This window comes from Larus michahellis, chromosome W (genome assembly GCF_964199755.1).
Source record: "Larus michahellis chromosome W, bLarMic1.1, whole genome shotgun sequence".
NCBI lineage: Eukaryota > Metazoa > Chordata > Aves > Charadriiformes > Laridae > Larus > Larus michahellis.
The window spans coordinates 15,441,181-15,513,269 of NC_133929.1; the positions used below are offsets into that span (position 1 = coordinate 15,441,181).

The 72,089-nt window shown below is 43.2% G+C and overlaps 1 protein-coding gene across 3 annotated transcripts; it reads right to left on the bottom strand.

Annotated features, from left to right (window-relative positions):
- Window positions 1-13,557: 13,557 nt before the first annotated feature.
- On the bottom strand, window positions 13,558-48,715 carry LOC141735548 (nuclear factor interleukin-3-regulated protein-like). Of its 3 annotated transcripts, XM_074568524.1 has the most exons (3): window positions 48,488-48,672; window positions 15,895-16,101; window positions 13,558-15,000 (listed from the first exon to the last, which is right to left on the bottom strand). In XM_074568524.1, the coding sequence occupies exons 1-3, from the start codon at window positions 48,564-48,566 to the stop codon at window positions 14,810-14,812; spliced, it is 477 nt and encodes a 158-aa protein (XP_074424625.1). In that variant the 5' UTR covers window positions 48,567-48,672; the 3' UTR covers window positions 13,558-14,809. The 3 variants fall into 3 exon arrangements, with proteins under 3 accessions (XP_074424625.1, XP_074424623.1, XP_074424624.1); XM_074568522.1 differs by lacking the exons at window positions 13,558-15,000; window positions 15,895-16,101 and adding an exon at window positions 36,336-37,916 and having other exon boundaries at window positions 48,488-48,715; XM_074568523.1 differs by lacking the exons at window positions 13,558-15,000; window positions 15,895-16,101 and adding an exon at window positions 36,336-37,916 and having other exon boundaries at window positions 48,201-48,685.
- Between the last annotated feature and the right edge of the window lie 23,374 nt (window positions 48,716-72,089).

Consider the following 72,089-nt stretch of genomic DNA (forward strand, 5'->3'; position numbering starts at 1 on the left):
ACACAACATAAAATGCAATAGATCATTTAATTACTAAATACTAGAAAAGATTAAAGTGGAAGATTAAAGCAGAAGAAACAGTGTAATGTGGGAAGAAGTTGTAATCTGGTGCAGTACAAAGCAGCCCAAATCAGTACTTCCACTGCTGTTTAGTTCTGCCTTGGACTACACATATTCTAGGGTTTTCATGAGAAAAATGATTTTTTTACAAACCACAAACGTAAGATTAGGAGAAAAAATTATTTCTTTTTTTTTCCATAAGATGACACAGGTCAGTGGCTTCTGAATGTACTCAGATCTGGACAGATTACACTATAAAATAGGTAAGAAAAAAATGCATTAAAAATTAAGTATTATGGCTGGTTTAGTGCAGCCTTGGTTTCAATTCCCTCCTTCCTCTACAAGTTTCCTGTTTCAGCCTGAGTGACTTGTCAAAGGATATTTAACTGATGGATCCAGAAGCAGATCTGAGATTCTGTATCTCAGTGCTCTGATAGGAGCCCCAACTCCACAACAGGGTGAAATCTAGTCTCCCCTCCAACCTCATGCCTTGTTGCAAACAAAACAAAGAAACCAAGACAAATAGGCTAGAAAGGAAATGCAGCATGTTCTATACAGATCCCCAAATTGGATTGTCAGGGACCCAGGAAATCTGCCAAGGCAAACATATGGTGTTTAATGTAAATCAGCCTCAGTCTGTGCCTCATTTCCTCAATCGCAAAGCAGGAATAACATTCCCAGCTTTATGGGGAGAGAATGTATATTTTGAAGATCCTATAATAGTGGAAGGCAAAGAAATTCCCGAGATTGACAGTATCCATTCGATGTACAAGAAACGGAGAGGCAAAGGTTAAACAGCTTGCTGCAATCACACAGCCAGAAATTGCTACTGATCTCCAAATGAGTGTCCAATGTTTTAATCACAAAATCCTTCTTCCTTGATTATAACAGGAAACCAGAACGCAAAGTATGCTTCAAAATGCTACCACAAATATCTTAGAAAAAAATATATATACTTCAAATATGGTCATCTCAGCCAAGTGTATATTTTGATGAAACAAAAGGTGTGCATGTCATTCTGGAGAGCACCATCTTTGAACACCTGGTCCTTATGGGCCTGAATAAAAAAGGTAGCTTCTTAGTTGAGATAACCTTGTTGCATTTGGTATAAAAACCTTTATGCAAATGTTAAGAAAATCTTGTATGATTTACAAGATTAAAAATATTATCGGTGGCTGAATTGGACTGAAACTAGAAAAGAGTATTTACTATACTACCCAAGGAAAGGGAGAAGATGAGAGTGGTGCTGCTGTTGAAAGGTAAGGAAAGTATTCTTCTTTTCTAATGTGGTGTTGGGTGCCTTCGGCTTGCCAGCCAGATCCAGTTCCAAACCATTTTTACATTCCCCCGCAGCTACGGCCTTTTTCCTGGAAGTTGCCCAGACGTGGGCAGGGAGGTGGCCTTGGGATGAAGTGCTCTGATGACTTGACCCCTTCCCCCCTCTTTCCCAAGGCCCCATAGCCCCTTCTCCACCTTATAATTACATGGCTATTTGTCACATGATGAAAACATACTTGTCCCCATCATAAGGCTGTACGAGCATCTGTCACATCATGTTGAAGGTCCCCTTTGGAGTCACAGGAGAGGTGTGCTTTGGCTATATGATAGGAGTCACAGGCTAAGCAGACTTATAGAGAATAAATTGCCCACTCCAGCCTCGGGGTTCCCCACCAGAGTTTCAACCTAGAGGTGTTACTATCTTTTAAAGATATTCTATTTTACATTGTTTGAAAGAACTGGTTTTTTCTTAACTACAGTCCCTTCATCAGTTTTATCAAACGTACCAACTTTTAAAATTTTTAGTGTTGCCCCAAACTACCTGAATAAAGCAAAGTATGAGAGCATGTGAATTTGTTCTGAATGGTCAGAATCATAGAATAGTTTGGGTTGGAAGGGATCTTTAAAGGTCATCTAGTCCAACCCCCTCTGCAATGAGCAGGGACATCTTCAACTAGATCAGGTTGCTCAGAGCCCTGTCCAACTTGATCTTGAACATTTCCAGGGATGGGGCATCTACCACCTCTCTGGGCAACCTGTTCTAATGTTTCACTACCCTCATTGTAAAAAATTTCTTCCTTATATCTAGTCTAAATCTACCCTCTTTTAGTTTAAAACCATTACCCCTTGTCCTATCGCAACAAGCCCTGGCAAAAAGTTTGTCCTGATCTTTCTTAGAAGTCCCCTTTAAGTACTGAAAGACCACATTAAGGTCTCCCCGAAGACTTCTCTTCTCCAGGCTGAACAGCCCAAACTCTCTCAGCCTTTCCTCATAGGAGAGGTGTTCCATCCCTCTCGTTTTTGTGTCCCTCCTCTGGACTTGCTCCAACAGGTCCATGTCTTTCCTGTGCTGAGGACTCCAGAGTTGGATGCAGTACTCCAGGTGGGGTCTCACCAGAGCAGAGCAGAGGGGCAGAATCACCTCCCTTGACTTGCTGGATACACTTCTTTTGATGCAGCCCAGGATATGGTTGGCCTTCTGGGCTGGAAGCGAGGAGGCATGGGCAGAACCAGCACCCCTGGTGGCAGATCTAAACTAGGCATGCTGGGACCACTTCCCCCCTCATAAAAGAAGCCTTTTGGGAGAACACTGACCAGGTTGCTGCGCACTGAGTAAATAAGCAGCAAGTGGGCATCACCCAGGGCATCACCTGGGAGCACCACAAGAAGGGCGGTCATCACCCTTTTGGAAGGAGTTTGTGAACAGGTGAACGATCTGCTCAGCCTGGTGGCAGAGCTGCAAGAGGAAGTCAAAAGGTTAAGGAGCATTAGGGAGGCTGAAGAAGAAACAGACTGGTAGAGCCAGGCTCTGCCCTCCTTGAAACAGAAACGGGAGCACCTAGTAGAAAGTAACCAGGATCAAGGGGCCCCTGTATCCTGCCCCTGTCAGGCAGAAGCCTAAATGAAGGGAGTGAATGGAGGCAAGTTCATGGTTCGGTCAGCGAGCGAACTCCTTCCTTGCCCACCTCACCTCCCCCCCAGTACCTCTGAACAACAGATATGAGGTTCTGGTTAAGGAAGGCCAGTCAAATGAGGATGTGGATGATGGGCAATCTACACCAGAGACATATCCACAGTCAGAAAGGCGTACCTCCCATATCATGACCATATACACAAGGAAGAAAAGAAGGGTTGTAGACATTGGTGACTCCCTCCTGTCTTCCTGGAGCCTGGGTTAAGGACATCACCAGGAAACTCCCTAGTTTGATACAGTCCTCAGACTATTACCCATTACTGATTTTCCATGTAGGTGGAGAGGAAGCTGTGACCCATAGGCCAAGAGCAAAGGGGACTTCAGGGCCTTGGGAAGGTTGGTGAGGGAATCTGGAGCACAGGTTATTTTCTCCTCACTCCTTCCAGTCGCAGGCAGTGACGTGGGAAGGAACAGATGCATCCAGTCCATTAATACATGGCTCCGTGGCTGGTGTTGCTGCCACAGTTTCAGGTTTTTTGACAATGGGATGGCCTACACAGCACCGGGGTTATTGGCATCAAATGGGAGACACCTTTCTCAAAGGGGGAAGAGGGTCTTTGCCCAAGAGATTGCAGGGCTGATGGATAGGACTTTAAACTAGATGTGAAGGGGGAGGGCGATAATAATATTAGGCTTGTCTGTGACAAGCTGTGGGATAACACATCAGGGTCAGAGGGATGGGGTGTAGGAATGTATCTGAGAGAAAATGGTCATGTGAGCCAGCCTCCCTACTATGAGAGATTAGATTAAGGGCAAAACAGGTGGTAGAAGATGGAATTAGTACATGGGAAAAACGGGAACTGAGAAGGTAGAAAACATGTTGTGCTAATGACTAAGCAATTTACTATGCGAATTCTCGTAACCAATCTGATGTGTGAATGAACTGTATGCACAGCGCGTGGACAGTGTAACTAGCTAATCAGAAATAAGCGAGTCGTGTGTATGGCTACAACACAGGGTATAAAAGATGATGATCTGTGCTTAATAAACGGCTTCTGTTGATTCATATTGGATTGTCTGGAGTCCAGTTATTTCTCCTCAGATGGTGACCCCGACGTGATACCGATCGGCGCTTGGCTTGAGCAGCAGAATGCAAGGGGCGGAAGACCCAGAAGGAGACCCACCGGCTGGAGGACGGCTCAGCTGGACTGAGACCGGGCAGATTGGGCGGCAATCCGGAATAGAGGAAACAGATGACGTGGCCACAGACACCCAGAGAGAGGTGAGCAGCCGGGGCAGGAGATGGGGCAACAAGTAACAAAAGAAGAAGGGGCTATATTAAGACTTCTCCTGCATATCCTCTCTAAGAGAGGGGTGAAATACGATGAGTGTATGCTCCGAAGGCTGTTAACCTGGTGCAGAGAGAACGGATTCGCACCAGAGCCCCAGACAGCTTTTAAACCAGAAATATGGGAGGCTGTTGGGGAAAAACTGTGGGAAGTGATAAGTAAAGGAGACAAAGAGGCATCACCGTTAGCGACGACATGGTGGTTGGTGTTATCGACCTTACAAGATATGAAGGCGGAGCGAGCCACGGCAGACGGGGCTTTTGCAGCATTACAACCCACGGGAGGGGGATCGAACAGGCCAGGTCCGAAGGTCTGGGACGATCCCCTGCTGATCCCCTCTGCTCCACCTGAGGCTGATGGAGGAGGCAGAATGTCAGCAGAGCAGGACAGAGCCGGAGCTGTTTGCTCCTGCCATTGCCCGCCTCGCCCCCGGCCCTCCCCAGTCGTCTCCCTGAGAGAAAAGTGCTGTTTTTGTATGTCTGCTGTGTAAGTGTGTGTAGGCGCCACCTTATACCTGCTGATCAGCATGTGTGCTACTGTTTGTTTTTTGTTGTGTGCAGTGTCGTTAGGTGACTCCCCTTGAGCAGGTGTTCTGCCCGGTGTGGTACTGTTCTCGTATGCAACTAGGGCTGACACTCCGTCAAGTGAAGAAGTTTGTATATACACAATGTTTAGACGTAAGGCGAGCGCGCCCCAGGTAGATACACCAGGATGGGCCGTAGAACCGATGGAAGTCCTAAAATATTGGGGGAGTTTTCACCAGCCGACATGTTTACGGTCTTGGGAACGGCTCGCCCGTGCAGGGCGTATGGCTGGTTGTTTGTTGTTTGCCTATAAGATCATGGTTGATTGGGAAAAGGAGTTGAGCCAAAATCTATAGGATGCTCTGTAGGAAAATGAGAAACTTAAGGAAAAATGAGAAACTGAGCTCTTGTTGCAAAGGCAGACTTTTATGTCAGTCGTAAGTGATGGAAGAAACAAAAAAGAAAAAAAGAAAAAAAGAAAAAAAAGAAAAAATAAAAAAGAAAAAAAGAGGAAAAAAAGGTTAAAAAAAAAGAAAAAAAGGAAAAAAAAAAGAAAAAAGAAAAAAGAAACCAAACAGGAACAATTAGATGGGAAATGTGCCACGTTAGCACAAAAGTATGCCATACGCATTACGAGAAAGCATCAGAAAAAGAGAAATAGGACACCAGATTCAAAGCAGTACCATAGAGATATGTTTTTGTTTTTTTCCTATATGTGTCTATGTTATTGCATGCCTTAGTAGATTGCTCTGTGTTATACCCTGCGAGACTAAAATGAACCCCAGCAGAAGCGGTCTCTTGAGCAAGGGGGTGGAATATGGGAAAGCAATGGAAGATCGGCGAGGAGGATTGTAAATACACTCAAGGGACTCGCACCTGGGTGCTGGAAAACACATATATCACACCAATTGTTATTCAGTCTCGGGTGCTGGCAAGAAAAACATTTGGATGACATAAGCCTGTAATGGACTCACAGACACCTTATCTAGCTGCTTGAGAATCTTGGCCTGTTGTGGAAGAAGATCAAAGCACAGCACCAGCAAGAACAGGGAGTCCGCATGTGCTCTTGCTAACAAGGACTCTTTTGCTGCCAAGGATTTGTGATAACAAGGACTCTCTTGCTGCCAAGGATAAGTTTAGCAATGCTACTAGTCCAGCTATTTCCGAGGTATTGCTAGATGTAGATAGTATTCGATATGCGACGCTGCAAAACAGAGCTGCTACTGATTTTTTGCTTTCAGCTCACAGACATGGTTGTCAAGATTTTAAAGGACTGTATTGTATGAATCTAAGTGACCACTCCAAATCCATCCATGTCCAGTTGCAGGAACTGCACCGACCGAACCAGCAACTTGTGGAGACCACTGGGTGGAATCTCTTTGTTGGATGGACTTGGGGGTGGGGTTGGTTGAAGCAAATTGTACTCATTGCCTGTGTGGAAGGAATTTGTCTGTTATGTTTAGTATGCTGTTTGCCGTGTTTAATAAGCATTATACAATTAGTTGTAGATGCCGCTTTGCATCATACCCTTGTACGAGTTGTAGAATATGTTGCTCTAAAAACTATGTGTGTATCCATGAGAACCTGACCTTCACAGAAGAAGATAACAAGAAGGGATTACAACAATGTAGTCAGGTATCAGACAGCCGCTGTTAGCAAAGCTGGATCATGAGTTTGGTGAGACTCGCTGCATACGCTGGCCACGCGTGCAGTGACTCGTAGCCTGTACTTTTCTACTCAGTCCAGTGCAGGAGAGTCTGGTGGGACTTGCTGCATGCACTGGCCATGCATGCAGCGACTCTAGCCTGTACTTCTCCACTCAATGCAGTGCAGGATATAAGGAGGCTGTCTCGGGTCAGAGAGGGGGAGAGAGACATGAGTGAGGGGGAGAGAGACATGAGCACACTTTGAAGGTACAGGGGATGCCCTGAAGCACTGTGTCTGCCCCTGCCTCCCCCCATAAGTTCTATGTTCATTAACCCCAACAGCTCAGAAGGCATTACAGTATGTTGCAAGATAAGATATAGTCGACTACTGCTGCAAGACGCATTGAACACCTTCCTACAAGAATTTCAACTTTACGCCCTGATAGGACAGTGGGATGATGCACTCGCAAAGACCCTGACTGCATTAGAGTGGGTATTTTTGCCACATACCTTTTCAAAACCAGTAACTATGATGATTGATAGGACACCTCAAGAGTGATTGTATAAAGCAACTCATGTTTTAAATTTTCTAAACATGTCTTCTTTGTCATCCACAGCAGTAGATCGACGTTTTGGAAGAACTGTTGAATGGCCTGAACAACCAAAGGTGTATTATAAGCACCTTAAATCGGGGTGCATGCTAACCACAGATAATACTGCAACAAATAGAAGTTGTGAGCAAGACAATTCTGTAATGATTTGTACTTCTCATCCGTATGTTTGCTTTGGCTCAAAATGCAAGTATACAAGAATGTAATCAATCTTATTGTGTAAATTTAACACGAGTAAGGTATAAAACAGCAGTAACATGGATAGGGAATCGGCAAAATGCATTAAAAGCACGTCTTTCTCTGTATTGTGATTGGGAGTACAACTCTCGAAGACTTTGTGTTACATCTCTCCCCTGGAATATGTTGCTACATGGCTGGGAGATGGTTAAACACCATCTCCAAGGTGCTTTTGACATGTCGTTGCAACAAAATATTCGTCCTTTACATGATCAGCTAAAAGCTCAAATACTAAAGATTCAAGACTTAATGAACCGCAATGCATTTGAAATATTACAAAAGGATTTCTCATGGGTAAATCCAAAGAAATTGGCTTTCTGGGCTAAATTTAGGAATCTGGGTATTTATTGCCTTAGCAGGGTTCTTTTTGATTCTGTTTTTAATTGTGTTTAGTACATAACCTGCTAAGAGCGTCACAACGAGTAGAAGCACAAGTCATGGCGACCTTGTTAACAAATGGTCTGGTGTTAAACAAAAAAGGGGGAGATGTGGCAGATCTACGAGCAGAGGCCTGCGTACGGCCAAAGACACAGTGAGCAGAGCATACAGGAAACACAGAGCCAAGAGAACAGTTCATACCTTCACTCCATCCTGTGGCGACCATATAACATTTTCGAATCTCGGACAAAGAATAGGGCTAAGTATTCTTCCTTCGCTAGGATAGCATTCGGCATGCTATGTTGCAAAATCGAGCGGCTATTGATTTTTTGCTATTAGCTCAGGGTCATGGATGTGAAGATTTTGAAGGTATGTGTTGTATGAACCTTGCTCCTTGCTCCAAGGAACTATGCTCCTTGTCTGACACATATCCCTTAGGACTGTGAACTCCACCAGTGCATGATCACTGCAGCCCAGGCTGCCTCCAGTCTTGACATCCCCAATGAGCTCACTTGTGTTGGTGACCATCAGGTCCAGTATCGCATCCCCTCGGGTAGGGCTGTCTATTACCTGGCTTAAGAAGTTATCCTCAATGCACTCCAGGAGTCTCCTGGATTGCCTACAGTTCACCATGCTACTTTTCTAGTAGATGTTGGGGTGGTTGAAATCCCCCAGCAGGACAAGAGCCTGCAAGCACAATGCCTCCTGTAGCTGGAGTAAGAAGGCTTCATCAGTAGGTTCCCCTTGATCAGGCGGCCTGTAGTAGACACCAACAACAAGGTTCCCCTTGTTGCCTCGATCTCCAATTCCTACCCATAAGCTTTCAACTTCCTCTTGGCTGTTCTTTAGGGACATCTCTTCATACTCCATCCATTTCTTGATGTAGAGGGCAACGCCTCTGCCCCTCCTTCCTTGTCTGTCCCTTCTGAACAGCCTGTAGCCATTGATAGCTGCACTCTAATCATGGGATTCATCCCACCAAGTTTCAGTAATGGCAACTAGGTCGTAGCTTTCTAACAGCACAACGGCTTCCAATTCCTCCTGTCTGTTGCCCATGCTGCATGCATTGGTGTAGAGGCACTTCAGCTGGGCTGTTGTTGGCACAGCCCAGTGGTTGGTACAGCCAAAATTCCTACCCAAAGTAGTGATGACATTATTATGACTAGGGTGTTAATCCTATCTATTTCTTCTTCTAAGAGTTCAGCATATAGGCATTAGTGATGATATGCTCATAACTGATTTTAGTTGGGGTTTGATAAAACAGGGATTTCTCATAGTTTCTTGGAAAGCCTAGTTTCCCTGCACAGGGCTCTGGTAGGAGACGTTAACCTCCTGGCATCCTGAGCAGACTGCAGAAAGGTCAATCGGGGAAAACCGCAGCACTGGTAAAAGAGCCAGTTCTCTTCAGATACAGTTTGCAAGGGCTTAATTTATAACTACTTCCTGATTTTACTCTCTGTTGTGCTTTCCTCATTTCTGCTAAAGCCTCGTCAGGTTTCCCAGAAGCCCTTAGAGCCAGCAAACATTTAGATATCTTTCACCCCAAGTCCCCTTCAAGGTGTCTCCACTACAGTGACGGAGTCTTAATGAGAAATCCAGTCATGGCTTCAAATCAGGAACTTGCACAATGGGTAAAATTCTGTTCAATTGAACTGTTCAATTCAAGAGAAAAATAAGTTAGACTAAAGATCACGTAGTCTTTTTAGAATAAAATTATCTTGTAAGAACAGTACCTCTAGAAGGGAAGGCAGCTATTTATACCCTCCTACTCTTAGACTCCAAGAGATTAACATCCATCACTTAATTTTAAATTATGCTAAAATACTGTTCTTTGATATTTGCTTCACATTCATTTTATTTCCACACACATACCTTTCTGAATGGCAGGATATCACTTTCTTTAAACACTATGACACAAAAAGTACAGTTTGTGTTAATGGCACAAAGTATAATAGCATTGTGCAGTGAGAGAAAGAACTTAACCTGCTGGCTAGTTCACCAGTATAATAGTCCTCTAATAGCACATTCCTTTGGACAGCGAAGGCTGGTCAGAGACTAGTTCTATGACTGTGTTTTCATTTTATTTCCTTTGTAAATCCATTTATACTAGCTTTTAATACTTTCAATAATTTTAATACTTTTGATAAACGAAGTAGTTTAGATAAATTTGTATTTTTCAATTTTTATTAAAAAATCCCCCAAAATTTCTACAGATACAGACCTTCACAAAAATAAAGAAATTCCTTCCCCTCCCCCAACCACCCCAGTTTAGAACTACGTATTTGGTTTAAAATTTTTACTTTTAGATTTTATGGAAAAGTTTCAACTCTGTTATCTGAAAGTGTATATATATATATCTCTGAAAGGGATGTTACTGGCAGATCAAGGCAGATGAATCTTCCCCTCTACTCAGCACTGGTGAGGCCACACCTGGAGTCTTGTGTCCAGTTCTGGGCTTCCTGGTACAGGAGAGACATGGGCATACTGGAGGGAGTCCAGCAAAGGGCTGGAACATCTCTCCTATGAGGAAAAGCTGAGAGAGCTGAGAAGAGAAGGCTCAGGGGGGATCTTATCAATGTATATAAATACCCGAAGGGAGGGTATGTGGGATAATTGCTGTAGGCGACTTAGAAAATACAGTCATATTCACATTTTAAAAAGAGGCACAGTGTTGAAGAAACTTCCAGGGTGTAGTGCAGCTGATATGCAAGGAATGCATTCCACCGTAGTTCCCTAGGCTGCATAACCTGCAATCTTAGAATCATCAGCTTCTAAGGACGTTTAGGAAAAAAAAGATATTTGTAGAAAGTGTATTGCTGCTGAGGAAGCTATATGGGAGAAAAGCTCATGGAACTCTGAAAATTCACTTGCTAACAGTTTTAATGTGCACTTCAGTGTTTTATTTGCCATTCATATCCAGTATGACAGTCCCATATTGAAAACCTGGATAAATTAATCCTAAACACCGTTCTTTTGCAATAGGGAATGTTTTCCTCTTTAAAATGTCTTTTTGTCACTCCATTTAGGAAGTAAGTAAACTCTCTATAGAAGGAACAGGTTTGGGGAGATTTTTATTTTTGTTTTTCTCTTTTGGGGTTCAATCATTTATAATGGGAATGCTGTGGAACTGATGATAGACAATGACATGATTATTTGTTATAGTCACTAGCCTAACATACAGCAGTAATTCTGTTATGTTTTTGTCATTTAGCAGCCTCTGTTTGGATTTGAACACCCAGAGAATTTTTTAAAGAGATAAATTTGTTACGGAGCTTTATTATTGGCTTGTGCTGCATAGCTCTAAGTATTCCCAGAAATGCACTAAAATGGTATTGTGTTTGCTGTGTTCCTGGGTTTGGTTGTTGGTTTTTTAATTGGGGAAAAAATGGCTGTTATTTCCCACTCACCTAAAAGCTCTTTTATGATTATAGTTCATATTATTTGGGTTCATGCTGACCATACACTAAATAATGTTCAATTGCCTCTGATTACAAAGAAGAAAAATCTCTTCTGGCAATTAAGTGTTTTATTAGCACTGCTATAAAATGCAAGAAGAGCACTTGCTAATTCCCTAATGCCTTGAGATACCACAAAATCTAAGATTCTTCATCATGTTTACCAGATTTAAATATTGCAGTGTTGGACAGGGAGGAGGAGTGGCTTACTGGGAAAATGAATGTTTCATGCAGGAACAATTGTATTTATTTCTCTGTAGTGTGGAATAAAGAGACTGAAGCATCGTGACACATCAGTTTTTAAGGGGTGGTGTTGTGGTTTAACCCCAGCCAGCAGCTAGAACCACGCAGCTGCTTGTTCACTCTCCCCAGTTTCGATGGGGGAGAAAATCAGAAGAGTAAAAGGGAAGAAAAACTTGTGGGTTGAGATAAAGACGGTTTAATAGGTGGAGCAAAAGCCATGCACGCAAGCAAAGCAAAACAAGAAATTCATTCCCTGCTTCCCATCGGCAGGCAGGTATTCAGCCATCTCCGGGAAAGCAGGGTTCCATCACATGTAATGGTTACTTGGGAAGACAAATGCCATAACTCCGAACGTCCGCCCCTTCCTTCTTCTTCCCCCAGCTTTTTATTGCTGAGCATGACGTCATATGGCATGGAATATTCCTTTGGTCAGTTGGGGTCAGCTGTCCCAGCTGTGCCTCCTCACAACTCCTTGTTCACCCCCAACCTACTCACTGGCAGGGCAGTATGAGGAGCAGAAAAGGCCTTGACTGCTTAGCAACAACCAAAAATATCAGTGTGCTATCAACACCATTTCTCATCCCAAATCAAAAACCTAGCCCCATGCCAGCTGCTAGCAAGAAAGTTAACTCCATCCCAGCTGACATCACGACAGGTGGGAAGAAAATTATCACTATAGTTTGGAATCACAAGACTGGAAAAATATGGGAAGCTAGAAAAAGCCTTTGAAAGCTTAAAAAAAATAATTTTGATTGGTGTCAAGGTTTAGGCTGGGCTGGCCACTAAACAAATGACAGAGTTCTCTATTTACCCCTCTTCCTTCCCAGAAGGGAGAGATAATAAGGAAGAGAGACTTATGGGTTGAAAAAAAACCTAAACCAGCTTTAATAAAATATTAACAATAAAAAGGAAAGATAATAATAATATTAATAAGAAAATAATGAAATATATACAAATATATACAAACACAGTATTGAGCTCCCAGGATGACAATCACGTCACCGGCAGGCACTGGGACTGGACTCAGCAGCAGATAGGAACTGGATTCAAGAACTGGATTCATGAACACATGGATTGAGATCAAAGGCAGACGAACAGAGAGAGTCGTCCTCGAACGCTGGCCACTGAAGTAAAAGAAACTTGACCCTTTGATCCCTCGGCTTTTATACTGAGCATGATGCAGATGCGATGGAATACCCTGTTGGTCAGTTTTGGTCACCTGTCCTGTCTGCTCCCCTGCAGGTGCGACCCCTTTACACTCTTCCGCTTCTGACCCTCCAACGGGGCATATAACAAAGTTAGCTGACCTTGGTTGTTATAGCAATAACTATAAGCAAGAGCCTCTCTGCCTACCATTCCTTAGTATTAACTATAAACATCAGACTTCACTGCTAGAAGCAGACACTGTCTGAAAAACATACTGTCAATTTCAGAAAGTACAGTCAGTTAGAAGAGACTTAACTGAAAAGTAAAATTACTGAACAGAAAATTGGTTTTGTTCTATCTCAAACCAGGACAATTGGGCAGAGATTATCATCTCTAAATAAATCCCACAAACTCCAGGCACCTCTTTTCAAATGTTCAGAGGAGGGTTTTCTGGACTTTGGTGTGAATATCCAAGGCGGTTTACAGCTTCAGTGACATTTTCAATTAGACAGGCTATAGAAAGTTCTGTCCAGCACTTGTGTCCTCAAAAGAGACAAACCCCCAAAAAACCTAATGGTGTCCTCTCTTTTGAACTACTTGTGACAGCCTTTCCATAGGTGATGTTGAATATTCAGGTATGGAGAATATCGATCTGTCCATTTTTCTTTCACACTGGGCCCTTTTAATTTCAGACTTCTCATGATGCACAAAAGGTAACCAAAGAGTCCTTTGATAGACAATTTGTCTTTAATAAGTACAGGATACAAATCTTCTGACAAAGGAAATATTTTTCCTGGTTTCTTTGTTCTGCCACAGTCATGTGTACAGTAAACTAAAGCATCTGCAGGGAGGCTACACTTACAGTTTAATATCTAATCTAGAGTGAAGTGCAATGTTTGTCTGGTCTTTGTGTTTCCAATTTTGGGCCATAAGTCTCTCCAATTTAAGAGAAAAATGTCCATGAGGTCAGAACTGATGAGGCAAAGAACAGAACTTTGGAGCTCAGTACGAGACTTTATTTAGACTAATTATATATATTTGAGCAACAAAAAAATCATCAATGGAGGTAACAAAGAAATCTGTAAGCAGTAAAGACAGACTTTACAGGCCAATAAAGATCTAATACAGCTAAGTTTACTGTCTGATGTCCCTTTTTTATGTTGTTATACATTTAACCAAGTTTTCCTAACAACATTTATTAAGAAATGGAGGTCTGAAGTGCTTAATATTTTCAGCTTCCCATAAAATAAATGAGGATCCTATAATTGCCTGCATTTGCATTGTTCTAGTTAAACAAAGGAAGCTATGCTTATTTATGCTAGTTGATCATTTGAGCCATAGCTCAAATGGTCTTGCTCATGGTGCAAGATCCTGAAAGAATCATGTATACCCAAAGTAGGAGTAAAGTTGAATTCAACTTGTAGCTGTAAAAGGGCTCATACAGGATTCCTCTCGGTGCCAGAAATCAGATGTAAACTATAAATTTCTCCTGCAAGAAGCTGCAGTCTTGGTTTTCTCATCAGTAAAATGGGATGATGACAAGAGTACCATTCCCCAGTGCCTAAGAGCATACTTTTAAGACTATTTGTTTGTGATATATGAATATATGAATTACTGTATTTTTATTAAAATATAGATCACTTGACTAAACACATTTTTTTCTTCTAATATTCTATAAGACTGGATTTATGGGTACCTAGTGAATTAGCATCCTCAGTAACAAATTCCATGTTCCTTCCCTTTTAGCTGCAATGGTTACAATTGTGGTGTTTATATGTATAAAAAACAAACATATCTTATGCACTTGCCAGAGATATGCTTATTTCAAAATATAAAAACAGAGTTCTTCACCTAGATCAGCAGCAGGTTCTTTGGGAGTAAAAAATTAAATTGCCATAGTACTCGCCTGGCCAAGTACTTGCAGATGCTCCAGAAGCAAGTTAAACGTGCAGAAGCAGGGCTTCTTGCTCCCATTAAGCATTTCAAACATCTGTCCCCAGTGTTGAAAGCTCTGTGCTGTCATCTGTTGAATAGCATATCATTTGCAGGGTTGTAGGTCATGGGGTCATGGGTTTAACTGATACCAGTTTTGATAATCATATTACTCCCTGCATGCCTGCCATGATCTGAGTTCTGCTGATACAGGATTTCTGTCATTCATAACTTCCATCTCAAGATATAGACTGTGGCTTTAGGACTCATAGTGCTATATACTTTCCTGTTTTGAAATTCATTCCCACCTCATTAAGTTAAAGCTTGACCACCATCCATGAGTCAGTACAGAGATAGAGTATTGGCCCCTTTTCTCGTTCAGCAATGTCTAAGGCCAGCTGAATGGCTTTTACCTCTGCAAATTGACTTGATTCACCTTCTCCTTCAGCAGGTTCTGCAACCTGTTGTGTAGGAATCCATACAGCAGCTTTCCACCTTCGATGCTGTCCTACAATGCAACAAGACCCATCAGTGAACAAGGCATATTGTTTCTCATTATCTGAGAGTTCATTATATGGTGGGGCTTCCTCAGCACGAGTCACAACCTCCTCTGGTGGCATTGTGAAGTCTTTGCCTTTGGGCCACTTTGTGATCACTTCTACGATTCCTGGACTATTGGGGTTTCCTGTTCAAGCTCGTTGCGTGATTAAGGCAACCCACTTACTCCAGGTAGCATCAGTGGCATGATGAGCAGAAGGAACTTTACCCTTGAACATCCAGCCCAGCACTGGTAATTGGGGCACCAGGAGGAGCTGTGCTTCAGTACCAATTACCTCTGAAGCAGCTCTAACTCCTTCATAGGCTGCCAAGATTTCTTTCTAAGTTGGGGCATTAGTTGGCTTCAGAGCCTTTGTATCCCTGACTCCAGAATCCTAGGGGTCAACCTTGAGTCTCCCCTGGTGCTTTCTGCCAGAGGCTCCAGGTAGGGCCATTGTCCCCAGCTGCAGTGTAGAGCACATCTTTAATGTCCCATCCTGTTTGGACTGGTCCAAGGGCTACTGCATGCACAATCTCTTGTTTAATTTGCTCAAAGGCCTGTCGTTGCTCAGGACCCCACGTAAACTCATTTTTCTTTTGAGTCACTTCATAGAGAGGTTTCACAATCTGACTATAACCTGGAATATGCATTCTCCAGAAACCCACAACACCTAAGGCGGCTTGTGTTTCCTTTTTGTTAGTAGGTGGGGACACAGCTGTTATTTTGTTAATCACATCCATTGGGATCTGGCGATGCCCATCTTGCCATTTAATTCCCAAGAACTGGATGCCTCATGCAGGTCCCTTGACCTCACCTCTTTTTACAGAAAACCTGCTTTCAGAAGAATCTTGATTATTTTCTTACCTTTCTTGAAAACTTCTGCTGCTGTGTTTCCCCACACAATGATGTCATCAATGTATTGCAGATGTTCTGGAGCTTCACCCTGTTCCAGTGCAGTCTGGATCAGTCCATGGCAAATAGTAGGGCTGTGGTTCCACCCCTGGGGCAGTTGATTCCAGGTGTACTGGACACCCCTCCAGGTGAACGCAAACTGTGGCCTCCACTCTGCTGCTAAAGGAATAGAGAAAAAAGCATTAGCAATGTCAGTTGTAGCATAGCATTTGGCTGCCTTTGACTCCAGTTCATACTGCAGTTCTAGCATGTCTGGCACAGCAGCACTCAGTGGTGCTGTGACTTCATTCAGGCCACGATAGTCTACTGTTAGCCACCGTTCTCCATCAGACTTTCACACTGGCCATCTAGGGCTGTTAAAGGGTGAGTGAGTCTTGCTGATCACTCCTTGGGTCTCCAGGCAATGAATCAGGTTCTGGATGGGAATCAGGGAGTCTTAGTTAGTGCAATACTGTCACTGATGCACTGTGGCAGTAGCAATTGGCACCTGCTGTTCTTTAACCTTCAGCAGTCCCACCACAGAAGGGTCATCTGAAAGACCAGGTAAGGTAGACAGCTGTGTAATGTCCTCAGTCTCTACAGCTGCTATGCCAAAAGCCCACCCATACCCTTTCAGGTCTTTGAAATACCCTCTCTTAAGGTAGTCTATGCCAAGGATGTACGGAGCATCTGGGCCAGTCACAATTGGGTGCTTCTCCCATTTATTCCTGGTTAGGCTCACTTCAGCCTCCAGTACAGTCAGTTCTTGAGACCCGCCTGTCACTCCAGAAATAGTGACAGATTCTGCCCCTTTATGATTCGATGGCAATAGGGTACACTGTGCACCAGTGTCCACCAGGGCTTTATACTTTTGTGGCTCTAATGTGCCAGGACATTGAATCCACACAGTCCAATAAACTTGGTTATCCCTCCCCTCCTCCTGGATGGAGGCAGGGCAACCCTAATGTTGAGAACAACATCTACAATTAGAAGATGAATCCCTGCAAGGACTGGAGCATCGCTTACCATGGACTGGAGCAACCTTCCACCTGTAGAAATTCTTTCTTCCATCTGCTTTACCTTGCAACTCAAGCACTTGTGCCTGCAGGGCTGGAGTAGGTTTTTTATCCCACTTACTCATGTCATCTCTGTTGTTGCAGAGGCAAAGCCATAGGAAATCTCGGAGTGGGTCCTGTTTCCCTTGAGTTGGTCTCATAGGAGGGCATTTTTTCTTAATGACTGCAAGCTGGGTCTGTTCAGGGGAAGAGTGGGATTCTTTCCCCTTCCCAGACAGTTTTTCAAGCAGCTCATGCAAAATTTTATCATTTTTCTCATTTTGCTCAGCTATTGTCTTAGTAATTTTCTCCACTGCCTCAGCAATGGTCTTAGTTTGGTTTGATCAACTATGGTGTTTGCTCAGCCATTTTCTCCAGGGCTGCTACATGAAGGGGATGGGAGACACTGTCTTCATACTGTCGCACCTTGTTCGCCACCTCATTTACAGTTGGTGTATCAGTATCAGATCCTCCCAGACCATTGTTGACAAAGTGTGGGAATAATTTGATGGTGCACTCTGCACAAACTTTCTCAACAAAGATCCTTTGCATGGCATTTCATCAGGGTCTATGAACACTTGCCAATTGCTATAAATCACCTCTCCCACACCCAGTTCTCTTGGGTACTTAATACCTTTTTCCATGCTAGTCCATTTGGTTGGATGGCATTCGATATCATCCTTAAAGGGGTACCTGCCCTTCACAGCTGATAGCAGTCGCCTGCAGAGACTGAGGATGTCTGCCTTTCTCCCAATGGCTTTATCAATCCCTCCATCTTTGGACAGGTTTCCCAACTGCCTAGCTTCTCTACCATCTAGGTCTATGGTATCAGCTCCACTGTCCGAGCATCGGAGCAACCAGGAGACAAGTGTCTCCCCTTCATGATGACTAAAGTCCTTCCTTATATTTCACAAATCCTTCATAGAGAGGATTTAATGATTATCTCTGCATTTGAGTCCTCATCCTGTGTTAATGCTGGCTGGGAAGGACCCTCTCCTGGATCTGACGTTTTCCTTTATCTGCCTGAGAAGGACCCTCTCCTAGATCTTCCTCAGAGGAACACTCTCCTATGCTGTCTGGTTTGGGCTGTTCTTTGTCGTCAGAGGCAAGGGAATGAGCTAACTTTTTCTGTTTCCTGGTCACTGGGGCAACTTGTGCCGGTTCTGCTGGAGTTTGGGTAGCAGCAGCGCTCGTTGTGAGAGCAGCCACCGTGCTCCTTGTCGGGGCTGGAGCAGCCAGTGCCGCTGCGGGCGGGGGAGGGGCCGGCGATACAGGCGTGGTGGGGCAGGCGGCGGCGGCGTGACTTTGACCGCAGGCTGCTGAGTGACTGCTGCCGGCATGGGCCGCGCCGGAGCCGGTGGGGGGGCAGCCGATGTGGGCCTGGCCGTTGCCGGGGCTGGTGGTGGGGCAGCCGATGCCGCCGGGGCTGGTGGGGGGGCCGGTGGCGTTGTTTGTGTCTGTGTTGTGGCTTGGGCAGTAATCTGAGTTGTTTGAGTTTCAGCTGTAGCTTTCGGGGGGGGGGGGGGTTGTCTGAATTCCTACTGCAGCTTTCAGTGGGGGGGTTGTCTGAATTTCTGCTATCTTTGACTCTGGCCGTGAGGTTTGAGTAGCGGTATCACATGTCACATAATACTCACTCCTGCACTGATATTTAACGATAAACCACCCCTGCAACGCATTCAGGAAACCCAACAACAAAATCACGTACAAATGAAAGTAACATTCACTCTCCAAACAGCCCAAAGGTTTCTCATCCCCTAATTCTGTTAGTGTCACTTTGGCATAATCATCAAAGGGCAAAGTAAACTTTCCCCAGGTAAAACCAAGAGTGTAATTAGCAAAAGAATCCATCCCAAAAGTGTAATTAGTAAAAGACTCCGTCACAAGATGCCCAAGATATGCAGGTAGAACCATTATACAAGCAATTATTTTATAAATCTGAAGGCAAATGCACACCAACATAGCACACTTACTTAGACCACCACATCTAAACACAAAGAAGAAATAAACCATGCAATATATTCAACCAGTTAAACCCCATTGCATCAATTAACTTCATACAAAGCTCTCTAAAGGCATGATACAAGATTTCGTGTAAGAACGACATGATATAAACTGTCTGTTCTCCCTGAACAAGCTGGAATTCAAACTATTCAGGTGTAATAAACAGCCAGATCCCTTAAACAGAAATGGCACTTATTTTATTATAGGGACAAAGTCAATAGAGCAAAAGCGCAGCGCTGGGTGCATGACTCAAGTCAGAGGCACACCAGCTAATACTTCACCCACGTCTTATATACATTCAATATTGCATATGTATTCACTATTTTAGGCAGAGTAATTGTTTATGATGATTGATTATCATTAGTCCCTTTTCTATTTGTGTGTTTCCTTCTGACAATTGTTTCTGAGGATCGATGATCTTCAGTTCCCTTTTCCCATGCATGTGTTTCCTTCTGGTAGGATCAACTCCCTTCTCCTATGCATCTGTTTCCTTCTGTTAATCACTTGTGGAGTCTTTTGGAGAAGTTCTCTTTTGTTTCTCTTGGATGTTTTTCTTCATGATGTTTTTCTTCATAGTTGCTGTTAGTTGTTATCTTTGAGGTTTCTCGTGTTTCCTAATTTACTAAAGGTTAGTTATCCTTATAAGTCAAAGATTTATAGCCTTGTTATTATGGCGAAAGCCAACAATACCTTCACTATTTTTCACACAGGCAATCTATCAGAGCTCCGTTCGTGCCCCACGTTGGGTGCCAATAAATCTGTTGTGGTTTTGGCCAAATTGGCCAATGGCCAGCAACAGATGCTTCCCCCCCCCCCCCCCACGCAGGCTCTCACACATGGAGAGGAAGAGGAGAGATAAAGAGATTTACAAGTTTAGAAGAAACTAAACTACTTTAATGGAATATAAATAATAAAATAAAAAGGAAACAATGAAATAGATACAGTATGTACAAAACCATATCAAGCTCCCAGGATGATGTCACTGGCAGGCACTGGGGAAGTCCCAGGCTGGACTCAGCGATGGGTGGGAACTGGATTCCACAGATGGAGTCAGGAACACACGGATCGGGATCAAAGGCAGATGAACAGACAGGGTCCTCCTTGGATGTCAGCCACTGAAGGAAGAGAGCTGACCCTTTGATCCCTCAGCTTTTACACTGAGCATGGGACAGATGGGATGGAATACCCCTGTCGGTCAGTTTTGGGTCACCTGTCCTGTCCACTCCTCCCTGCAGGTGGAACCCCTCTACGCTTTTCTGCTTCCCACCCTCTAATGGGGCAAATAATGAAATTAGCTGACCTTGGTTGTTATAGCAATATGTATAAGCAAGATCCTCTCTGCATACCATTCCTTGGCACAAACTGTTTTATCACTCTGAACGAACCGCTTTAGACACAACATGCTGTTAATTTCAGAGAGTTAGAAGAGGCCTAGCTAAGAAGTAAAATTGCTGGACCAAAAGTTGGTTCAGTTTTACCTCAAACCAGGACAGGTCATCTGAAAGGCCAGGTAAGGTAGACAGCTGTGTAATGTCCTCAGTCTCTACAGCTGCTATACCAAAAGCCCACCAACACCCTTTTGGGTCTTTGAAATACCCTCTCTTAAGGTAGGTTATGCCAAGGATGTACGGAGCATCTGGGCCAGTCACAATGGGATGCTTCTCCCATTTATTCCCATTCAGGCTCACTTTGGCCTCCAATGCAGTCAGTTCTTGAGACCCACCTGTCACTCCAGAAATAGTGACAGATTCTGCCCCTTTATGATTCGATGGCAATAGTGTACACCATGCACCAGTGTCCACCAGGGCTTTATACTTTTGTGGCTTTAATGTGCCAGGCCATTGAATCCACACAGTCCAATAAACTCTGTTGTCCCTCTCCTCCTCCTGGCTGGAGGCAAGGCACCTCTACTGTTGAGGATGGTACCCACAATTAGCAATTAGTTTCTTCCTGGACCAGAGAATTGCTTACTGTAGAGTAGAGCAGCCATCCTCCTGGAAGAATAATTTCTTCCATCTGCTTTACCTTGCAACTCATGTACTCATGCCTGTAGGGATGAGTCCCACAGTCTGTCCCACTTCCTCATGTCCTCTCTGTGGTCACAGAGGCAAAATCACAGGATATCTTGTGGCGTGTTCTGTCTCTCTTGAGCCAGTCTCGTAGGAGGGTGTCTTCTCCTAACGGCTGCAACATGAATCCATGCAGGGGAAGAGTGGGATCTTTCCTTCATCCTGGACAGTTTATCAAACAGTTTCTCATTTTTCTCAGCCATTTTCTCAGTCATTCTCTAAATCGTTTTCTTGGTTTGCTCAGTCATTTTCTTGGGTTTCTCAGCCAGTTTTTCCATGGCTGCCACAGTGAGGGGATGAGAGAGACTGTCTTCGTACTTTCATACCTTGTTAGTCACTTCATTTACAGTTGGTGTGTCAGCATCAGATCCTCCCCAGACCATTTTTGACAATGTGTGGGAATACTTTGATGGTGCACTCTGCATAAACTTTCTCAACATGGGTCGTTTGCATGGCATTTCATTAGGGTCTACATTCACTCACCAGTCACCATAAATCACCTCTTGCACAGCCAGTTCTCTCAGGTACTTTAATACCTTTCTCTGTGGTGGTCCATTTGTTCAGGTGGCATTCAATATCATCCTTAAAGGGATACCTGCCCTTTATGGCTGACACCAGTTGCCTCCAGAGCCTGAGAGCGTTTGTCTTTCTCCCAGTCACTTTATTGATACCTCCATCTTTGGCCAGGTTTCCCAACTGCCTAGCTTCTCTACCTTCTAAGTCTATGGTATCAGCCCTATTATCCCAGCATCGGAGAAACCAGGTGATAAGTGTCTCACCTTCACGATGGCTAAAGTCCTTTCTCATATTTTGCAAGTCTTTAATGGATAGGGATTGAACGATTACCTCTGTGTCTGATTCCTCCTCCTGCGTTGATGCTGCCCGAGAAGGACTCTCTCCCTGATCTGCTTGAGAAGGATCCTTTCTCTTATCTGTTTTAGAAGGACCCTCTCCCTTTTCTTTGCCAGAAGAATTCTCCCCCGTGGTATCTGGCTTTATCTGGCCTTTGTCATAAGGAGCAGGGGAACGAGATGACCTCTCCTTTTCTTTTCTTCCTGGTCACTGGGGCAACTTGTACCGGTACTGATGGAGTTGAGTAGCAGCGGTACTCATTGTCGGAGCAGCTGGAGTAGTGGCAGTGGTCGTTGTCAAGGCTGGAGTAGCTCGTGCCAGTACAGGCTTGTGCTGGTACTGGTGGCGGAATTGCTTGTACCGGTACAGGCTGCAGAGTGGCTTGTGGGATTTGAGTAGCAGCAGTGTATGTCATACAACTCTTACTCCTGCACCAATGTTTAATATAAAACCATCCCTGCAATGCATTCAGGATAATCAACAATAAAATCATGACTTTTAGAAAGTAACAATCACTTCTGAAATCCACAAGGTTTCCATCCCCTAGCTCTGCCAGTGTCGATTTGGCATGAGCATAAAAGGGTGAGGTAAACTTTCCCAAGGTAAGATTGAAAGTGTAATTAGTAACAGAATTCATTATGTGATGCCCAAGGTATGCAGGTAAAGTCATTATCGAGCTTATTGCAGTATGGATTAGTATTAAACACCACAGCAGAATAGCACATTTCACCCACCGCATACAAACATGAAGAGCAAATAAATTATTCAACACATATGGCAGATTAATCAGTGTTGTATCAACTAACTTTAAACAAAACTCTATAAAGGAATGGTAGAACATTTCACTTAAGAACAACATGATGTGAGCTGTCTGTTTTAATTTCCAACCCCTTAAGACTCTCATAGGAAAAATCCAATACTCTTTCAACTTTCAACTGAGCAAGCTGGAATTTGAACTATTCGGGCAATCTGTCAGAGCCCTTGTTGAGCCCCTGTCGAGCCCTGGTTGAGCCTCACATTGCAGTTGTCGAGGTTTGGGCTGGGCTGGCCACTAAAATGAACAACGCATGCTCTCTTAACTTCTCTCCCAAGTGAGAGAAGAATGAGAGAAAGAGAGATTTATGAGTTTAAAAGAAACTAAAGTAATGAAATATTAATAATAAAATGATAAAAATTAAAGATAACAATATTCTTAAGAAAATTATTAAATATATACAATATATACAAAAGCGTATCAAGCTCCCAGGATGATGATCACATCACCTGCAGGCACTGGGAAAGTCCCAGACTGGACTCAGCGATAGACAGGAGTTGAAATCAGGAACTGGATTCAGGAACACACAGCTCGGGATCAAAGGCAGACCAACAAACAGAGTGCTCCATGGACGCCGGCTGTTGAAGAAAGAGGGCTGACCCTTTGATCCCTCAGTTTTTATACTGAGATGGGATAGAAAACCCCAGTTTTAGGTCACCTGTCCTGTCTGCTCCTCCCCGCAGGTGTGACCTGCTTCCAACCCTCCAACAGGGCATATAACAAAGTTAGCTGACCTTGGTTGTTATAGGAATAAGTATAAGCAGGAGCCTCTCTGAATTCCTTGGTATTAATTATAAACATCAGGCCTTATCTCTGCTAGAAGCCGACGCTGTCTGAAAAATATGCTGTTAATTTCAGAGAGTTCAGTTAGAAGAGGCTTAGCTGCAAAGTAAAATTACTGAAAAGAAAATTGGTTCTGTTTTACCTCAAACTTGGACACTTCTTTCTACTTGCCTAGACCAGGAGAAGCCCTTGGCTTCAATACCTTGCACGCTGCAGTTAGAGCCACGTGTCTGTAAAACACTGTGTGTGTGCATGCACGCATGCATGTTTGTGGATTATTTGGAAGTTACATCATCTTGCCGTCTATAGGTATGTCAGTGACAAAAGGAAGACTAGGGAAAATGTGGGCCCGCTCAGTATGGAAATGGGAGCCCTGATTACTCAGGATCTGGAGAAGGCTGAGGTACTGAATGACTTTTTTGCATCAGCCTTCACCAGCAAGTACTCTAACCACACCACCCAAGTTGCAGAAGGCAAAAGCAGGGACTGGGAGAATTAGGTACCACCCACTGTAGGAGAAAATCAGGTTCAAGACCATCTAAGGGACCTGAAGGAACTAGCAGGTGAAGATCCTAAGCCACTATCCATCATATTTGAGAAGTCATGGTAGTCCGGTGAAGTTCACGCTGATTGGAAAAGAGGAAACATAACCCCCATTTTCAAAAAGGGAAAAAAGGAAGAGCCAGGGAACTACAGACCACTCAGTCTCGCCTCTGTGCCCGGCAAGATCATGGAGCAGATCCACCTGGAAACTATGCTACGGCACTTGGAAAATGAGGTGGTGATTGGTGACAGCCAACATGGTTTCACCAAAGGCAAATCGTGCCTGACAAATTTGGTGGCCTACGATGGGGTTACAGCATTGGTGGATAAGGGAAGAGCAACTGACATCATCTACCTGGACTTGTACAAAGCATTTGACACTGTCCCACACAACATCCTTGTCTCTGAATTGGAGAGACATGGATTTGATGGATGGACCACTTGGTGGATAAGGAACTGGCTAGATGGCTGCACTCAAAGGGTTGCAGTCAATGTCTCGATGTCCAAGTGGTGACCGGTGACAAGTAGCATTCCTCAGGGGTCAGTACTGGGACTGATGCTGCTTAACATCTTTGTCGGTGTCCTGGTTTGAGGTAAAACAGAACCAACTTTCTGTTCAGTAATTTTACTTCTTAGCTAGGCCTCTTCTAACTCTCTGAAATTAACAGCATATTGTGTCTGAAACGGTTCGTTCAGAGTGATAAGACAGTTTGTGCCAAGGAATGGTATGCAGCAAGGCTCTTGCTTATACTTATTGCTATAACGACCAAGGTCAGCTAATTTCGTTATTTGCCCCATTGGAGGGGTGTAGAGGGGTCCCACCTGCAGGGAGGAGCAGACAGGACAGGTGACCCAAAACTGACCGACAGGGGTATTCCATCCCATCTGCCCCATGCTCAGTATAAAAGCTGAGGGATCAAAGGGTCAACTCTCTTCCTTCAATGGCTGATGTCCGAGGAGGACTCTGTCTGTTCATCTGCCTTTGATCCCGATCGGTGTGTTCCTGACTCCAACTCTGCAAACCCAGTTCCCACCCATCTCTGAGTCCAGTCTGGGACTTCCCCAGTGCCTGCTGGTGACGTCATCCTGGGAGCTTAATACAGTCTTGTATATACTGTATCTTTTTCATTATTTTCCTTTTTATTTTATTCTTAATATTTTATTAAAGTAGTTTAGTTTCTTCTAAACTCATAAATCTCTCTTTATCTCTCCCCCTCCTCCCTGTGCATGAGAGGCTGGGAGGGAGCATCTGTCGCCGGTCATTGGCCGATTTGGCCAAAACCACGACAGTTGGCAACATGGACAGTGGGATTGAGTGCACCCTCAGCAAGTTTGCTGATGACACCAGCCTGTGTGGCGCGGTTGACATGCTGGAGAGAAGGGATGCCATCCAGAGGGACCTGGACAGGCTTGAGAGGTGGGCCTGTGCGAACCTCATGAAGTTCAAACAGGTCAAGTGCGAGGTCCTGCACCTGGGTCATGGCAATCCCAGGCACAAATACAGGTTGGGTGGAAAATGGACTGAGAGCAGCCCTGAGGAGAAGGACTTGGGGGTGCTGGTGGATGAGAAGCTCAACATGAGCCGGCAGTGTGCGCTCACAGCCCAGAAAGCCAACCGCATCCTGGGCTGCATCAAAAGAAGCATGGCCAACAGGTTGAGGGAGGTGATTCTCCCCCTCTGCTCTGCTCTGGTGAGACCCCACCTGGAGTTCTGCACGCAGCTCTGGAGCCCCCAACAGAAGAAGGACCTGGACCTGTTGTAGTGAGTCCAGAGGTAGGCCATGAAGATGATCAGAGGGCTGGAGCAGCTCTCCTAGGAAGGCAGGCTGAGAGAGTTGGGGTTGTTCAGCCTGGAGAAGGCTCTGAGGAGACCTTATAGCAGCCTTCCAGTACCTGAAGGGGGCCCAGAGGAAAGATGGAGAGGGACACTTTATCAGGGAGTGTAGCAGTAGCACGAGGGGTAAAAGTTTTAAACTGAAAGAGGATAGATTTAGATTAGATATTAGGAAGAAATGCTTAGGAAGAGGGTGGTGAGGCAGTGGAACAGGTTGCCCAGAGAAGTTGTGGAGGCCCCATCCCTCAAAGTTTTCAAGGCCAGGCTGGATGGGGCTTTGAGCAGCCTGGTCTAGTGGGAGGTGTCCCTGCCCATGGCATGGGGGTTGGAACTAGATGATCTTTAAGGTCCCTTCCAGCCCAAACCATTCTATGATTCTGTAAATAGAAAACAATAGCTCACCACCAACCAACCAATGCCCAGCCAGTCCCCATGCAATGGCAGCCCCTGCCAACCTCCACCCCCTAGTTTTATTGCTGAGCACGATGACATATTGTATGGAATATCCTTTTGGTCAGTTGGGGTCAGCTGTTGCAGCTGTGTCCCCTCCCAACTTCTTGTGCACTCCCAGCCTACTCACTGGTGGGGCAATCTGAGGAGCAGAAAAGGCCTTGACGCAGTGTAAGCACTGCTCAGCGATAACTGAAACATCAGCGTGTTATCAACACTATTTTTGTCACAAATCCAAAACCTAGCCCCATACCAGCTACTATGAAGAAATTTAATTCTATCCCAGCCAAAACCAGTACAACAAGGTATCATTATACTACTACTACTTTTGCGTCCCTGTTATGATAATTTCATCTTGATCAGACTTCCCTAGCATCCAGCATGTGATACATAAGCACCTTACAGTAGTAAAGATATATTGCATTGTCTATCATTAGTTTCTTCTTTCTGTTCTGTAGTAGAGCAACAATTCTCTTCTCAGTATCATGCTGCTGATGAGCTTATAGGATGATTTCTTGTTATTGTTGGTATCTATAGCTCATTTTCTACCTCGGACTTTCTTTATATGTGCTTATATAACTGAACCATTTCCACTTTCTGTATGCATTGCTTATGTTTATTGTTAGTGAAACCCATCATTAAGCAAATTGTTCCCTTCATACATTCCCCATCATATACTTTGTGCCCTTAGTATAATTTCTTTGCTAGTTCTTCTTAACCTTTTACCCCTTTGATTTGTCTTCCTGATCTCTACACTTATTTGAGACTGCTATTTTTACTTTTCTCCTCTATTTAAAAATTATTTGTTCTGCCATTTCATGGTCACTCCACTTTACTCTGTGCTCTCACATTCTCAGTCTCATTGGTTAGTTCTTTTACTACTTGCATACTTCACCGTGCATCAAAAAAATATTACCAACTCATTACAAGAACTTGCTGAGCAGTCTGCATGCTGTCCTGTACCTTCCCCAAGGTCACACCAAATTTCTGCAGTATTTAGTCCAAGACGCCTCTGTCAACCACAGAACAATCTTTCTCTTGTAAAAACTCAAATAACGATAAATAAGATCACTCAAATTCATAAATGCATATTCTGATCTAATGTGCCTCCCTCCTCAATTTATTTGGAGAGCTAATATTCTTCCCATGTTTGGAACATTTGCTTGTTCCATACTGTTATGAGCCCTTTGAGTGGAATGGAACATAAATAAGAGCGCTTTTATCATGCCTTAAAGGCATGGAAGTTGTTTGGGCTTGCTTCCTTCCTGTGATATTTCAGATATAAAAGGGAGAGTCCAGCACAAAGTTTACAAAACAAACCAAGTGGTCTGTGCATACCGTCATCTAGGTAACGACAGCGCGAGACAGAACATTTGGTACATTGTGCATTCTTAGTTCTGATCCACATGCTTAAAGCATCATTAAATGATGCCGTAGGAAATCAGACAAGTTGGTTTGGCTACCAGCTTGAATAGGCCTTATTGTGTAATTTACACAATTAAAATAACGAGATGTTAGGTCCTATGATTATCTTTTACCTATACATCATATTTTATTCAGTAAGGCATGATTTTAACCTGGGGTCTGAAAGACTAATCAGTGAGCAGAACCCTCTAATTAAAATGTACTCTTATTTATATTGTACTATTAATGTTCCCTAAATCTTTAGCTGATGATTGAAATGCTTTTTGATAATTATACATACTATTTTATCTAGTGTGGTTTTTTTTCTTTCTTCAGAAACATCTGTGAAACAGAAGGGATGAGACTTTCTATTAAAAATTGTGGGAACACATAAAATACACGGTACACTTGCTGTTATATAAGACTCTTTATTAGTCTAAATACTTGTGCAATATTTGGCAAATGATCAAAAATAGTTTCTCCTGATGTGTTTACAGTGTTTTAAATTAAAAGCAATGCCCATTTTCAAGTGAAAATGTGTCATACAAACAGAAGTGTTCCTCTCATGTACTTTCTGCTTGACAGGATAAACTGTAAAAGTTGAGCACAAAGTTTGTAACAAAGTTCTTGTGAGAATTAAAGTTGCTGTCTAGCAATTCTTCTTATAAACAGAACCAGAGTCTTTCCCCCCCGTGTAGGGTGTTTTTTTTCCTGTGACTTCATGTTTACTTAATTTCCTGTCTGATGCTGTACTTAATCAGCCACATTAAGAGAAATTATTTTGATTTCATTGCATATTCTGTTGCTTTTTATCCCATTTTAATGTTATTTCTCATAACCTTTGAGTGGTAAAATGGTCACACACAAGAACATTAGAGCTCCTATTTCTCTAGTGAACACTTCAGAAATGTACTAAGGCATAAATTTACCAGAAGTTTTGAAAAGACACTGTGTTTTATATTAAACTGTGTAAAAAGTAGCTTGCAGTGCTAGAAAAATATACTGAAGTGTTATAAAAATTACTCAGCATCACATGCAAAACATCTTATTTTCAACCCAGGTGCGAAACATTTATACAAACCTGTTTATTAATTATCAATTATTGTTTCCTAAGGATTTTAAAAGAAAACCGTGTCAGTTTAATAACAGCTGCTTTTGAACATATTTCACCATTGTCTATGCATTCAAAAATCCGTGCAACACTTCACGTTACACAGAAAAAATGTGCTTTGGTAATGTTTCATGTTATAAATAGACAGATAAGCAAATACATACACTGTATTATTTACAAGAAAAACACTTCATATTCCAGTAAACCCATCCCTCTCCTCGTATCTCAGATTTAGCAATCTTTTTATTGAGTTGCAGACTGACCTTGGATGTTTAGTCATCCTCAAATGTAAGTGAAAATTACTGGCATCTGTAGTTTTGTTTCTTTTTTCCTTTACCAAAGTGCTTTAATAACCATGAATGGTCCTGAATGAAATTCAAATGAAACAATCTGCTGCAGTTCAGGAAAATCTTCATTTGCCATATTTAGGACACCACACTGTTGATATTTTTTTAGGACTGTAACCTTAGCTGACTCAAGGATATTTGGAAAGAGAGTAGGTGAAAAAAAAAAAAAAAAGATTATATGCAGTCTTAAAAAAAAAATAGATTGTCTGGTGTCCCAGCCCTTCCCTACCTCTCTAACAAGCACATTTTGCTTCCTGTTCTACAGCTTTCACAATGGCAACAAAAAAGTTTTGTTTACGTGAAGTAAGCATAATTACTATAGTTTTTGGAGAGCTGAGCATTTTCAGAGATGGTAAAGAAACATATTTAACAAAGCTGAAACTGACAAAGAAAATACTGAAAACCAATTATAACACCACCTTATGTAAAGAAGACTTGTATAATAAATAACAAACACGGCCTAAGCTATCAAACCACAGCTACATGACCAAGAATATGCTGCTGTTTTCTTTAGCAACAGGAAGAATATAAAAAGGCAACACCTCTATTATATTATACAAAAAGATTCTGCCATAATAAAAATAGATCCTTGCTGAAGGCTGGTTTCCAATTCCTTCATTTGATGTAAATATCAAGTAAATTCAACGTTGTCAGAAAATTTATGTCATATTAAAGCCACAGTAAGATAATAGAGTTGTGATTAGCTCACTATGTGAGCCACAAAAAAATTTAGAAAGAAAATATCCTTTGTATATGGAATACACCATAATATTCAAAACTTATATTGAGAGGCATGGTCTGGAGTGCAGTAATAAAAACTAGGAGGTCGAGTTTCTTTAGGCTCAACTCCAAATATTTTTTTTTTAATTAGGAATACTCCTTTATGCTCAGATACCCATAAATGCTTTTTGAGGAGATACAGATAAATATAATAAAGATACAGGTTACTAGAGAAAGAAAAATTTCAAACTGACCAAGGACTGAACTAATAACCCTGCAATTTCCTTATTTTAGGAGATAGCTTCAGCAGCTTATGGAAAGTTTGAACAGCTGGAATCTGATCTAACTGCAATGGATAGGAAAACGAAACAGCGATCTATTGGAGGGAAGCAGTCTAAGATATGGCCATGTGAATGGACAAGAGGGAAAAAAGATCTTAGGGATTGGGGGACATGCATTAATCATCCTGAGCAGCAGTATATTTTAAGCCATTGTTATCTTGATACACTCCAGAGATCCTTTAGGAAAAAGTTTCCATGCAATTGTTACAAATTCTATCAAAAGCAGAGGGAGAAAGTTGCAGCACTCCAGCCATGCTATAAAGTGGCGTAGAGACAGGAGACTCTAGTATGGAGTCTCTCTGTGATCTCTTGAAGTCAAACATGAACAGGAAGGGAGTATCTTCCCTAAGGACCTTTATCCCATGAGTTTTATATGAGAAGAGTTATCAGAAGAAAAATAAACAAAACTGCAGACTTGCAAGGAAGCAAGCTAATGGATGAAAGCATCAGATTAGCAAGTGCCACATGGACAGATTGTAATAGATTAATTATAAAATGGCTCCTGGAGGCTCTCACACTTTTCTTACTACTAAACTTCATTATATCACTTCATATATATAAAGTAATCTTCTGAGAGACAGATGACTTTTTGTACATTCTGACATGCTACTTAACTGTTTATCACATCAAACACAATCATAAATAGATAAGTGAGGAGTTTGTAGCAATTTTTTTTTTTTGAAGGCAGATAATTCAATTTTGTTCTCAGCCACAATCCTGCACTTGTTAAGAAGATGAGACATTTCTGGCAAAACAGTGTGGTTTATAAAGAATTCAGACTGCAGATGAGTTAGTGGATGTGATTTGCAGGCCACACTTACATTTTTCCCATGCTTGAAAAGACTAATACATAGATATTACATAAACCACAAACTAGGGATCTAATGCAGACAAAGTTCCAGAGGAGCCTCAGATATTTTTGTGTCACTGTGACTATATTTATAGGAGGTTCTGATACGACATTTGCTGTTATATTCTGTTTCTTGCTATTTTAAAAGTTCTCACACCTGCCTATCACTAGCACGCTTGCACCATTCTAATAAAAGATAGAAGGCATGGATTTTTCTCCTTAATTTCCATGTATCTTGCACTGTTTTGCTAGGATTTACAGTAAAAATTGTTGTTGGCCTAGAAATTGATGTATATTAATGCATCATCTGAGAGACTATTTGTCCCTTTCCATGCCTGTTAACACTACCTTGCAATACCATCAAATCAGGATTGTTCGTCTTTCTCCCAGTTTTCTAGTTTTCAGTCATAAGTATCTCATGATAAAAGAAGCTAAAAGTCTTCTTTTCAAAGTAATCTCACTATTCTTACAGAAAATGAGAAAATATAAACAATTCCTTCCAGCCTTCTACAATATTTATAGAGAGTATATCTTGTCCAACTGTCACAGTCTCTTGTCCAATGTAGCTTTTCTTACATAAATATCTTTGACATTTGTATGTTCACATTTTTAACAGGCTTTTTTAAAAAAAAAATGTGTCATTAAGCCTTTTTTGAGAATGGGAACTAAATACTTCAATCTATGTTAACATGTATATTGTCAAGTACATGTTGATGTGCATATTAGGGACTAGTTAAGTGTGTACTTTTAATTCATGGATCAACCCTTGACAATTGATTATTTTACTTTTGCTCTCCTCCGAAATCCCTCTAGTGTTTCTAAATCCTTAATGGGAACAGGGCCCAGAGAAAGGAACACTGTGTTCTGCTACAATGGTTCTCATCACATTTTATCTTCTTTTCAGCCATTTTATATGATATAGTATTATGCTTTAGTACTTTCTGATTGCTATACATACCATTAACATCCTGGCTTTCAGGGTTGCGCAACACAAATCCCATGGAAATCAATGCAATTTGTTCTCAGTGTATTTATATACAACACAGAATTTTGAGAGGTCCAAATTATTAGAAAGCAACAGAGGTTTAATGTCATGCCTCAGAAACATAAATATAATAGATGCTGATTCTGGCACATAGAGATATCAGGAAAAATTTAGGTTTTTACCTACGCAAGTTATTTAGAGGCCCATTCAGCCACTTGCACATCCAAGAATCTGAGTAGCGTGGAAAAGTATAATAGCTGTCTGACATTTTAAGTTGTGTATACATTTGTGCAGGGGGAAAAGGGATAGAGGAGGAAAAATTTACTGTAGTACCTGAATGTCAGTAGTATTAGATGCATGTGTAGCTTCCCCAGAACCTCTTGGGCTGATGCAGGTTTTCTCAGATTGGATATCTCTGATGTAGCAAAGGCAAGAAGGATGCTTACAGGAAATGAAAACCCACATAAAATCATAGCAGAGTTGCAGGCCCTGCATTTGGTCTTGTAATCTTGTGGCGCTCCACAGTGTTTAAAGAGGAGAGATGAGGAGGAATTACCATAACTCTACTTCATACATTAGGATTGGCACACAGATAATAGTTGGTAGAATCATAAAAAGTATAGATGTGTTCCTGCAGTATTTGGAGTTTAAGAGTACATGTCTTCTGTTGCTTTCTCTTTCAAGCAAATAAACACTATGCTTTTACTCTGAGCTTTTGCTCATAATTCACCAGCCCTTTTAGAGCTGACATAGAATAAATAATGGTTGAAGACCACCTCTTTCTACATGAGAAAGTTCTCTGTAACTCCAGCAATATTGACTGACTCACATATCACTACTGTGTTACAAGAGAGTTAGCCTTAGAGATACTGAAAATCAGTAGGACTCTGTGGCATGAGTGAACAGTAAAGATTATGTCCTGGTAATCTTACTCAGTTTGAGTAATCCCTTCTTCCACTCATAAAAAAAGTACCCTTGTATAAGGAAAGTAGAATCTGACACTAAGTTAAAGGCCTCAGGATTTGGCCTAGTATTTTTAACTTTGAATTTAGCATTCTGTAACGGAACAATATGTGCTACTCATTCTCATGCAATAAATACTAAAAAATATTTTGCTTTATTCTTGTAGTTACCAAACTTGTATTGTGCAATAAAAAGCATTTTAAAAACAATATGGTGTTAATAAAGGCCATATTTTAATTACATTCTCTGGGAGTTTTCTGCTAAATTCATTGCGCATCACCTATTTTCAAAAGCATATTTGTATACTAGCAAGTAGAAAAGATTTGTAGAATTTGGTACTTGAATATAACTTCAGAAATGTGTTTATGGTGCAATTGTACATTTCTGTTAAGTTCTACAGAAAATGAACACTATGTATTCTCATGAACTGCTCACATGGACATAAGAGCCATAATGAAAATATATAAAATAATAAGAGAAGATAAATCAGGTATTCATGAACAAGGGGATATTTGGCTATACAGAATAATACTAATAAGATTTATATATATCACTATCCTGTGCAATGCATAAGCTTTACTGAAGGCAGAAGTTTGAAGGGATTCAGAAAAGCATATCTATATTCAATCTTTATATCTACAAAAATATAGATGCTGATGAAACATGAAAAAATATTACTGTATTTATAAAAAATTAAGTTAGGCAGATTTAAAAGAGGGAGTGCCGCACACACATCACAGTATCAATCAACTACTACCTGATGTCACTATGAAAAAAAACTTACCTTGTTAATCAACAGTTATTTTCTATAGGCTGTCTTGAAAGTTTTTGTGAAACCTTTCATACTAACAATTATCAGAGGCAAGATTCAGGACTAATCAAACTCATCTGGCATGATAATTACTATGTTCCCATGAAAAATGACAATTTCTGTATTGATAAATCAATGAGGTTTCCTGTTTCCGTATATGACCTTTCTTAACATTCTCACTTGAAAGTATACCTTACAGACATTTTTCAGTCACTATAGTTCTAGTATATGCCTAACTTGACTAAAATAAAAGTCTATCCCACTTCTCAAGTTAAAGTGTTTTCCACAGGAGTTGACAGAGTACAAGAACATTCATGTTACATATCCTTTTCCAAAATAAGCATATCCACATGCCAAAAATCACTACTTATACACATTTTTAACAGTGAATAATTTACTCCTGGGGATGTAAAGATCCTTATCTGTTTTTTTAAATATGCCATATATAAACACAGACATGTGAAAGGGTAACTATAAATCTGCAGTGTAAACTTACATATAACCATACCCATCTTTCAAGTGTTCCTGTGAGATAGGACAGGAAAAAAATATATGCTTACTCTTTATGTTCTAATTCAGCAGTCACTGCTGCTGAAAGTCGGTGTATGGGAGCAGAGTCCCACTTGCATTCTCTCTCTTACTGATCAGTTGCAATTCTTCCTCTTCCCCGATACAACATGCTGGAGGAAAGCAGGCTAAAGATGGGGCTGGGTGAGGAGGTCAACTATACCAAATTTATTTTTCAGTTGCCCAGTTTAGAGGATGAGACAGCAGACAAAAATCTAGCTTTATATGAACCACCTACACTCCTGCATTTTATAACTTGAGTTTATGGAAGATACTCTAAATTTTAGCCATATAACTTGGATATAGAATGATTTGTCATCAACTGCAGAATTGTAGAGATAACACCTACTAACATACGTATTGGACTAATATGATGAACATAATAGAAAATAATGTTGTAATTAGTTCTAGTTTTGAACAAAACACAAATTATTTCTTTTTTTCAAATACTAAAGTGGGGGGGAGGGGGTACAGGCATAAATAGCATCTGATTGTGCTCCTAAGTTCCATGCTATAGCTTACTTGCAATGACACCCTTCAACAAATTAACTACATCATTGCTTTTAAGTATTAATTGCACAAAAGAAATACACAAAATAGTGAAAAATATGAGCTAAAAGGAGGATAATCATCTTCAGTTATGACAAACAGTAAAAACACAAAACACAATAGATCTAGGCTTACACACATAGCAACACTGAGATGTTTAAGTCCTCTCCTTCAACACATTACATGTGATAAAAGATATACAAAACAATTAAAGAATTTTGTGGTTACTCACAGAAGATATTTAGCAAACAAAAAGCCAGTAGCCAAAACCCACACTGCCTACTGTCTCATATCCCTGCCATTCAATGTATTTATTTATTTTTTCATGCAATAATCTTGATCTTATTTTCAATAACACTGAGATGTCATCTATATTATTTACCGAATATATATAGACCCTGACTATGGGGTCTATTGTATTATTAAGGCATGAGAAAAGAATAACAGGCAATTTTTGAGAAAGGAATCTCTGTGTGTTGTTAACGCTCAATGTCACAAATATTTCAATTATCTTCTAAAAAGAGGTCTTAAGGAAAAAAAATACAATTTAAATACATGTAAGTTTGGCTGTAAAATCCAAACATATAAGTTAAGTTGAGCATGGTATAAGAAACCAGCCTTTTTTGTTTTTTTCCAAGTTAATAAAAATCAATTGAACTGGAGTAGATGTTTTGTGTTTGTCACCAATAGTTTATTGTAACTGCTAACTTGCACACTTTAGAAGAAGAAAAAAAAAACCAAAAAGACAGAGTTCACTATATATAGCCTTCATACTGGCTACTTGATTATACACAAGGCATAATGATCATAACACAGTCTAGTTTCCATAATAATTTGTGCACAAAAAGACACCAGACATTATGTGAGCATTACAGTGAAATGACATCACAAGTCCAGTGACAAGTCAGCATAATACAAAACATATTACAGAATCACAGAATGGTAGGGTTGGAAGGGACCTCTGGAGATCATCTAGTCCAACCCCCCTGCCAGAGCAGGGTCACCTAGAGCAGGTTGCACAGGAACGCATCCAGGCAGGTTTTGAATGTCTCCAGAGACGGAGACTCCACCACCTCTCTGGGCAGCCTGGTCCAGTGTTCTGCCGCCCTCAAAGTAAAGAAGTTCCTCCTCATGTTTAGGTGGAACTTCCTATGCTCAAGTTTCTGCCCATTAACTCTTGTCCTGTCCCCGGGCACCACTGAAAAGAGCCTGGCCCCATCCTCCTGACACCCACCCTTTAAGTATTTATAAGTGGTGATAAGGTCCCCCCTCAGCCGTCTTTTTTCCAGACTGAAGAGACCCAAATCCTTCAGCCTTTCCTCATAAGAGAGGTGTTCCTGTATTGATCTACTGAAAATTACATTGTTTTTAAAAAAACAATAAGCCTTTATTCAGTAGTAACTTAACCACAGTCTGATGCAGAGATTTGCCGTGTAGTTATAAGTCTTTTAAGGGAAGCAACCTCTGCAGATAATTTTGTTATGCCCTGCTTCAAATACAGGTTCTCTGACTCAGAGACACTGAAGATACTGTCTTTTATTTCAACAATTTCAGTTTTGCAACCACTCTGAATTCTTACATTGAATTTCTTTCGATGCCAGAGTTCTGATTTGAGAGACCAGTCTTGGATATTAGTCACTTGAACTGAGAAAGGAGTGCAAGAAGAATACACCAAGTTTTGTCCAGTATGTTTTTCAAGCTCAATGTGTCTTTTTGATGACATATCAATAGGTGATGATAGTTTCTGTGCAGCATCATAGTCATTATCTACTGCTTCCACTTTAACTTGCATGGCTTTGGCTTTAATTCGAAGTTTGTGAGGCAAAGCTGAAGAATTTGCTTCTGGAACTTTATGTTCAACTGGCGAATGGATGGGACCCTTAGGAACCTGCTGTTCATCTTCTCCATCAGATGACTTTCCAACTGCACTGTCATCAGTTTCTGAAGTTCTGGGGGAATTGCTGGAGGACGTATTGACTTGGAACAGAGGAGGAGAATGCGAGTACACGTTAAAGGTAGTTCCCGTGTAGTGTGGATATATGGATGCTTTCTGTGAACTTCTGTCATCTCTTGGCGCTCTCTCTAATTCCACGGGCTCCTGTTTTATAATCTGGAACTTATTTTCAGGACTTCTGTAGTTGCTTTGCATACAGCTTGATTGAGTATGCTCTACTGATGATATTTCAGACATATCAGACACAGAGCTTTGAGGAGAATGTTTAATGACAGAAATACAACTACTACCAACTATAGATGGTTCATGTTCATCCACAAATGAGTTAATATTGGATTTGGAACTTTGATAATCCTGGAAATACACAGCTGTTGAGCTACTGAGTTTCTGTATCTCTTGGGCATAGGCTGCAGAAGTAATTAAACCAAACTTCAGCTTCAAGGAAAGCAACTCTGCCTTCAAAGTGGCATTCTCCTCTCCAAGTGCAATTAGTTTGTTCTCTAAGACAAGGTCATTCAGTCGTCGCTTTTCACGAGATCTTTTAGCAGCTTCATTATTTTTCCGTCTTTTCTCCCAATACATAGCATCTTTCTTTTCATCTGGAATGAATTCTCGCTTTCTCCGGCAAGCTGAAGATTTGCTTTTTCCGCTACTTGCTTCAGTGAATACTATCTCTTCATTTGTAGACAATTCTTCAGACACTTCTGCTAAAGTAGACTTAAGTACCATGATTTTGTCCACATTGTTACTTGTGTCAGCAGGTCCATGTTCCTTTTTAAGGGTCTGCATTTTTCTCAGCTGCATCAGAAACAATTTCTAATAGATCTACAATGAACAACAGAGCAAACTATTTCCCCAGTACTTCTCATACCACAACTTAATGCGGTACTTTGAAATCCACGCATATTCTTCCTTTTGTTTCATATTCTCAAGCAGAAGTGTCTAGATCAAATTTTCTTGGCAGAGGTGATGAGAATCTTCTAAATAGCCTTCAATAAACAGAAAATTTTATTACTGTTTAGGAATTGCTGGTTTGGGGCATTCAAAAGTAACTTTCAATAAAAAGCTTATACTAGCATTTGATTCATTAAACCTGCTGTAATATGAAGGAAGCTTGACACTGAAACAACTGATATTCTAAGCTTTAGGATACTTAGGTAGCAGATTTGTTTCCAAAACAAATACCATATGATTCAAGGAAAATGAATAAAAAAACCCCTATATATAATATATATAATGTCACAGAACTTTACATAATATCACTGACCAACTTAAACCTAGCACTTAACACTGCTGAACACCAGACATCTTGATGAGCAGCACTGGAAAGTATCTTGTCCTTCCAAATTAAAACATCTCTTCAGAAAACAGCTGTGGTGCGTGACTTGGCAATGCTATATATTTGGGTCCTCCACAGATTAAAAATAACATAAGCTGATTTAGAGAAGCTAGATTGCTTTGTATTATCTTAAAATAACACTGCTATTCATTAAAGTTACTAAACATTAAACTATTGCATTATTATTTGTATTTATTAAAATAATTCACATTATCTCCAAGCTTAATTTTTCAAAATGTATTCTGTAATGCAATATCTAATTATTTAATTCTGTTGCTCTAACGTTTTGATAGCAATTCTACAAAACTAAATTAAATTCCATTTCAAGCAGTCAGATATTTTCAAATAAACTTCACTTTTGTAAAGCTGTGTCTACAAAATTTACCTCAGTCCTTAAAAAAAGAAAAAAAGCAAAATAACTTCCCATTTTAAAGAACCATGCATTTATCACTGTTTTTAATAAACAGCTCAAATCACTATGTAGCAAAGTGTCAAACAACAATAAAAGCTCACAGTTATATGTCTGCACATATTTCTAGTTGTTGTTTTCCATGTTCCACATCGGTATCATTAATTATGCTATTGATAGCATTCTGTCAAAGGTTATGTATTTTAAAAAAATGTTCACATACCAGGGCTGGTATAGAACCTGCTCATAGATACACAAACATGACCAGTTTGTACTCTGCAATTTGAAAAACTGAAGAATATATTTTGTACTTTCTATCTACAAAGCATTTTAAAAACATTTGCTAACTACCTCAAGACTTTTATGAGGAGGAAAGTGAGTTTAATTTCAGTTGATGGATACATAGCCTAACTAAACACTGCTTAAACATTTTGGAGCTACTCTACCACTACTGCTTTTCATAGACAAAAAGTATGCCATGAAATTCTGCACCTTTCAGGTTTATAATAATTAAGAAATTCTCTTTAACTGAGGATGTGGCCTCCAAAGCCCAAACCAACCTCTACCGAAATCATCCAACATATTCTTTTTTGCCTTATATCTAGCACTTTCAGTGAAATTCTGTTCCTGCTGAAGAAAAACTTTGATGCCGACTCTACCGGAATAGTGATATTATCCCTAGATTTGTGGTCAAGAGGGTCTAGGCCATGGGGAGCAAATGAAGTTCAAACTTTCTGGAAACACTGGGTAACTGGATGTTATATTATTATAGGTTATCCAAGATCAAAGAAGGAAACAAAATTTATAATACCAATGTTACCACCAATTACTGCTGAATCCATTACAACAGGGAGAAATACAGAACTATTGCTCCTGCATTAGGGTTCCCTTTTCTTACAACTTAATAGGTATTTTAAGTGTTTATGGTTCCAGGATCAATATGTAATTAATTCAGTGGAACGCTGATGATGATGCTTCATACAAGATGAAGCATTTTTGATAAAATGTTGATTTTCTTTGTCTTATTGAAAGAAAATCATGGTAGGTGTCTACACAATATAATTTATGCAAACATCAAGAATCATTCATTTATTATGACACTTTTCAATCAAATATTTAAAAAAAAATTAATAACCTCATCATGGCACTTAGAATACTACTGCACTTTCATATTACCCACTCCAAGTTGTATCCAGAAAGTTGATGTCATATGTAATTTATATAAACTAGTTTTCCTAACAATAAAAGTCTTCAAATGACTGTTTATCCTAATAACTACAAATTAACTCATGAAAGCTTAGTTTTCTTCCCAAAGGTAAAATACACAAATTATGAAACTAAAGTTATTATTTGGAGAGATCTAAACGCATTAAAAAAAGCTGTTCCTCAGAAAGGTCAGTCAAGGTTAATAGGCACAAATTCAACCTACATTTTCTTCAATTTGCTTAGAAAGTCAGTATAAGTCTAATTGGACCTGTTCAATTTGTCCAAAACCAGGAAAAGCTTTAAATATTTATATAAAGTAATATATAAGTTATCTTTGCTTCTCTAAGTTTTAGTTATACTATATATATATATATATATATCATGACATTTTATTTAAATATCACATTACTTGACAGTAGGAAAAACTAGATTGCACAAATCAATAACTTAATGGTAACAATACTCCGCAAATAAAACAAAATCATTAATTTCAGTATTTGTTATTAGGGATGCTAAGATTTTATTGTTTTCCCCTAATTAAGGGCCACAAACCAAAAATACAAAATCAAATGTTAATTATTCTGACAAATAGCTTTCTATTACTGAACTCTTTCACATGGGTACAAATGATGTTGCAACAAAAAGTCTGAGGTCAATTAAAAGAGACTTCAGAGCCTTGGGAAGAATGCTAAAAAAAAAAAAAAAATCAGGAACATAGGTAGTGTTTTCCTCAATCCTCCCAGTAACGGGGGGAAACTTTGGAAGAAATACGCACGTCAAGACATCAATACCTGGCTCCAGGACTGGTGCCTGTGCCAAAACTTTGGGTTTTTAAACCATGGAAGAGCCTTCAAGAGACAAGGTATGCTGGGGTCTGACGGGATCCATCTGTCCCGATATGGAAAACATGTCTTTGGGCATAAGCCAGTGGGGCTGAACAGAGCGCTTTAAACTAGAATTGATGGGGGAAGAAGGGGATACCAACAGGACTGCAGTAGGTAAGCCAAGGGCATGGCATGGCACCACCTGAGGGTGGCAATGCTAATGGAAACATTTACATTGCTCCAGGGAGCACTGAGGGCTCAGGAGCATATCTGAAATGCTTGTACACCAACACACACAGTATGAGAAACAAACAGGATGAACTGGAAGCACTGGTCAGCTCCCAGACTTACAATATCATTGGTATTAGTGATACTTGGTGGAATGAGTCCCATGATTGGAGTACAGGGATGGAGGGCTACAGGCTGTTCAGGAGAGAGAGGCAGGGCAGATGAGGTGGAGGTGTCGCATTATACATAAGGGAGAGGTTTGATTGTACAGTCCTTACAGTTAGAGATGATGTAGTTGAGAGCCTCTGTGTGAGGATTAGGGGGATGGAAAACAAAGTAGATGTCATAGTGGGTGTCTACTACCAATTGCCCAGCCGGGATGTAAGCAGTGATGAGTACATCATGATGAGTACTACAGGCAATTAGGAGAAATCTCTGGATTGGTAGCCCTTGTCCTTCTGGGAGACTTCAACTTCCCAGACATCAACTGGAAATAGCATACTGCTGAGACAAGCAGGTTTTGGAAATTCTTGAAGTTTGCAGGAGATAACTTCTTGTCACAGGTACTCAGTGAGCCAACTAGGAAAGATGCTCTCCTAGACTTGCTGTTCGTGAATAGAGAAGGACTCATCTCAAGGCATCATCTCAAGGCATGTGGAGGAAACGAAAGCTATCAGAAGTACTCAACATGGATTCACCAAGGGGAAATCATGTCTGACTAATCTGATAGCCTTCTATGATGGCATGACTGGATGGAGAGATGAGGGGAGGGCAGTGGATGTGGTCTGCCTTGACTTCGGCAAGGCGTCCGACATGGTCTCCCACAGCATCCTCATAGGGAAGCTTAGGAAGAGTGGGATAGATGAATGGACAGTGGGGTGGATTGAAAACTGGTTGAAAGAGAGAGCTCAAAGGGTCGTGATTAGGGGCACAGAGTCTAGTTGGAGGTCAGTGACGAGTGGTGTTCCCCAGGGGTCAGTACTGGGCCCAGTCCTCTTCAATATATTCATCAATGACCTGGAGGAAGGGATAGAGTGCACCCTCAGCAAGATTGCTGATAACACAAAGCTGGGAGGGGTGGCTGACACACCGGAAGGCTGTGCTGCCATACAGAGACACCTGGACAGGCTGGAGAGTTGGGCAGAGAGGAACCTTGTGAAATTCAACAAGGGCAAGGGTAGGGTGCTGCACCTGGGGAGGAATAACCCCATGCACCAGTACAGGTTGGGGGCTGACCTGCTGGAGAGCAGCTCTGTGGAAAGAGACCTGGGAGTCCTGGTGGACAACAGGATGACCATGAGCCAGCAATGTGCCCTTGTGGCCAAGAAGGCCAATGGCATCCTGGGCTGCATCAAGAAGAGTGTGGCCAGCAGGTCGAGGGAGGTCATCCTCCCCCTCTACTCTGCCTTGGTGAGGCTGCATCTGGAGTACTGTGTCCAGTTCTGGGCTCCCCAGAAGGGAAGGAACAGGGAACTGCTGGAGAGGGTACAACAAAGGGCTACCAAGATGATTAGGGGACTCGAACACCTCTCTTATGAAGAAAGGCTGAGGGATTTGGGTCTTTTTAGTCTGGAAAAAAGACGGATGAGGGGGGACCTTATCAATGCTTATAAATACTTAAAGGGTGGGTGTCAGGAGGATGGGGCCAGGCTCTTTTCAGCGGTGCCCGGGGACAGGACAAGAGGTAATGGGCACAAACTTGAGCATAGGAAGTTCCACCTAAACACGAGGAGGAACTTCTTTACTTTGAGGCTTGCAGAACACTGGACCAGGCTGCCCAGAGAGGTGGTGGAGTCTCCTTCTCTGGAGACATTCAAAACCCTCCTGGATGCATTCCTGTGCAACCTGCTCTAGGTGACCCTGCTCTGGCAGGGGGGTTGGACTAGATGATCTCCAGAGGTCCCTTCCAACCCTACCATTCTGTGACTCATGGGGTATGTGATGGTAAGTGGCTGTCTTGGCTACAATGATCATGAAATGGTTGAGTTTAAAATTTTCAGTGTAATGAGGAAGAAAGGACAGCAGAGTTGCTACTTCAGGAGAGCAAACTAAGTTATTCATGGAGCTATGTAGTAGAGTACCCTGGGAATCTGCTTTAGAGGGAGTCCACGAGTGCTGGTCAGTTTTTATGAGACACCTTCTAAAAGCACAGGCAGAGGCAATTCCACTGTGTCATAAGTCAAGCAAGCAGCGCAGAATACGAGCTTGGCTGAACAAGGAACTCCCTGTGGAGCTCAAAAGGAAAAAGAAATTGTATGATCTCTGGAAGCGAGGTCAAGTTCTGCAGGTAGATTACAGAGCCGTGGTTCATCTATGCAGGGAGAAGACACAAAAGGACAAAGCTCAACTAGAGTTGAAACTGGCCAGTGTTGTGTCAGACAATAAGAAGGGCTTTTTAAAGTATGTTAATAGCAAGAGGAGGTCTAAGGAAAAAATTGGACCAATATTTGTTGAAGATGGTCACTTGACTAATAGGGATTAAGAAAAAGCAGAGGCAGTCAATGCCTTTTTTTCCTCGGTCTTTAATAATATTGATAGACCTCAGGTTGCCCGGTCTCCTGAGTTGGAGGGCTATGAGTGCGGCAGCATCTGGCTGGCGACCAGTCACCAGCTGTGTTTCTCAGGGCTCAATTCTAGGACCAGTTCTGTTCAGTATTTTAATCAACGACCTGGATGCAGGAGTTGAATGCACCATTAGCAACTTTGCTGATGATACCAAACTGGGAGGGACAAGAGGCCTTGCAGAAGGATCTAGACAGATTGAAACATTGGGCAAAGATTAATGGGATGAAATTTAACAAGTACAAATGCTGGATTCTGCACCTGGGATGGAGTAATGCTGGGCACAAGTATAGATTGGGAGAGGAGTGGCTGGAGAGCAGCCCTGCAGAAAGGGATCTGGGGGTGCTGGTTGACACTAGGCTCAATAGGAGTCAGCATTGTGCCCTGGCAGCCAAGAGGGCAAACTGCATCCTGAGGTGCCTCAAACACAGTATAACCAGCCTGTCAAGAGAGATGATTATCCCACTGTATTCAGTGTTGGTGCAGCCTCACCTCGAGTAATGTGTGCAGTTCTGGGCCCAACAATTTAAGAAGGGTGTTAAGGTCCTTGAATGCGTCCAGAGGAGGGCAACAAAGATGGTGAAAGGGCTGGAAGCAATGCCCTATGAGGAGCAGCTGAGGACACTGGATTTGTCTAGTTTGGAGAAAAGGAGGCTGAGGGGGCGACCTCATTGCTCTCTACAGCTTCCTGAGGAGGGGAAGTGGAGAGGGAGGTGCTGATATCTTCTCCCTGGTATCTAGCGACAGGACGTGTGGAAATGGGTCAAAGTTGCACCAGGGGAGGTGGACGTTAGGAAGCATTTCTTTACCAAGAGGGCAGTCAAAAACTGGAATAGGCTTCCTAGAGAGGTGGTTGATGCCCTGAGCCTGTCAGTGTTTGAGGCATTTGGACAATGCCCTTAATAGCATGCTTTAACTGTAGTCTTACAGATGTCAAGCATGGACCAGACCTTCAGCTGATCTAAATTTATATAATTCTATTAAAAGGCAGTGGAATTATGTCAGTCAATCACAGCTGATGCTCTAAACTTGCATCTTATTATATGAAAACTTAACTACAAATATAGAAAATAAACATTGCCTGTAAAAAAATCTTGATCTCTACCAGTCACTGCAAATGAAACTGAGAAACAGCAGTCTTTAGAGCTCTAATCCTGCAAGATAGTCCAGAAGGGAAAACTACTGTACACACAAAGCTTAATTTTCTTTATCGAGAGTCCAAGTGTTGAGTTCTAATCTTAAAAGGAGGTCTTAAAGGACTGGCATCTATATTGCTAACCACTGTGAAGCCATCTCTATGGCAAAATCTGGTTTATTATTTAAATACTTTGTGGACAGAACTGAAAGCTACACCAAGATGTAGCAACTTACAAAAAAAAAAAAAAGGAAAAATATTTTAAATAAGGCTTTGTTTCCAACAGATAATAAATAGATTTATATAATATCTGTGACCAGATTCAGTCTCAGAGTATGCTAACTTGGACATGGATCAATTCAACATGTGAATTAGAAAAAAAAAAGCACAGGATATTTAACAAGGTCCCAATACTAATCCATTTCAGGTATACCTTTAAAACCAAAAAAGTTTTCAGAAACATTGCTTCTATTATGTTTTGAATCACATCCAAGTATACCCTTGTTTACACAATTTTATTTTTGACAATCATCACCATCAGTATTAGACAGTTACAAATATCTTGTTTGAAATTCCTCCCTCCGTGTAAAATACTAACACTGAAATCAACTGCCATTTTGTCATAGAATGGGACACAGGAACTTGCATTTTTTCCCTATTACACATCCTAAGCACATTTATATCTCATAATTGACTGTAATAATCATGACAAGGTCACCTAAAAGAGTCAATTAAGCTGTGGAGTCAGATACATTTCTTAACAGCGCGTCATAAGACTCAGTTGTACACGTTATTGCATCATAGTGATGTTATAACAGCAACATGATTGCTGTCTGCAAAAGGAAACTATTGCATAAACATAGTTTGCACAACTATTTGTTAAAATAAGTCAATTTAGAATTTAATTATGAGCTTTATTTCAAGATAAAGGATTAAAAAAAGCAACAGACTACTGATATCTTTTCTAGACTGCATTCCTTTTATTGCAATAGATAGAATGCACGTATGTTCTACAAGTTTCAGCCAAAGCATGGAAAATACTGTTCCCTCTTAGGATAAGATAAACTGTAAAGAGGTCATGTAAGTCCCTATTGCTTATGGGAAGACTCTAAGCTTTTTGACACCTTTCAAATCAGGTCCTTTAAAATGAATAAATAAATTCCAAAAGAAACTTGAAGCTTTGAAGTCAGATTCAGGAAGCTGGATATTTTGAAAGTTAGTTAACAGTCCTTTAGAGAATAAGATGAGTTGAAAATACAGAATGGAAAATAAAGGCAAATAGTTTTACAAACTGTTAATAGTTCAATAGTCAAATAAAGACATCTGCAATGTGAGAACTCATAATAATATATTTGGTGGTGCCAATGATATTAAGGATCTTCAATCAGTAATCCTTGATTTGGTTGGTTCAAATCAGGTCTTTGGGCCAAAACCTGAAGCCTTATTCATTCAAATTTCTTATCTAAGTCAACATTTTAATTGAATAAGGATGGTAAAACTAATGCCTATAGCAATATTTTAAACTAGGCTCTGGACTGAATTAATTACTGAGGAGAACAAAGATGACTCAAAGTAGGTTACATACATACTAGTGAACACAACGAAACTGAGTGCAATCATTCAAATTATATGTCAAAACTGTACTTGACCCCAACAATCAAGTAGCAGAAAAGTTTGTGCATGTTATCAAAAAATATCACCTTTTAAAAAAAAAATGTACCATTTACTACCTACAACAGTTATACTGAACATACCACCATGGTTGTGATACTAAATTTTCACTTTGAAGGGTTTAGTCAAAAAACACATTAATTTTGGTTTTGTGTACTTAGAAGACTGGTTTAGGTGCGAGCACACACGCACACAAATTGCCTCATATTTAAGACAAGTTATCATCAGCAACTTTCAAGGCAGTTTTCTGTCAAGGACAGAGCACAAGATGACCCCAGAACATGGGACTTCTAGCCACAGCCTTTGCCGCTGAAATGTCGAATTGACTTGCCAACAACAGAATTGGGCAATGACGAGTTTTCATTGTTTGTGACTTAAGGAGAAATCCTAAATATTCAGATGGGGGGAGGGGCGGGGAGAGGGAGGATTTCTACTGCCTATCTGTGAGCTGTACCCTTCCTACAGTGGCACCCAACCTGTGGCAGCAGGGCACGGCCGAAATCTCGGAGTGAGGGTGGGGGAAAGAGGGGTGCCCCTGGGCCGCCGGTTGAGGACACCTGCCCACGGGGAGACCCTCGGGCAGGGAGCTCGGGGCGCTCTGTCTGATTCGCCCTGACTGAAAGCGGCGGTCAGACATGACATCCGCCCCGCCGCTACCCGCCCTGTGGTCCTGCCACGCTGCGGCCCACTGACGCCCCCACAAGGGGGAGACGGGCGGGCGGGGCGCGGCGGCGGGGCGCCCCCCTACGTGACCGGCGGTGCATGGTGCCCGGCCCGCTGTTCAAAACAGCCCCGCACTATCACCCACCCTGACCTCGCAAGCCTCTACCGCCGTGCCTGCCCCAGTCCCAGAACGGCGGGGCGCGGCAGTGCCCTCAGCCCTCGCCCGCTGCCGCGCGGACGCCACGCGTTGTGCAAGTCCTCGGGGCAGTTGGAGCCGCCGGGGCGAGGGATCAGGACCCGCCCCCCCCGGCCCATACCAGCACTGCTGCAATACTCCCTTCTGTAGTGTTACCCATGACCCAATGAGCGTGCATTCTGGTCATGATCACGCATTAACTAACCAAAGATTAGTGCTACCAAGAACGTCATACTGACCTACTCCTGCTTTTGTTGTGCACCACACTAAAATGCTGGATTTCATGGGACTGGGGTACTCCTCTGCCCCTGGGCCTGGCATTACTTCTTCATCTGAGCCTACTGCAGCTGTCGGGACATGGGCAGGCCATCTCTCTTCTTCAGTACCATTGACATTTTCTTAAATTCATTCCTCTCTTAAATTACATGTTTCCCTCTTTTAAAAGGGGTGACAAGTAAAAACCAGTACCAAAGAAACTGTTTAGTGTCTAGGTAAAATGCCTTCCTAAAAATACAGCCTTATCAAAAGGGCTCTGAAAGCATGGAGTTAAAAATCCAAGCAAATGGCCTTGAACATCTATATGCACAGCTCTGGAGAAGAGACCAGGAATAGCACATGAAGCCACAATTGCTAGAATGTGATAGGACTAAATATAGATTAACACACATTTCATTTTAAGATACACAACACACGGTCAGCAAGTATGAGTTACCTCCCCACTTACCCAGTTGTCTACTTTCCTTATTAAATATACTTTAACAAAAATCTGTTAGTTACAGTTTTAAGTGCAATTGCCCCAGTTTCTTTGTAGCAAGATTATAAAATCACATAATTAGCCCCCTCTTCCTAGCCTGACTGCCAGCAAATTCTGTGATAACATAATATAACACTTCCAAGAACTATCATGTGATGGATCCTGTAGAGTCTGAAAAACAGCTAAAAAAGTGACAAAAAAGGCTTAGGCAAACACCACCTAGCAAAACACGGGGGCTGTGGGGAAGACTGCTACCATTAATTCAGTTTGCCCACAAACAACATACCTCAACACCGTGTGAAAATGGGATCTCTCCAGTGGCCTCTGACAATCCATCAGCAAAAAACTCGTTTTTTTTCTCGTAAATCTCTGCACCGAAATTACCATAGCCTTTCATACTCACACACACATCGTGCACGCTGCCTTCAGATACCAAGCCTCAGTACTGACACACCAACAAAACGTTATATACACAAACACAGCAAGCAGCTCCGCACCCACACACACGTCCACCCCCCCACACTCCCCTTTCAGGCTCCCGCACATGACGCCACTCCAAGCGCGCATTCCTACCTTCAGTGCAGCGCGGTAAGCGGAGAATCCCCTGCACCTGGCCGAGGCGAGGCGGGTAAGGACAGGCAAACAACATCATCTCACTCGTCCGGAAGCAGAGCAACCCGGAGTGAGTGAGGGAGCATGTAGCAGCACGAAAGGATATATGTTAGTAGGTCAGAACTGCGCGCGCGCACACGCATTCTCCCGCTCTCTCTCTCGACCGGCAAGAGTCTCGGTCGCTCAGCTGCAAGTGACAGCAGGAACACCCCAATCCACACCGAGCACTCTCGGGGGGTGGCCAATGGAGGCTGCTGGGAGGCGGGGTTGCGCCGCTGGGGCTGTGTGTGGTACAGTAGGCCTATGTGCTGAGTATTGCATACACCTCCAGGCGGGGAGCAGCGCACGGAAGGGGTACGGGGCTGACATTTACGTAATCACCCCTGGTGACCTGGGGCACCGTGGGAGGGGGTGTTCTTTCCAACATTCTGTGGGAGCGGTGAGGCGTGCACAGTGGGCTTCTGCTGGGACAGGGCTGTGAAAGGCTCCATGCTCCGTGGGGTCCGCAGCGAGCTGTTGCGTGGCTGTGTGCGTGCATACGTACGTACGTATGTATGTGCGTGTGTACATGAAGAGGGTCTCTGCCCTTATTCTGAGGAAGATTTATGCAGAGGTTTGAGCGCTGTCGGTTTTATTGTCAGGGAAAATTAATTGAGCTGTTACTCTCACAGCCTTACCATTTACTTGTTATATAGTGTAATTCTATTGTATCTGACCAGAGTGTAAAAATAAAAATCTCTGATCTAGCAGAAGCATCTTTTCAAAGTAATTGCACAAGACTGAAAAACTGTGTTTCCAAGGCATGGATCAGCCATCTAGCCATGGCATATGGGTAATCCTCCAATTAATTATACTTAATCTTTGACTCACAAACAAAAAACAAAAAAAGAAAGAGAAAAAAAAGAAAAAAGAGCTTGCTGAAGATACGCTGGCTCAGTGTTGGGTGTGTTCCCTGATGTTACACCACTTGACATTTTGTGTTATGAGCTACAAAGCTTACACTGTATGCATCACAGAATACAGCCAGTTTTCTTTTACTGTTCTTCAAGGATGAAGGATTTTACTATATTTCTTACACTGACTTCATCGCTGCTCTCATCCCAGTGCTGAAATGTGCAAAAGTAAGGAAATATTTTGGAGAAGCCATTTACGTTGCTTCTAATCCCACTCGCCGTAACAAGGTAATTCCTCGATAGGGACCGAGTGCCTGCCTGCAGTTCAACATCTCCCAAACCCTCAAACCATACTTCTCTTTGCAGAGTATTACAAAAAAGGAAGACTAAATCGAAGAGTCTAGTGTTGTTTTGACCCTTGTTTAACCTTCATTTTAGAAAATTACATATGGCCAGCAAGAAATCCAACTCTCTCAGAATGCATTTGAATGTATACACATTTGATTTTGTGATATCTTTTACTCATTATTTTTTTCTTCACAGGTTTATCACTCCCTTTTTTTCTTCCACAAATAAAATATCTGAGGACAACAGAAAAATTTTCTTTATTAAATTCTAGTTCCAGAACAGAAATGATTCCTGAATTCATCCTGTTAAACGCTCTTGTGCTAAATAGCACAGTCCTCACTAAGATAGCCCTGTTATATTACTCTGTCACCCTGTATTTATATGTCGATGGAGATAGCCCTCTGGAGCAAAGTATTTGGGCTGACAGGAACCTCATGAATTTCAACAAGTACAAAGTCCTGGGGAGGAACAACCCCATGCGCCAGTATATGCTGGAGGCTGACCAGCTGGAAAGCAGCTTGGCAGAAAAGGCCCTGGGAGTCCTGGCGGACACCAAGTTGAACATGAGCCAGCAATATGCCCTTGTCACAAAGAAGGCTAATGGTATCCTGAGCTGCATTAGACAAAGTATTGCCAGCAGGTCAAAGGAGGTTATTCTTACCTTCTGTTCAGCACTGGTGAGGCCACACTGTGTCCAGTTCTGGGCTCCCCATACAAGAGAGACATATTGGACATACTGAAGAGAGTCCAGCACAGGGCCACAAAGATGATTAATGGACTAGAGCATCTCTCCTAAAAAGAAAGGCTTAGAGACCTGTGACTGTTTAGCCTAGAGAAGAAAAGGCTCAGGGGGGATCTTATCAATGTAAATAAATACTTGAAGAGAGGGTGTAAAGACGATGGAGCCAGGCTCTTTTCAGCGGTGTCCAGTGACAGAACGTGAGGCAATGGGCACAAACTGAAATGCAGGAGTTTGTTTTGTCTGAGCATCAGGAAACACTTTTTTTACTGTGAGGGTGACTGAGTACTGGAATAGGTTGCCCAGAGAAGTTGTGGCCTCTCCCTCCTTGGAGGTATTCAAAAGCCTCCTGGACACGGTCCTGTGCAACTGGCTCTCGGTGTCTGTGCTTGAGCAGGGGAGTTGGACCAGATGACCTCCAGAGGTCTGTTCCAACCTCAACCATTCTGTGATTCTTTATGATTCTGTGATTCTGCAATTCTTTCCTAACAGAAGGCAAATCCAGAAACCAGATGAGTTCATTGAATACTTTTCAGTTTATCTGTCCCTGATCTTTTATCATACTTATCTATACCTTCCCTCCACAATAAATCTATGAATTCATTTATATTTATGTCCTCGAACTATTCATTGTGCAAGTCTAATAAACTTTACTCACATTGATTTTCCCCTCTCCACTCCTAATCTTCTAATATGTAGAATATAGAGCCTTGATAATAGTAAAAGATTACAGAGCCCACCATTGCTAGAAAGGGGATTCATTGGCAGCCCAAGTCAGAGATCAACCGTTGCCTCCCTTTGGGGGCTGCATGATCAATTTGTTTGCCATAGTTCTGCTTGCCAGTGGACACATGAAGACAATCGACATGCTATTGGAAATTTCATACGTGAATGCTAGCAATGAGCTTGAAGATCTGTTTGCTCATCAATATTGGTGGTCTATTTAAGTCGAGTCTTAGGCAACTTGTCCTGCACACATTATTTCCCATTTCATGTTACCTCTACTCTACAGAAGTAAGAAGAGTCAATACCTTCTACAGAAAAATCTGCTCTTACCCTCCAAGCCCTGTGGTGGGTGTTTGGTAAATACAAGGGTAAGGTGAGATAGAGAGTCATAGAATCATAGAATCTTCATGGTTAGAAAGGACCTTTGAGATCATCAAGTCCAACCATACACACACAAAAAAAAAAAACCCCTACAATCTCTGCCACTAGAGCATGCCCTGAAGTGCCAAATCTAGATGTTTCTTAAATACCTCCAGGGATGGTGACTCAACCACCTCCCTGGGCAGGCTGTTCCAGTGCCTGACCACTCTTTCAGTAAAGTAATTCTTCCTAATATCTAACCTAAACCTCCCCTGTCGCAGCTTCAGACCATTTCCTCTGGTCCTGTCGTTATTCACCTGGGAGAAGAGGCCAACACCCACCTCTCTCCAACCTCCTTTCAGGGAGTTGTAGAGGGCAATGAGGTCTCCCCTCAGCCTCCTCTTCTCCAAGCTAAACATGCCCAGCTCCCTCAGCCTCTCCTCATAGGACCTGGTCTCCAGACCCCTCACCAGCCTGGTAGCTCTCCTCTGGACACGCTCCAGCACCTCAATGTCCCTCCTGTACAGAGGGGCCCAGAACTGAACACAGTACTCGAGGTGAGGCCTCACCAGTGCCGAGTACAGAGGCACCATCACTTCCCTACTCCTGCTGGCCACGGTATTCCTGATACAAGCCAGAATGCTGTTGGCCTTCTTGGCCACCTGGGCACACCGCTGGCTCATGTTAAGCTGGCCATCCACCAGCACCCCCAGGTCCTTTTCTGCTGGGCAGCTCTCCAGCCACTCTTCCCCAAGCCTGTAGCGTTGCTTGGGGTTGTTGGGACCGAAATGCAGGACCCGGCACTTGGCCTTATTAAACCTCATACAGTTGGCCTTGGCCCATCGATCCAGCCTGTCCAGGACCCTCTGTAGAGCCTTCCTACCCTCAAGCAGATCAACACTCCCACCTAGTTTGGTGTCATCTGCAAACTTACTGAGGGTGCACTCAATCCCCTCATCCAGATCACTGATAAAGATATTAAACAAAAGTGTCCCCAAAACTGAGCCCTGAGGGACACCACTGGTGACAGGCCACCAAGAAGATTTCACCCCATTAATCACAGCTCTCTGGGCATGGCCATCCAGCCAGTTTTTAACCCAGCAAAGAGTACACTTGTCTATGCCATGATTCGCCAGCTTCTCCAGGAGAATGCTGTGGGGGACGGTGTCAAAGGCCTTACCAAAGTCCAGACAGACAACGTGCACAGCCTTCCCCACATCCAGAAGGCAGGTCACATGGTCATAGTGTGAGAATAAGTTCCTTTAACATATACAATTGCTATTTCACTTGGTATTAGTATATTTGCCAACACCTGTTTTATAAGTGCTTCATGTACAAGTTCTTTCCCTTTGCTATTTATTAGTCCTCGTTCTCCCCAAATTTTACCAAAGGTATGCACTACCCCAAAGGCATAACGAGAGTCTGTATATATTGTTCCTTCCCCTTCTCCAATTAACTTTAGCGCCTGGTTTAAGGCATACATCTCACACATTTGAGCAGACCATGCACTAGGTAATTTCTCAGATGCTTTTACTTGTTGGCTCACTCCATCCACCACCGCATATCCATTACACCTCTTTCCTCCTGTCACCCTTGAAGAACCATCTACAAACAAATGAAGACCCCCAGACAGGGGTTCTTCCCTTAAGTCAGGTCGCATCTTAGTCTGGTACTCAATTACATCTATGCATTCGTGTGTAAGTTCTTCATCCTTCGCCTCCACTTTTCCTTTCCAGAAAAAGCTCGCTGGGTTAAGGCAAGAGCTGGTAGTTAAAATCAGATCATCCTTTTCAATTAAAATTGCCTCATACTTCAGTATTCTTGAATCAGTTAGCCATTTTCCCACGGTTTGGGCTAAAATGGTTTTGACTTGATAGGGGGTGCTAACTTTTATCATTCCCCCAAAGGTAAGCTTTCTGCTTTCTTCTACTAATAAAGCAGTAGCGGCTACTGCCTGCACACATTCGGGCCATCCTTGAGAAACTGGGTCTAGGAGCTTTGACAAATATGCTACTGGCTGTCGTTTATCCCCTCATTCTTGAGTTAATATTCCCAATGCAGCTCCCTTGTCTACAGTCACAAACAACTGAAATGGTTTCTCCAAGGATGGTAAAGCTAAAACTGGAGCAGTTATTAGGCTTTGCTTTAGTTCGGGTATCAAATTCTTCTCTTCCTCCGTCCATCGTAATATATTTGGTTCATCTACTAATAATTTAGAATACAGTCCTTTGTGCATACCCTTCTATCCACAGCCTGCAGTACCCGGTTAATCCTAAAAACTTTCTCAATTCCTTTTTGGTCTCAGGCAAGGGTAATTCCACTATTCCTTTAATCCTTTCAGGACTTATCTTGCGGCTTCCTTCACTAATCAAATGTCCTAAATATTTCACTTCTGATTCTACATACTGTAATTTTGTTTTTGAGACTCTTAACCCCTGCTGACCTAAAAAAATTTAATAACTCGTTGGTGGCTTCTTTTACTTTGCTTTCTTCTTCTCCCGAGATTAACAAATCAGCCATATACTGAAGCAGGGCTATTCCCGATGGAGATTTGAATTGTTCAAGCACTTGTTCTAACATTTGCCCAAACAAATTAGGAGATTCTGTAAATCCCTGTGGTAGCACCGTCCATCGATATTGTTGCTTTCTCCCTGTATCTGGATCTTCCCATTCAAATGCAAATAGATCTCTGCTCCCTTCATCTAGTGGACAAGCCCAAAAAGAATCTTTTAAATCCACTACACTAAACCATTTATGCTGATGAGGAATTTTCCTCATTAGGGTATAGGGATTCGGGACCACCGGATGTCGTGCCTGCACTATTTCATTAATCTCTCTCAAGTCTTGCACTAAGCGATATGAACCATCCGTTTTTCGTACTGGCAGGATCGGAGTGTTAAAAGGGGACATACAGGGTTCTATTAACCCATCTTTGGCTAGTGCTTGTATTACTGGTTGCAGCCCTCGCCTTCCCTCAAGGGGAATTGGGTACTGCTTTTGTCGAATCACATTTGAATGCAGAATGAGTTTTACCCTGAGGGGTTCTATTTTTAACCCTCCTCGGTTCCCTTCACTCACCCGTACCTCGGGACTTATCTTTTGCTCATCCTGTTCTGTTAGCAACTTCACAGATACCGCTATCTGTCCTCTTAAAGTTTCTATCTTTAATTCTAAACCAGTGATAAGATCCCTACCCAGGAGGTTACTCCCAGCTTCTGGTATGTATAACAGAGTTCCCATCACTTTCTCAGTTTCGCTTCCCACAGTCATGGGTTCAAAAACAGGGACTGAGAGACCTTCGCCCTTTATTCCCGACACAACTATTCACTGATTAGACAATCTTGCCCCTTGGGGTATAAAACTCAAAGAAGTTCTAGAAGCTCCGGTATTGACTAAGATGACCACTTCCTCTTCCTGAGGTCCCACCTTTAAATTTATCAAGGGTTCCCGGTGGGACCTCGAGCTGGGGAACCCCTGACTTCCCTATGCTACATCATCAAAATTCATCAACGACAACACTCACTCCTCCCTTCTCAAGTCAGGGCACTCCTGCTTAAAATGGCCTATTTTCCCACAATGGTAACACCCTGCTGGTGAACCCCGAACTGCTGGTAGGAGTGGTCGGGGCAGCCCTCTTCCCCGTCCTCTTCCCCTGTTATTCACCCCTCTTCCTCGCCCCCAAGTTTCTCGCCTTTGAGTTATTACAGGATCAATCCTTTGTCTTACCACTTGATCCACAGTAGATAGATACCATCATCTTGCCATTTTATCCCCAAGAACTGGATGTCTCGTGCAAGTCCCTTGACCTTACCTCTTTTTACAGCAAATCCTGCTTTCAAAAGAATCTTGATTATTTTCTTACCTTTCTCAAAAACTTCTTCTGCTGTGTTGCCCCACACAATGATATCATCAATGTATTGCAGGTGTTCTGGAGCTCCACCCTTCTCCAGTGCAGTCTGGATCAGTCCATGGCAAATAGTAGGGCTGTGTTTCCACCCCTGGGGCAGTTGATTCCAGGTGTACTGGATGCCCCTCCAGGTGAAAGCAAACTGCAGCCTCCACTCTGCTGCTAAAGGAATAGAGAAAGGCATTAGCAATGTCAGTTGTAGCATACCACTTGGCTGCCTTGGACTCCAGTTCATACTGCAGTTCTAGCATGTCTGGCACAGCAGCACTCAGTGGTGGCATGACTTCATTCAGGCCATGATAGTCTACTGTTAGTTGCCACTCTCCATCAGACTTTTGCACTGGCCATATAGGGCTGTTAAAGGGTGAGTGAGTCTTGCTGATCACTCCTTGGGTCTCTAGCCAACGAATCAGGTTCTGGATGGGAATCAGGGAGTCTTAGTTAGTGCAATACTGTCACTGATGCACTGTGGCAGTAGCAATTGGCACCTGCTGTTCTTTAACCTTCAGCAGTCCCACCACAGAAGGGTCATCTGAAAGGCCAGGTAAGGTAGACAGCTGTGTAATGCCCTCAGTCTCTACAGCTGCTATACCAAAAGCCCACCCATACCCTTTCAGGTCTTTGAAATACCCTCTCCTGAGGTAGTCTATGCCAAGGATGCATGGAGCATCTGGGCCAGTCACAATTGGGTGCTTCTCCCATTTATTCCCAGTTAGGCTCACTTCAGCCTCCAGTACAGTCAGTTCTTGAGACCCACCTGTCACTCCAGAAATAGTAACAGATTCTGTCCCTATATAATTCGACAGCAATAACATATACTATGCACCAGGGTCTTATACTTTTGTGGCTCTAATGTGCTAGGCCATGAAATCCACACAGTCCAATAAATTCGGTTGTCCCTCTCCTCCTCCTGGCTGGAGGCAGGGCACCTCTAATGTTGAGGACAACATCTACAATTAGCAGATGAGTTCCTACATGGACAGGAGAACCTCTTACTGTGGACTGGAACAGCCATACCTCCTGCAAAAATTCTTCCTCTCAACTGCCTTACCTTGCAATTCAAGCACTCGTGCTTGTAGGACTAGGGTAGGTTTTTTATCCCACTTACTCATGTCCTCTCCATAGTTGCAGAGGCAAAGCCACAGGAATTCCTGGAGCAGGTCCTGTTTCTCTTGAGTAGGTTTTGTAGGAGGGTGTTTTTTCTTAATGACTGCAAGCTGGGTCCGTTCAGAGGAAGAGTGGGATTCTTTCTCCATCCCAGACAGCTTTTCAAACAGTTTTTCAAACAGTTTATCATTTTTCTTAGCTATTGCCTCATTTTGCTCAGCTATTGTCTTGGTCATTTCCTCTATTTTCTCAGTCATTTTTTCCACGGCTGCCACAGTGAGTGGACGAGAGAGACTGTCTTCATACTGTCGTACCCTGTTAGCCACTTCAGTTACAGTTGGTGTATCAGCATCAGACCCTCCCCAAACCATTGTTGACAATGTGTGGGAACACATCGATGGTGTACTCTGCACAAACTTCCTCATCAAAGATCCTTTGCATGGCATGGCATGTCATTAGGGTCTACATTCACTTGCCAGTCACCATAAATCACCTCTTTCACAGCCAGTTCCCTCAGGTACTTGACACCTTTTTCCATGCTCGACCATTTACTTGGACAGCATTTGATATCATCCTTGAAGGGATGCCTTCCCTTTACAGCTGATAGCAGTCACCTCCAGAGACTGAGAGTGTTTGCCTTCTTCACAATCACTTTATCAATACCTCCCTCTTTAGACAGGTTTCCCAACCGCCTAGCTTCTCTACCTTCTAAGTCTATGGAATCAGGTCCATTTTCCCACATTGCAGCAACCAGGAGATAAGTATCTCCCCTTCTTGAAAACTACAGTCCTTCCGCATATTTCAAAAATCCTTCATAGAGAAGAATTTAGCCATTATTTCTGCATCTGAGTCCTCCTCCTGCACTGACACTGCCCGAGAAGGACCCTTCCCTTCATCTGCTTTATCAGGACCCTTTCCTTCATCTGCTTTAGAAGAACTCTCTCCCATGCTTTCTGGCCTGAGCTGGTCTTTGTCATAAGGGGTAGGGGAACGAGTTGATCTTGTTTTCTGCTTCCTGGTCACCAGGGCAACTTGTAACAGTTCTGTTGGAGTTTGCGTAGCAGCAGTTCTTGTTGTCGAGGCTGGAGCGACTAGTGCCAGTGCAGGCGGCAGAGTAACTTTTACCACATGCTGCTGAATGACTGGTGCCAGGATGGGCTGGAGCATGGCCTGCGCTCGTTTAAGGGTGGCTGGCATGGCCGATGTTGCTGGGGCTGGTGCCACAGCTTCCCCCGGTACGGGTGGGGGCAGAGGCATGACCCGTGCCTGTGGTGGAGTACCTTGGAGGGTGGTTCATGTCTGTGCCGGCCGTGAATTGGCCCATGGGATACGAGTAGCAGCAACATATGTCACACAATACCTTCTCCTGCACTCATTTTAAACACAAAACCACCCCTGAAGCACATTCAGGAAAACCAGCAACAAAATCACAATCTTTTGAAAGTAACATTCATTTTCTAAGCAGCCCAAAGCGTTTCCATCCCCTAGCTGTTTCACATAAGCATTAAAGAACAAAATAAACCTTTCTCTGGTAAAAGAAAAAGTGTAATTAGTAATAAAATCCATCGTGTGATGCCCAAAATATGCAGGCATAGGCATTATCCAAGGAACTATATTACACATCTGAATGCCAAAGCATACAAAAAAAGCATGTTTAAACCACCGCATACAAATACAAAGCGCAAGTAAACCATGCAACATGTCCAGCAAGTTCAGTAGCATTGTATCTATTAACTTCAAACAACGATCTCTAAAGGCACAATATAACATTTCACTTAGGAATGACATTCCCTGAGAAAACTGGAAGCTCGTGCCCCATGTTGGGCACCAATAAATCTGTTGCAGTTTGGGCTGGCTTGGCCAATAACAAGATGACAGATGCTCTCCCCCACCTCTCGCTCCAAGGAGAGGAAGAAGAGAGAGAGCAAGTTACGAGTTTAGAAAAAAAACTAAACTATGATAATGAAATATTAATAATAAAATAAAAACAGAAATAATGAAATAGATACAATATATATAAATATATACAAAACAGTATCAAGCTCCCAGGGAGATGTCACTGGTAGCGCTGTGAAAGTTCCAGACTGGACTCAGTAATCAACGGGAACTGGATTCTGGAACACACTGATGGGGATCAAAGGTAGATGAACTGACAGGGTCCCCCTCAAACATTAGTCATTGAAGAACCCAAGCTATTGAAGAATAGCCCTTGAAAAAGAGCTTAACCTTTTGATCCCTCAGGTTTTCTACTGAGCATGGCAGATGAGATGGAATACCCTATTGGTCAGTTTGGAACACCTGTCCACTCCACCCCACAGGTGCAACCCCTCCACAGGGTAAACAACCAAGTCAGCTGACCCTGGTTGCCACAGCAACAAGTATAAGCAAGAGCCTCTCTCACTGAACAGAAAATTGGCTCTGTTTCACCCTGAACCAGGACACTTAAAAATGTTTGGTGGTTTGTTTTTTTTTTTTTTTTAATTATTGAACTGTCTTTATCTCAACCCACGAGTTTTCTCACTTTTACCCTTCCAATTCTCCCCCCCATCCCACTGGGGAAGGGAGTCAGCAAGCAGCTGTGTGATGCTTTGTTGCTGGCCAGGGTTAAACCACAACACTTGTGAAGAGTTAGGGGTTATTTATTATAAAACAAACACTAAATCAAGTGGGATTTTGTGTGAGTCTCTTCTTAGGTCCATTCTGTTTAATATTTTCATTAAACATATGAAAATGTAATAATGTGTTTATCAAATTTGCAGGCAATGTGAAGGTGAGAGGGACTGTCCGTAAAGTGGAAGACAGGTTTAAAATTCAAAATTATGATGGCAAAATTGGAGAAATGATCTAGAAGCAAACAGGATAATATTCAATAGTAAATGCAAACCACTATATTTAGACAAGAATGTTCGATTGCATAAACACAACATGAGCCCCAACTGGGTCAGGATCGGCCTCCACGGGGAGGACCTGTGACTTATAATGGATTGCAAGCTGATCACGGGTCAACAAGCTCATGCTGTTGGAAAAAGGCATATTGGAATGCATAAACAGGATCATAGCTTACAGGATACACATAGTAATTCTTCTGCATTATGAAGGTTTTGGATGTTTCCAGTTTTGGACACCACATTCAAGAAGAAAAACATTAATCAAAATCCAACCAATGGTAGAAAATCCAGAATACGGCCTTGAGAAAGAGGTCATCAAATGAAGGACCTACAGGAAAGACTGTGAAAAAATGAGGTTGATTAACCTAAATAAAAAAGAGAAGACTGAGGAAGAGAACAGGTAAGAATCTTCAAGGACATAAAACATTGCTGCAAAGAATAAGGTAATTATTTATTGTCGGTATTCAGGAGTGATAAGATGAGAAATAATAGGCTTAAACAACAGCAAGAAAAAACAGGATTGGAAATTTAGGAAACCTCAGAAAAAGGATGAGAAGCACTAGATTAAATCACTTGTGGAGGCTGTGAAGTCTCCATTGCTGGAAATTTTTAAGAACAGCTTAGATGAGGATATGTCAGGATGTTATTTTCTTGGGAGAGGGGATAAATAGCTCCATCCCTTGAAGTTCCTTTAGCCCTCCTTTTGTGCAGTTCTGTAATCTGTCTCTGCCCCAATTGCTCATCTGCTTAACAAACCTTTCCTGCCTTAGAAATCATTGTGTATGAAATTAATTGATATTTGTAATGTACTTGGGAATAATGCTAATCAGATCAGTGTCTGAGTACAAAGAATCAACATTTAGGTAAATGTCAAAGAATTCATGTCCTTAACTACAGCTATACAAATCATGTGTTCTTTCTTTCCCCACTTAGAGAGGTCTGAAACACCATAGGCTCAGCTATACTTGCTGAGACAAACAGCTCTGGTGCTGGCATGTCGGCAGCAGAGCCAGGCAATCGCGGCGAAAAGGGGCCTTTCACAAGTTTTTTTTTTTCCTGAGTTTCAGCCATGGTCTCTACCCGAAAGATGCAGCTTCCTGCGTGTTGCGTGAAAAGGGGCCAAGCGGTTTTGTCAGAAAATAAACCGCCTTGCGTTCTAACACTCCTCACCGAGGTGGGAGGCTAGGTACGGCTAGGTTTAAATTCTGAGTGATGTCCAATTCAGCACTATCAGTCCAATCGCGTTTAATATGTATTAAACTATTACGATTTGGATACACTAATAGTGGACTGCACCTTCAGTCTAGTCATGCTCATGAACTAGCACGGCCACTCTCGAGTCTTTGGTCGCGTTCAGTGAGAAACTGAAACGACTAGCTACTTAAACAGTGCAGTTTATTTAAGCAACAGATGTATAGGTTCTTATGGGTTGCCAGCGATAAATACACTGTCTGCAAAGCACGTGCAAATGAAAGTATTGCTACATATACAAAACGCGCGACAAAGTTATAAACGATACAGCCTGGCTATAAATGTAGGAAAGAGATTCTCTAGAGAGATTTCTAAGTCTCCCAAGGAAGCACTCGGTATAATCTAAGTCTTACCCAAAGGCGTCCCTATGTCAGGGGGAAGAGAGGCTCAGCCCATCGACTGGTCCCAGAAGTCAGTGATGGAATTCTTTGAGATGGTGTCTTCCCTGGGTATCCCCCCTCTCTCGGGCTATTTTTATACTATTTGTTATCTTCAAGGTGGAGTTTGAGTGACTTTAGTCATAAATACTTTTATCATGATTGGTGTAAATTTTCCTCGCTTCACAATGAAAGGTATAGTTCACGAGAAATTCAGGGCGCAGGCTCAAGGAGGAGTGGTTGCACCTTGGAGGCGGGTAGCCTTCGGGATGGAGGTGTGTTTTGGTATTATAATGACATTATAATGAGCAAAGTTTGCACAAAGGACAGCATTTCATCAAAATTTGACAAAATGTTGGCTCCGAGTAGCGTGTAGGCCGCTTAGTACCATCTCGTTCCCATACCTGCTATACATCACAAGGGAAGGCCATGGAACAAGCACGTTCCGTTCCATCCCTCGTGTAGTTTCGCCTTGTACAGGGAATCGCAGATGTTGCATTCTTCGCATGCCAGCTGCGGCTGTATTCTACCTCAGAAGCCTCTTGATTTTATGACTTTCCTTAATGTGTGAACAATGCTGTACTTTTGTATTCTTTGGCCAATTTAGTAATTATTCCACACTGTGTCTTCTACACTTACCAGAGCAGACGTAGACATACAAACAGAGCTCCCCTGGAAGCATGCAGCCACCCAGGTCTCAGGCTGCAGGGAGTGCTTTAACCTCTCATGGCTACTGGATGGTAGAAGAGATGACAGCTGTGTGAGGTGTGATCAGGTGGATGATCTACTCAGCCTGGTGGCAGAGCTAAGAGAGGAAGTGGAAAGGCTAAGGAGCATCAGGGAGTGTGAGGAAGAAATAGATTGGTGGAATCAGGCTCTGACCTCCCTGAGAGAGAAACCAGAAGAGCCACCAAAAAAAACCCCAAGGTCAGGGAGACCTCGTATTCTCCCTCTGCCAGACTGAAGGCAGTGGCCTAATGGAGAGCTCTGAATGGAGGATAGTCTGTGCTAGGGGTGGCAAGCAAACCCCCTCCTTGCCCACTTCACCTACCCAGGTGCCTCTGTACAATAGGTATGAGACTCTGGATGAGGTAGGCCAACCTATGGATGATGTGGAAGATGGTCTGACTACACCAGAGGAGTTGCCAGGACAGGAAAGGCCTACTCCCTGTTTAACGACCACCTCCACTAGGAAGAAGAGATGGACTGTAGTTGTGAGGGACTCCCTTCTGAGGGGAACAGAGGGTCCAATATGCTGGGCAGACCCTCTTCATAGGGAAGTAGGCTGCCTCCCTGGTGCCTGGATTAGGGATGTCACTAGGAAAGTTTCTAGCCTGGTACGGCCCTCAGACTATTACCCGATGTTGGTCTTCCATTTGGGTGGTGATGAAGTGGCAACTCATAGCCCAAGGGTAATTAAAAGAGACTTCAGGGCCTTGGGAAGGTTAGTAAGGGAATCTGGGGCACAGGTTATCTTTTCTTCTCTTCTTGCAGTTATAGGCAGTGACTCTGAAAGAAGCAGACGTGCTCAGTCTATTAATACAAAGCTCCGTGGCTGGTGTCACTGCCACAGTTTTGGGGTTTTTGACAATGGGATGGCCTAAACAGCACCAGGCTTGTTGGCGTTGGATGGGGTTCATCTTTCTGAAAGGGGGAAGAGAGTCTTTGCTCATGAGCTAGCAGGGCTCATTGACTGAGCTTTAAACTAAGCTCAATGGGGGAGGGCAGTATTGTCATGTGTCCTGGTTCCAAGGAGGATAGGGTTAATTTTCCCAAGGCTCTGGCAGGGGCACAGGTATTGATACCATGTGACACCATGTCCAGTCTATAGCCTGGAGCTGGCCGGGGGACATGTCCAGTCTATAGCCTGGAGCTGGCCGGGGGAGGGGGCAGGAAGCGGGTTGGGGTGTCCCGGGTCTGGTTGGTGAGTGGTGGTACAGAAATCATGTTTGTATATTCCTCTATCGATATTACTGTTGCTGTTTTCCTGTTCCCTTTGCTGTTCTGTTAAACTGCCTTTGTCTTAACCCACAAGTTTTGCCTTTTTCTTCCAATTCTCCCCCACAGCTGTGGGGGATGTTGAGAGAATGGCTGTGTGGTCCTTTGTTGCCAGCAGAGGCTAAACCACAACAGTCCTTTTTAACACCCAACATGGGGCTCGAAGGGTTGAGATAACGACAGATCTGACCACAGTGTGTTAAAACGAATTTGTTATATCCATTTATTATATTAGTTAAAGAGTCACTGGTAAAAATGTTGCTTTGTTTGTTCTCATGGCTGTGTTATGTAAATTCTTAAATGCTCTATGTACTCCCCGTGATGATGTTTATCACCTCTGGGAGAGGGATCAGGATCATAATTTTGCTGTCCTGTGTGATATCAACTTATAATGTGATAACATCACTGTTCAGACAGTTATGAGTTATGTTGGGGTGTTTATGCGGCATTACTGTCCTGCCCATACCTCGAGCACCATCTCTTGGAATTTATTAGTAATCACACTCAATCTATGGGGGAAACAGGGAGGGATACTTTCTCCATCTCTTTTGCTTCCCTTTTCTCCTTTGGGCCAGGTATGACAGTTTTTGAGAATTTTGAATACTCTTGGGACGTTTACACCAGCCCGGTCCTGTTGCTAGGTCTCCTGAATGTGTTCCAGGTCTTGTTTAGGGTTAAGCAACTATTTAAGACTACCACCCAGAGATCTGCCCCGAGGCTGGATAGTCAGGGGTGGCATGGCATGTGGGAGAACATGGGCAGGTACCTAGAGAACTTCTCACCTCCAATGGTCTGGGACTTCACCCCTGAACAATTACAGGACCCTGATAAAGTGGTAGAATATTTGAAAGGAAAATGCTGTGGCTATTCTAGAGAGGCACAACTCACCGCACTGTGCTGGGCCCTGGCCAGTATCTACCAAGCACTGCTCCATATTATGCAGCACCCTCAGGGGGAAGAGAGGGAAACCAGACCGACAGCCACTGTGGCTACTGCAACCCCCGTGGCAGCCACTGCAGCTGAACCAGGAAACCAACACATGCCAGTATCAGTTGCCCCCATACAGAAGAAGAAGTACATGAAGAAATCGGTCCGCTTAGTAAGGGATGACGATGAACCAGGGTCATCATGAGAACTGGAAGAAAAGGCAGAACCAGAGATAATCACCTGATCCCTATCCTTGAGTGAGCTGCGGGATATGCGAAAAGATTTCAGCCAACTTCCAAGCGAGCGCATTGTCACCTGGCTGCTCCGGTGTTGGGATAACAGGGCCAGTAGCCTGGAATTAGAGGGTAGGACAGCTAGGCAGATGGGATCCCTGTCTAGGGAAGGGGGCATTGACAAGGCAATTGGGAAGAAGACCCAAGCCCTCAGCCTCTGGAAATGACTCCTGTCAGGCGTGAGGGAGAGGTACCCCTTCAGTGAGGATGTTGTATGTCAGCCAAGCAAGTGGACTACCATGGAAAGAGGTATCCAGTACCTGAGAGAATTAGCCATGTGGGAGATGATTTATTATGTCTTGGACAATGCAGACTTACCCACAGACCCTAATGAGGTCCAATGCACAAGGCCCATGTGGCAGAAGTTTGTATGGAGCGCACCATCGTCATATGCCAACTCACTGGCAGTAATGGAATGGAAAGGCAAAGAGGGACCAACGGTGGATGAGGTGGCTGGCCGGCTCCGGCGATATGAAGAAAGTCTCTCTTCCCCCCTTGTCTCAGCTGTGGAGAAACTGTCCCAGAAGGTCCAGCAACTTGAAGAGAATGTGTCCTACTCCCCACCTGTACGGGCCAGCATCTCAGCTATTAGGAGCAGGCATTTCCCCACTCAAGAGAGAGACTACACAGAGGGTACACACCACGAGGCACCCTGTGGTTCTGCCTGCGTGACCAGGGAGAGGACATGAGGAAGTGGGATGGACAACCTACTTGGATCCTGAAGACACGGGTACAGGAGTTGCAAGGAAGGACAACCACAAAAGGGGATCCCTCCAGGAAAAGTGCTGCCCCAGTTTCCAGTGGGCAGTTCCCCAGACAGAGCAGAAGGCCTGATCTTCCTTCTGATCCTCTTGAAGGAACTTCCAAGTCATTTATGCAAGAAGTGAGTAATGGATACTATGACCGGTATTAGAGGGGCCCTGCCTCCGGCCAGGTGGAGGAAAGGGACAACTGGGTTTATTGGACAATGTGGATTCAATGGCCTGGCACATCAGACCCACAGGAGTATAAGGCTCTAGTGGACACGGGTGCACAGTGTACCTTAATGCCATCAAGCTATAGAGGGGCAGAACCCATTTGTATTTCTGGGGTAACAGGGGGATCCCAAGAGTTGACTGTACTGGAGGCAGAAGTGAGCCTAACTGGGAATGAGTGGCAAAAGCATCCCATTGTGACTGGCCCAGAGGCTCCATGCATCCTTGGCATAGACTACCTCAGGAGAGGGTATTTTAAGGACCCAAAAGGGTACCGGTGGGCCTTTGGCATAGCTGCCTTGGAGACGGAGGAAGTTAAACAGTTGTCTACCTTGCCTGGTCTCTTGGAGGACCCTTCTGTTGTGGGGTTGTTGAGGGTCGAAGAACAACAGGTGCCGATTGCTACCACAGTGGTGCATTGGTGGCAATATCATACTAACTGAGACTCTCTGATTCCCATCCATGAGCTGATTCGTCAACTAGAGGTTCAAGGAGTGATCAGCAAGACTCACTCACCCTTTAACAGTCCCATATGGCCTGTGTGAAAATCTAATGGAGAGCGGAGTCTATCGTGGCCTGAATGAAGTCACACCACCACTGAGCGCTGCCATGCAGGACATTCTAGAACTGCAGTACGAACTGGAGTCCAAGGCAGCCAAGTGGTATGCCACGATTGATATAGCGAATGCATTCTTCTCAATCCCTTTGGCAGCAGAGTGCAGGCCACAGTTTGCTTTCACTTGGAGGGGTGTCCAATACACCTGGAATCGACTGCCCCAGGGGTGGAAACACAGCCCCACCATTTGCCATGGACTGATCCAGACTGCACTGGAACAGGGTGAAGCTCCAGAACATCTGCAATACATTGATGACATCATCGTATGGGGAAACACAGCAGAAGGAGTTTTTGAGAAAGGGAAGAAAATAGTCTGAATCCTTCTGAAAGCTGGTTTTGCCATAAAATGAAGTAAGGTCAAGGGACCTGTGCAGGAGATCCAGTTTTTAGGAATAAAATGGCAAGATGGACGCCGTCAGATCCCAATGGATGTGATCAACAAAATAGCAGCTATGTCTCCACCAACTAGTAAAAAGGAAACACAAGCTTTCTTAGGCATTGTGGGTTTTGGGAGGATGCATATCCCAGATTACAGTCAAATTGCAAGCCCTCTGTATCAAGTAACCCGGAAGAAGAATGATTTTAAATGGGGTCCTGAGCAACGACAAGCTTTTGAACAAATCAAACAGGAAATAGTCCATGCAGTAGCCCTCGGACCGGATAGGAGAAGATGTTAAAAATGTGCTTTACACCGCAGCCGGGGAGAATGGCCCTACCTGGAGCTTCTGGCAGAAAGCACCAGGGGAGACCCGAGGTCGACCCCTAGGGTTTTGGAGTCGGGCATACAGAGGATCCAAAGCCTGCTGTGCTCCCAACTGAAAAAGAGATATTGGCAGCATATCATAGAAGCATAGAATCTTCATGGTTGGAAAGGACCTTTGAGATCACTGAGTCCAAACATACACACACCAAAAAAAATCACCAACAAAAAACAAAAAAAAAAAAATCAAAAACCCCAACAACCTACAATCTCTGCCCTTCAGAGCATGCCCTGAAGTGCCAAATCTAGACGTTTCTTAAATACCTCTAGGGATGGTGACTCAACCACCTCCCTGGGCAGGCTGTTCCAGTGCCTGACCACTCTTTCAGTAAAGTAATTCTTCCTAATGTCTAATCTAAACCTCCCCTGCCGCAACTTCAGACCATTTCCTCTGGTCCTGTCATTATTCACCTGGGAGAAGAGGCCATGATCTTTCCTGGTATCGAGGTCAGGCTGACAGGCCTGTAGTTCCCCGGATCCTCCTTCCGACCCTTCTTGTAGATGGGCATCACATTAGCCACCCTCCAGTCATCTGGTGCCTCCCCTGTTGACCAGGATTGTTGATAAATGATGGAGAGAGGCTTGGTGAGCTCTCCCGCCAGCTCCCTGAGCACTCTTGGGTGAATGTGAAGGGGTTCGAGCTTCTTTGGAAGTGGTTGGTACAGAAGCACAGCTCCTCTTAGCACCTCGACTGCCGGTGCTGGGTTGGATGTTCAAAGAAAGGGTCCCCACCACACATCATGCAACCGATGCTACATGGAGAAAGTGGATTGCACTGATCACACAGTGAACTCGAATGGGAAACCCCAGTCGCCCAGGAATTCTGGAAGTGATCATGGACTGGCCAGAAGGGAAGGATTTCGGAATGTCACCAGAGGAGGAGGTGACGTGTGCAGAAGAGGCCCCACCATATAATAAACTGACAGAAAATGAGAGGAAATATGACCTGTTCACTGATGGGTCCTGCCATATTGTGGGAAAGCATCGAAAGTGGAAGGCTGCTGTGTGGAGTCCTACACGACGGGTTGCAGAAGCCAGTGAAGGACAGGGTGAATCGAGCCAGTTTGCAGAGGTGAAAGCCATTCAGCTGGCTTTGGACATTGCTGAGCGAGAAAAATGGCCAGTACTTTATACTGACTCATGGATGGTGGCAAATGCTCTGTGGGGGTGGTTAAAGCAGCGGAAGTACAGCTACTGGCAGCATAGAGGCAAACCCATCTGGGCTGCTGAACTGTGGCAAGATATTGCTGCCCGGATAGAGAATCTGGTTGTGAAAGTATGCCACGTAGATGCCCATCTACCCAAGAGTCAGGCCACGGAGGAACATAAGAACAACCAGCAGGTGGATCGGGCTGCTAGGATTGAAGTGGCTCAGGTGGATCTGGATTGGCAACATAGGGGTGTGCTATTCATAGCTCGGTGGGCCCATGACTCCTCAGGCCATCAAGGGAGAGATGCGACATATAGATGGGCTCGTGACCGAGGGGTGGACTTGACCATGGATACTATTGCACAGGTCATCCATGAATGTGAGACATGCTCTGCAATCAAGCAAGCCAAGCGTTTGAAGCCTCTTTGGTATGGAGGACGATGGCTGAAATATAAATATGGGGAGGCCTGGCAGATTGATTATATCACACTGCCACAAATCCGTCAAGGCAAGCGTCATGTGCTCACAATGGTGGAAGCAACCACTGGATGGCTGGAAACATACCCTGTGCCCCATGCCACTGCCCGAAACACTATCCTGGGCCTTCAAAAGCAAGTTTTATGGCAACATAGCACCCCAGAGAGAATTGAGTCGGACAACAGGACTCATTTCCGATAGACGCCTGAGCCAAAGAGCATGGTATTGAGTGGGTGTATCACATCCCCTATCACGCACCAGCCTCTGGGAAGATAGAACGATACAATGGACTGTTAAAAACTACACTGAGAGCAATGGGTGGTGGGACTTTAAAACATTGGGATGCACATCTAGCGAAAGCTACCTGGCTAGTTAACACCAGGGGATCTACCAATCGGGCTGGCCCTGCCCAATCAAAACTTCCACGTACTGTAGAAGGGGATAAAGTCCCCGTAGTGCACATGAAGAATATGCTAGGGAAGACAGTCTGGGTTAGTCCTGCCTCAGGCAAAGGCAAACCCATCTGTGGGATTGCTTTTGCCCAAGGACCTGGGTGCACTTGGTGGGTGATGCGGAAGGATGGGGAAGTCCGATGTGTACCTCATGGGGATCTGATTTTGGGTGAGAATAGCCAATGAATCAAATTGTGTGCTGTTAATTGCTAAGTAACACTGTCACTGTATGTCCTCATTACTCTAATTGCTATCAGCTGTACTACAGTAAGAATCACCCATACTAATGAAGGATGGACTTTGATGAAAAAAACGAGTGAAGTGCAGCGGTGATGGGATCAGAACTGACCTCAGCAGCTGGCGCCCAGCAACTTCCTCAAGATCTACATCTTCAGCCCATGGACCGTGTGCATGAGCCACACTGGGTGCACCAGTCACAAGCTCCGAAAATACAGCATGCACCAAGGCCAGCAGCAGACACCATCTCACCTGCCCTGAGAGACTGTTCTAACAGATGGAGCCCAAAGCCATGGATTAAATGAACTCACCAGACACCTTGGAGGGATGGCCCATAAACTAAGGGCATTATATCTGTATGAATATATATGTACATATATATATATGACAGTGGAAAGTTGTGGCTAATAATTGGAAACTGTAAGATTTGGGTATGATGTAGATGGTATGGAATAAAGGGTGGATAATGTCCTGGTTCCAGCGGGGATAGGGTTAATTTTCCCCAGGCTCTGGCAGGGGACACAGGTATTCCATACCATGTGATGCCATGCCCAGTCTGTAGAGGGACCTGGCCGGGGGAGGGGACAAGAAGTCACCACTCAGAGTGGGCTTGGTGTCTTGGGTCTGGTCGCTGTGTGGTGGTACTATAATTGTGTTTGTACATTCCTCTATCAGTGTTACTGTTGTTGTTTACCTGTTCCCTTTGCTGTTCTGTTAAACTGCCTTTGTCTCAACCCAAGAGTTTTGCCTTTTTCTTCTGATTTTTTCCCACAGCTTGGGGGGGGGGGCGGGGGCGGGGGGAGAGAGCAGCTGCGTGGTTCTTTGTTGTCGTCTGAGGCTAAACCACACCACCAACTGTTTAAGGAAGTTATCTTCTACACACTCCAGGAACCTCTTAGACTGTTCCCTTTCTGCTGTATTGTATTTCCAGCAGACATCTGGTAAGTTGAAGTCCCCCATGAGAACAAGGGCTAGCGATCGTGAGATTTCTCCCAGCTGCTTATAGAATATTTTGTCTGCTTCTTCATCCTGGTTGGGTGGTCTATAACAGACTCCCACCATGATATTTGCTTTATTGGCCCTCCCCCTGATTCTTACCCATAAACACTCCACTCTTTCATCACCATCATCAAGCTCTAGACAGTCAAAACACTCCCTAACATACAAGGCTACCCCACCACCTCTCTTTCCTTGCCCATCCCTTCTGAAGAGCTTATAGACATCCATCGAAGCACTCCAGTTGTGTGAGTCATCCCACCATGTTTCCGTGATTGCAACTGTCTTAACTTTCCTGCTGCACAATGGCTTCCAACTCCTCCTATTTGTTGCTCATGCTGCGTGCATTGGTATAGATGCACTTCAGTTGGGCTATTGATCCTGTCACCTTTTTTGGGGAGAAGTCCTAATTCCTATGTGACTCTTTTCAGGTGCTTATGTGGTTTCTAACACTTCAACAACCCTTGCATCTTTGCTGCTGCATGGATTTCCATCCCTTACCTCCACTGAGATGACTAAGGTGCTGCGTGCATTAGTACAGGGACATTTCAAATGTGCTCCAGTGTACTCAGTACATCATGGAGCAGACTGAAGGATCTCGCTAGCACACTGTCCCTCAAACATTGGCATGCCAACCCCAGGCTTATCTCTAGTGAGCCTGGTTTTATCCCTTCCCCCCTTCAAATCTAGTTTAAAGCTGTTTCCATGAGCCCTGCTAACTCTTGTGCAAAGATCCTTTTCCCCCTTTGAGACAGGTGTACTCTGTCTGTCACCAGCAGGCCTGGTGTTGTGTAGACCATCATCAAAAAACCCAAAATTCTGCTGTTGAAACCAGGCTCAGAGACAGGTATTGATCTGTTGGCTCTTCCTGTTTCTTCCTTCATCATTCTCTGCAACTAGAAGGACAGAGGAGAACACTACTTGTGTTCCTGATCCCTTAACCAGCCATCCCAAGGCCCTGAAGTCTCTTTTGATCACCCTCGGACTTATTGTTGCAACTTCATCACTGCCTACATGAAAAATCAATAATGGATAATAATCTGAGGGGTATACCAGGGTAGGAAGCTTTCTCTTCACATCTTTAACCCAGGCCCCAAGGAGGCAGCAGATTTCCCTAAGAAGTGCTCCGGTGGGCATATTTGGCCTTCTGTTCCCCTCAGAAAAGAGTCTCCTATGACAATAACTCATCTTTTTTTCTCTATGGAAGTGGTTTTGATGCAGGGCTGTCATGGTTTTGGCCAAATTGGCCAATGGCCAGCAACAGATGCTCTCCCCCCATCTCTCATACACAGAGAGGAGGAGGGGAGATAAAGAGATTTACGAGTTTAGAAGAAACTAAACTACTTTAATGAAATATTAATAATAAAATAAAAAGGAAACAATGAAATAGATACAGTATATACAAAACCATATTAAGCTCCCAGGATGACGTCACCAGCAGGCACTGGGGAAGTCCCAGACTGGACTCAGCGATGGGTGGGAACTGGGTTCCACAGATGGAGTCAGGAACCCATGGATCGGGATCAAAGGCAGATGAACAGGCAGGGTCCTCCTTGGACGTTGGCCACTGAAGAAAAGAGACCCTGACCCTTTGATCCCTCAGCTTTTATACTGAGCATGGGGCAGATGGGATGGAATACCCCTGTTGGTCAATTTTGGGTCACCTGTCCTGTCCCCTCCTTCCTGCAGGTGGGACCCCTCTACACTTTTCCATTTCTGACCCTCCAACAGGGCAAATAACGAAGTTTTACCTGACCTTGGTTGGTATAGCAATAAGTATAGGCAAGATCCTCTCTGCATGCCATTCCTTGGCACAAACTGTAAACATTGGTCTTATCACTCTGAGAACAAACAGTTTTCTGCACAATATGCTGTTAATTTCAGAGTGTTAGAAGAGGCCTAGCTAAGAAGTAAAATTACTGGACCAAAAGTTGGTTCTGTTTTACCTCAAACCAGGACAAGGGCATAGGCCAACTTAACCTTGACAACACCTCTAACCTAGATGAACCATCATCCTCATCATTGTTCAGTTCCACTTGCAGAGCTTCATGCCTATTATGCAAGGGCACCTGGGAAGGTGAGATAGT

Excerpts from the sequence above, each read along its gene's own strand:
- LOC141735548 (XM_074568522.1), bottom strand. The coding sequence starts at position 37,731 with ATGCAGCTGAGAAAAATGCAGACCCTTAAAAAGGAACATGGACCTGCT.